Genomic DNA, 72,089 nt, shown 5'->3' with positions numbered 1-72,089 from the left:
AATCCTCCCTTGACAACCTGAGGATAGGCCAATGATAATTATAAGGAGGCAAAAACTTTTAATAGGGGTTCAGGCTGTGATCATATACTCCTGACACTGATCAGAATTTTCATTTGAAGGGAGGTAGATGACTGCAATGATTAGTATATATAAATATTTTGGAGGTAGATTTTTTTTCCCTTGGAAAAGACTTAGCCTCTTTATGCTTCTATCTGTAAAAAGGTGATAAATTATACTAAGTGCTTTATAGAGTTGTTTGGAAAATTGAATGTTGTTTGCTTTTCTTTACAAAGCACATAAAACAGCGCTGAGCATGTAATATGCATTGTGTCAGTGTTTGTTAAATAAAGAAGAAAAGGCAAGGCTGCTAAAAGTCACAGCCCATTTGGGGAAGCAAGCCTGGCTCTCTCTCATAATTCTTTCTAGTTAAGACATTAGACTCTGAACTTAGCATTTGATCTGTTTTTCACCATCTGGATCAATAGCTGGACTTTTTCTCTTTCTGGGTTTGCCGAAAGTGTCATGGCATTGTTAGTTGGAGTTACAGGATATGGGAGATAGGACAAATGAAGAGTTTAGGTATCATGCAAAGGACAGTGTGTCCAAGTGATAAACACACCCTTGCTTTTTATTTATTTATTTTGAGGGCTTTCACTAGGGTGGCTCTGAATTGAGTACTATTCAGAGGACTTGAATGAGGGCTACTTCATAGATTACAAAGAGTAAATTACTAGGAATAGATGTTGTGTGGCTGTGTCATTCTAGGTCCTTAAAAAATAAAAAATACTGGTTTCATGTGTATGTGGATTCAGGAACTGGGAAAAACCCCTTCCAGGTTACCATACTGTACTATACTATACTACACTACATTGTATCACACTATACTATACTATATGACACTGCACTGCACCACACTATACTGTCCTACACTGCACTGTACCACACTACTATACTACACGGTACCACACTATTCTAAACTATATTATACGGCACTGTACCACACTACACTACGCTAGACTACACTGTACCACACTACTGTACTACACGGTACCATACTATACTACACTACATTATATGGCACTGTACCACACTATACTACACTATACCACACCACTATCCTACACTACATTACACTATACTACACTAAACCATACCATATTGTACTACACTATACTACACTACGCTACACTATATTACTCTATACCACACTATACTACGATACACTATAGTACACTGTACCACACTATACTACCCTACACTACACTGTACCACACTACTGTACTACACGGTACCATACTAAACTATATTGTACGGCACTGTACTATACTACACTACACTAGACTGTACCACACTATACTACACTACATTATACTATACTACACTAAACCGTACTATATTGTACTATATTATACTACACTATACCATATTGTACTACACTACACTATACTATACCACACTATACTACACTACACTATAGTACACTGTACCACACTATACTATACTATATTACACAACCCTATACTATACTACTGGAGAAGGCAATGGCACCCCACTGCAGTGCTCCTGCCTGGAAAATCCCATGGACGGAGGAGCCTGGTGGGCCGCAGTCCACGGGGTCTCGAAGAGTCAGACACGACTAAGCGACTTCACTTTCACTTTTCACTTTCCTGCATTGGAGAAAGAAATGGCAACCCACTCCAGTGTTCTTGCCTGGAGAATCCCGGGGACAGAGGAGCCTGGTGGGCTGCAGTCCATGGGGTCGAGAAGAGTCAGACACGACTGAAGTGACTTCGCAGCAGCAGCAGCAGACTATACTACACCACACACACTATAGTATGTGGTGTATGCTTTGTCGCTCAGTCATGTCCGACTCTTTGCAACCCCATGGGCTGTAGCCTGCCAGGCTCCTCGGTCCATGGGATTTTTCAGGCAAGAATGCTGGAGTGGGTTGCCATTTTCTCCACCAGGGGATCTACCTAACCCAGGAATCGAACCTGCATCTCCTGCATTGTGTCTCCTGCAGGCGGATTCTGTACCTGCTGAGCCATTGGGGAAGTCCCATATATACTAAATATACTGTATTATACTACATATAAATCCCGTCTCTCTTGCCTCATCAACCCTTCAATAAGTCCCCACTTTACTCCCTTCGTCCCAGCACTCAGACATTATGTATTTGGGCCCTCATCCACAGATACAGCCCTATCTGCTGCTACCTTCTGTATAGGCTTCCCTGGTGGCTCACAGATAGATACCTTCTGTATCTCCTTGACTTCAGTGAATTTATTTTGTTCATTTTTCTCCAAACCAGGGACATTCATTCTTAGATATGGTCATGTTTCCTGCTGTTTTTCCCATCTGGAGTTCTCTGCCATTCTTTGTTAGACTAAGTTTTGTCCTCCATTTAGGCTGCATTAGTTGGGATAAAGTTCAATTATGATAACTAGCAGAAAATTCAACTAATTGTGGTTTAAACAAGTAAGAGGTTTATTTGTCTCATGTAACAAGGAATATGGAGCTAGAGAATCTTAGACTGGTAAAATAGTTCTGCATGAACCTGGGTTCCTTCTATTCTTAAACTGTTTTCAGCTACAATGTGGATGTTGTACCTCTAGCCTTCTATCCATGTTCCACATGGAGGAAAAGAGAGGGTTACAGGGCAAGAGCAAAATGCCAAAACATAAACCATTGTCCATTTGAAGAAGCCTGTCCTTCTGGCCTGCAGTTCATTGGCTGGAAGTGAGTCACATGGCTAAGCCCAACTGTGGGGGATTCTAGGAAAGCATCTGAATTCTCCAGTCTCTGTGACAGAAAGTAAAGAAAAATAAGGTTGTGAATGATTTTTGTATATCTGATTCACAGCATCCAAACATTCAGTTTTCTTCTTTCATGAACTCTGGAAACACTGATTTATGCCCACAGTTTTATTGTAATTTAACCTCTGTTATTACGATTGAAAAAAGTTTATGTTCTGGCTCTTGGGTTGGATTAGACTGAGTTTCATCTTGTCACATTGTGATTAGCACTTACTTAGATGTTTCTTGAAAAATAAACATATTCCCTTGAGGATGAGTTAAGCAGATGAAGAGGAACTGTTGCAAACAGAACCAGCAAGATCCGTGATGATGCCTCTTCTTCCTGCCTGATACTAGCCGGTCCCTATATTTCATGCATGCATGCTAAGTTGCTTCAGTTGTGTCTGACTCTTAGCGACCCCGTGGACTGTAGCCTGGCAGGCTCCTCTGTCCGTGGGATTCTCCAGGCAAGAATAGTGGAGTGGGTTGCCTTTCTCTCCTCCAGGGGATCTTCCCGACCCAGGGATGGAACTTACGTCTCCTGTGGCTCCTGCATTGCGGGCAGATTCTTTACCACTGAGCCACCAGGGAAGCCCATATATATTTCATGGGCAAGGTCAAAGCCACTGAGCAGTGTGTACTGAAGGAAGTGTTCAGACCTGGGGAAGAGATAGGAATAAAAAATATTTAGGAGAGTGGGGGTGGGCTCCTTGAGGGAATAAAATGCTGTTAGTCATGCTTTTGTCAGTTGTGTATACAGAATTGCTTCATGTAATTTTTAGTGACAGTGAAGTAAATTTTGTTGGGAGAGGGATTCAAAGAAGTTGAACAATTTTCCTTGGATGAAACAATGGTAGGTAATGGAACTGGAGTTGGCAGACAGATCTAACTCTGAAGTTAACTTCTTTTACTGGTTCTGAGTAAAATACTAAGATAAATTATGTGGATCAAAGGCTAGGCAGCAGACAGCATCCCGTTTCTCAAATAACTGTGGGAGAGACATTACTTGTGTTCATCAAGGTCAATCGCATCAAGGTCAATACTTACTTATGGAGTAAGTATCTAGGGGTGACCATTGCTAGCAATGAGAACACACTGGAATTTTGAGACAATTTGATTAATAGTGAATCTTGATGCTTTGAAATATATTTTCAGAACCAATTTGAGCAAGTGAAATGAAAAGCTGAAAAAATATAGCTTTATAAATAATGGAAGCCTTGGCATTCTTTAATATTACAGAGCAAATAGCTCTAAATTCTAATTACTGGTGTATAATGCTGAATATCTTTGGTGAAGTTAATTAAAGAGTGGCTCTTGAATATTTTGCCTAAAATATCCATGCCTCACTTTTATGCTGCTGAGCCCTTTAAAAAACACATGCGAATAACTGGGAAGAAACAGTCTAGACTGTATCTCTTTTCAGACTGTGCATCCCAGGTCCTCCTTTGCAGGGGGTGAAGTGCTGGACATTATTTGTGCTGGGAGAAGAGACAGAGGGGTATCCTGAGAGTCAGTCTTAGTACTTTTTGTTCCTTTATGTGCTTGTATTCATTTCTTGGTGTCGTCAACAAGATATTCTGTTTGGAGGACTTTTCAGTTTTTTGCTTGTGGGCTTTTTCTTTTGCCTATTACTGTAATCTTGCACAATTATGGAGGAGGTATTAGGCTACTTTTTCTGTTTTACTGTGCAAGTCATGATAGCCCTAGCAGAATGAAAATTTTACTCTTCAAGGATTAGTGTATTGGTTTTTGACTTCTCACTATGAAGAGTTCTTTTTTTTTTTTTTTTGAAGAGTTCTTTTAAAGTGAGAAATTGATAGAAATATCCATGTTATATTACTTATAATTTTTATGGTAGTTGATGTGACAAACATGCTATGAATTTTAAAATACTTTCAAATAGCTTGTAATGTATTAATCACTAAAATCTATTTGAAATGCAATAAGTACAAGTGTTAAACGTATTATTTATTCCAACAGCATTGTGCTTTGCGCTATGTGGAGCCACAGACGTATTTTTTAAAATTTAAATTTATTTATTTTTATTTAGAGGATAACCACTTTACAATATTATGTTTGGTTCTGCCATACAACAGCATGGATCAGCCACAGGTAGATGTGTGTCCCCTCTCTTGAACCTGCCTCCCACATCCCATCCCACCCCATTCCCCTAGGTTGTCACAGAGCACCGGATTTGAGCTCCCTGTCTCATAAGCAAATTCCCACTGGCTGTCTATTTCACATGCGGTGATGCATTTCAGTGCTGCTCTCCCAGGTCCTCCCACACTCTCCTTCCCCTACTGTGTCCACAAATCTGTTCCTTATGTCTGTGTTTCAGTTCCTGCACTGCAAATAGGATCATCAGTACCATCTTTCTACATTCCGTATATATGGGTTAATATACAATATTTGTTTTTCTCTTTCTGACTTACTTCACTCTGTGTAATAGGCTCTATGTTCTTCCACCACATTAGAAATAACTCAAATGTGTTCTCTTTTCTGGCTTACTATAATACTGCCTTCTAGAATTCAATAGAAATAATCTAGATACAGCAGTCCCCAACCGTTTTGGCACCAGGGACCTGTTTCATGGAAGACAATTTTCCTATGGACTGGTGGTAGGGAGATGGTTTTGGGATGATTCAAGCACATTGCATTTATTGTGCGCTTTATTTCTATTATTATTACATCAGCTCCACCTTTGAACATCAGGCATTAGATCCTGGAGTTGGGGATCCCTGAGAGAAGATGCTTCACAGAAGAGTGAGAGGGAAGGCGAGCAAAACAGGGAAGGGCAGTAGGTCTCTTAAGAGGGGCTGCCAAGTGTTGAATGCTTTTCAGAAATTTCTAAAACCCCAAATAAGAGACATCTAGCCTCACAATCTGAATTTTTACATTCGGCATAGTAAACGAAATGAGGGATGTTGATAACAGACTCTGGTTCCTCTGAAGATGAATTTGTCATTTGAATTTTTTGATTGCTCGGTACTGTATTAATTTAGGGAGATTATGAGAGGTTATTCTGAAATGTTTAGCCTATTTTTTTCTTGACATTAATATAGAAATATCTAAAAGTCTAAAGCCAAGTGCAGCCATTGTTTTTAATTTATATATAAATAAAATAAAATACATATGTATGTATATATAGGCTCAGATGGTGAAGAATCTGCCTGCAATGCAGGAAACCGTCCTTTGATCCCTGGGTTGGGAAGATGCCCTGGAGAAGGGAATGGCTACCCTGCCAGTATTCTTGCCTGGAGAATTCCATGGACAGAGGAGCCTGGCAGGCTACGGTCCGTGGGATCACAAAGAGTCAGACATGAACTGAGCAACTAACACACACGCACACATATATGATTTATTTATTTGGCTGTGCCGTGTCTTAATCATGGCATGTGGGATCTTTGATCTTCCTTGGGGTATTTGGGATCTTTAGTTGCAGCATGTGAACTCTTAGTTGTGGCATGTGGAATCTATCAATAGTCCCCTGACCAGGAATTGAACCCAGGCTTCACACATTGGGAGTTCAGAAACTTACCTGCTGGACCACGAGGGAAGTTCCAAGTGTGGTCATTTTTTAACGAGAGACCATGTTTTATAGAGGTTGAGGTTCAGATATTGATGCATAGTCTAGCTCAGAGGCTTATTAGCTACCTCCCTTTGGTCATTGCATTTAAACTTATTAGTTCTCAGTTTCTTTATTTGCAAAAAGGAGAGATTAATGTGATTGCTGTGGGGATTAAATAGATTTCATTATATTGAATACATCTAGTACAATTTTGGCATATTTCAGTTCTTATTAAATGATGGCTATTATTATTTCTATTATTATTATTATTAAATTCCATCCTTTCTAGATGTACAATCATTTCTAAAGCAAAAGCTATGATGCCAGAGTTGCACAAGTAAATACTACTAGAAACAAAAGGATTATATTTTCCTATGTGGATGTATTTTGCTAATATTTCCAACTAAACTCTTTGGACAAATCTTTTGGAATATGAATTCAGTATTAGGATTGGTTCAACATTTAAAAAAATCAGTTTGAGGGAAATAGTCAATGTTCAAAGCGGTCTATGTGGAGGCATTGATATTTCTGCTGTGGTCAGTATTTAGAGTGAGGGACAGGAAAGCCACATTGATACTTCAATGGTTTATATGATGCTTTCTTTGTCATGGAAACCATATCCTTACACACAAAACTGTTGGAGAGAAAGGAGCCCATAAATAGAGTTTATTTTCCCTCTATTATTCTAAATCTGTTCTCATCAGAGGCCATGTTAAGAAAATAAAAAATATAAAAGGAAGGCTAATGATCTCTATGTGGTGATTTTTTAAACTACAAATCTAGAAATATGAGAAGGCAGTGGATTTTTATAGATAGTTCTGATGGTACTTAAATTGAAAAAGATAAATATTTACCTAACATGAGAGTTCAAAAGAAACAGGAATGGAAAATGAACTAATTGCTAAATTAGCCAAATGAATTTTTTAAGGTAAAACTATGGAGCAGGAGACCCAGGTTCAATCCCTGGGTCAGGAAGATCCCCTGGAGAAGGAAATGGCAACCTATTCCAGTATTCTTGCCTGGGAAATTCCATGTACAGAGGAGCTTGGTGGGCTGTAGTCTGTGGGTAGCAAAGAGTTGGGCACGACTGAACAACTAACACACACACAGAGCAATTAATTTATTAAATGAAGACAGCAGCTGGAGCAGTAGTAGTGAAACATTTGTTCTATTATTGCATGTTGTTCCATGTAATGTATGTTAAGTGTTGCTGTGTAGGATTATAAAAGTAACCGAAAACATCTCATTGATCTGCATCTTATTACCTGGGTCTTGAAATAAGGAAATAGCCCAAGCTTGAAAACTAGCTCTGCCTTTTTATTTTGGAAACTTCAGAGTGAATTTTTGACTTTTCTAAGAAGTAATATAAATAATTCAGTGACTAGACATTGCCCTGTTTAAAATGTTTAAAGTACAATATTATAAGAGCAACTGCATAAAACTCCCTGAAAACTCACAGAGGTGTTTAATGTCCCTAATTATATTTAAAGACTATAGTGGCTGGGCCTGGGGAACAGCCTCTAAGTCAGCTTATTCACTGCTTGGCCCTAGTGGGTAAATAGAAGAATCTGAACTTGTGCTGTGTAGTTGCTTCAGCTGAGGACCCTTAAGGCAATCTCATTTTGAAAATAGGCTCTGAGACTCTAGAATTGATTTGAGGAGGGAGTGGGTTGAGTGAAATAGAAATCTGACCTAAACATACAGGGTCTGTAGAGATGATTTTGCATCTAAGGGTATTTTCATCATAGCAGCTAATTACTACTGTTATGGACTGAATGTTTGTGTCCCCTCAAAATTCATGGATTGATATCCATACCCAGGTGAAATGACATTTGGGGGTGGGGCCTTCGGGAGGTAATTAGGTCATGAGGCTGGAGCCCTCATGTGGACTTATAAAAAGAGAAAGAGGTGGGCGATCTGGCTCTTTCTCCCAGCATGCATCAGAGGAGGCTCGTGAGGACCTAAGAGGAAGACAGCCCTCAGCGAGATCTGGGCCACACTGGCACCCTGACCTTGGACTTCCAGACTCCCGAACTGTAAGACATGAACATTTGTTGTTTAAGCCCCCCAGTCTGTGATATTCTCCTATATTGCTGCCAAGTCACTTCAGTCGTGTCCGACTCTGTGCGACCCCATAGACAGCAGCCCACCAGGCTCCTCTGTCCCTGGGATTCTCCACGCAAGAACACTGGAGTGGGTTGCCATTTCCTTTTCCAATGCATGAAAGTGAAAAATGAAAGTGAAGTCGCTCAGTCGTGTCCGACTCCTAATGACCCCATGGACTGCAGCTCACCAGGCTCCTCCGTCCATGGGATTTTCCAGGCAAGAGTACTGAAGTGGGTTGCCATTGCCTTCTCCATTTCTTATATTAGTCCAAACCAATTAAGTAAACTACCACTTTTCGGTCTGTCCATACAGAAATAAAGACATTTTCTCCATTATACTTTCATGAGAAATACCTTTGTGTTAACAACTGACTTAATTTTTTAAGTTTATTATTTTTTAATTTTTGAAATTATAAAAAATATATTGGAGTATGTTGATTTAAAATGCATTTCTGCCGTACAGCAGAGTGAATCACTTATATATATATGTATATATATATCCATTCTTTTTAAGATTCTTTTTCCATGACTTCTTATTTTTAAGGAAGTTTATTTATGAAAGTGAAAGTCAGTTGTGTCTGACTCTGCTACCCCATGGTCTATGCAGTCCGTGGAATTCTCCAGGTTAGAATACTGGAGTGGGCAGCCGTTCCCTTTTCCAGTGAATTTTCCCAACCCAGGGATCGAATCCAGGTCTCTGCGTTGCAGGCAGATTCTTTACCAGTTGAGGCAGCAGTGTTCTGAATTATTTTGTTTTGAATTTCTTTAGATTTGTTTGATACTCTTATTGTAGCTTGTTGAGTCACTTATGATCTATTTGGGAGTAATTGATAATATTTTAAGACAACTCTATCTTATGCAAGTAATTCTAAATTAAATGGCTTTAAGAAATCTGTGTTATGGTAAAATTGTTTAGTATATCAAAGAACTATTTGTAAATCAATGAGAGCACCTGTGTTATTGGCAAAAGTTGACATTAGAAAAGCAGAATGTGAGAAATTGATATTGAGGGGATAATTCCCTTCTTAAAAAATATTATTAAAAAAGCCTCAAGAAAATAGTTGTAGAAATAGTTGATACTTTTTAATGGCATTTACCAAATCAAGGTGATGCAAAGAAAATGATTTACTGAAAAATCATGTATTTGGGGAGTCACATGACAGGTGGGATTGACATCAAGGTTTTCACTGTGTCATTTGCATTATGATAGTTGTTAAGAAGCTTGAAATATTTTGGCTTTTGAGGGAAGGGGTGGCATATAAGAACATGTAGAGGACTATAAAAAAGAGTTTAATGGTCAGGTGTTTTCTGATACTATACAAACAAAACAGATATGATGGGCTGAATGGAAAGAAAACCACTGTTGAACATAACATTGACTCTTTGGCTCATGGGTAGTTTCATTTCCTTTAATATAGATTTCAAAGCAACCGAGTATTAATCTTGGTTTAGGTAGAGCTCTTTGTTTAGACACAGGACTGATGAGTTAATCATCTGATGTAGGAGCTAGCAAATTTTCCCTGTAAAGCAGGGGTCCCAACCTCTGGGATCTAATGCCTGATGATCTGAGGTGGAACTGATGTAATAATAATAATATAAATAAAGTGCACATTAAATGTATTATGCTTGAATCATCCTAAAGTCATCCCCCTCACCCCCAATCTGTGGAAAAATTGTCTTCCATGAAACTGGTCCCTGGTGCTAAAAACGTTTGGGACCAGTGCTCTAAAGGGTCAGTAGTAAAAGTTCAGTGTCAGGGACCACGTGACGTCTTGCAGCTACTCAAATTTGTGATAGGATGACACAGCCTTAAGCAATATGTAAATGATGAGCAGCTGTGTCCAATAAATATTTATTAAAAAAACAGGAAGCAAGTAGAATGTAACCCATGGTTCATAGTTTGGCAAGCCTGATAGCACTTTCCTGTGGAAGACTTGACAGTTTGCTTGGTAGAGTTTAAGAGAAGTGATAATAAGTGAGCTTCATCTCTGTGATTTTTAAAAACTTGTTTATTTTATAATTTAAAAATTCTGTAATAGTTCATCTTGGGTATGACCTTTTATGGAAACAAATTTTTTTCTAATTTTATACTTAATTGCCTATAGAACCCTGAGACCCACTCCAGACCACAGGCATTTTGAAGAATGGGTTTACTTTACACCTGTATTCTCAGTGCATCACTAAATAGATGCTTAATAGACATGTTAATTGAATTATCAAATGTTTAAGCATTTCTAGGCTGCTTTAAGTGCAATAAAATGCTGAAAAATCTTGAAACAGTGAAATACTGAAGGTTCCCCTTTTTATACAGTAAGGAGTCTACCAGTCAATGTCTTTCTTGCCTTTGGAAGCATTTTTATTGCTATGGTACAAGGTTCTTGACTGAAACCTTTTCTTTTGGGTTTCCATACAGTCAAAGACATAGACCAGGATAGGTTTATGTCAGAGGAATATAAAAAATAGTGTGTGAAAGTGTTAGTCGCTCAGTCGTGTCCGACTCTGTGACCCCGTGGACTGTAGCCTGCCAGGCTTCTCTGTCCGTGGAATTCTCCAAGCAAGAATACTGAATTGGGTTGCCATTTCACTGTCCAGGGTGTGGAGCAGTAGAGTCCAGTTTGGCAATGTTGTAAAGATTGCCTGTGACCCTGCAAAAACAACTGGCAGGGTGAAGTCTGATTCCATCGTCACATGTTTTTGTGTGAGTGGCAAATATCATCAAGGTGTAGTGGGTTTCCTTTGTTCCAGTGGCAGCTGATGGGCAAGAAATGTTGACTGGAAAACTTTACAAGGGCAAAGTAAATGCCTCAGTCTATGAGAAAGTTTTACAATTATCATTGAATAGAGAGAGGTTTCAGTTTTACTGAAAGTCAGTAAAGGGTTAGATGAATGAGTGAATCCCATACTTAGAATCATTAAAGTTTTTCTAGTGGTTGAATAACTGGTTCAATGAACAGAAGCAACTTGTGGGATGTAATGAGAAGGCAATTCTATATTTTTCTCTAATAGTCCCTTCTCATTTATTTGGGGAGTCTGACTTGTTTGTCCTATGCCCTATCTGAAAACCTTGGGATCCCTTACCTGATGACTTTTAAATAGAAAATCCTATCATCACTTAAGTCATAAATTTCTAAGATTATATATGTCTATGTGTACCAGAATTACTTTACCTCCTGAAACAGATAAAACTGGACAAAACAGATGAAACAGTTTTGAAGGCACTGAGCATCAGGCATGGAGGAACAGTGACTGATAGAAAACAAATGAGGTGAACCCATGATTGGTACTGTAGTCTTGAGGAAATTTCTAGGTTGTAGTCCAGGGTGGGGGAACTTGGGTAGAATACAGTTGACTCCCTGAATTGAAGAAATATAACAGAGTTCAAGGTGACCAGATCAGCTCAAGTCCATGGGCCAGAGATCTGGAAAAAAGATATGTACACAAAGCATCTTTGATCTGCCATAAGGTTCTTGCAGGTGTTTAGTGGAATATTGATTAGCTCAGGTGAGAAACCAACAGACTTGAGTTGAGGGAAGGAACCATTTGAAAGGACTAGCTGGAGCAGTATGTGGTTTTCAAGGTCAAAATAGCCCCTGTTCCATCAGCTAGACTGGAAAACTTCACAAATACGGAGCCCCGGGTAGAGTACTCAGAGGGTCTTCCCCCAGTAGTGTGGAATAATTATCCCATGAAAGGCAGTGGTTGTAAGATTGGATAAAAAAAGCTGACTGAACAAATAGCATATATGCATGAAAAGATACTTGGCATAATTAGTGCTTAGGGTAATGCAAATTATTTCAATGAGATAACAATAGATAACAATAATCTAATAGACTGGATACAGTTAGAAAGACTGACCCAGCAAATGTTTTCAGATTGTGAAGGAACTAGAACTCTCAGACTGTTGATAGGAATGTAAAATATTACAATACAACTACTTTGGAAAACTGGCAGATTCTTACAGAATTAAAAATACCTACCATATAGCCTGTATACTCTGCTCCTGGCTATTTACCCAAGAGGAAAGAAAGCATATATCCATGCAAAGACTGGAAAGCATATGTTCATAGCAACTTTATTTGTAATAGCCAAAAAATGGGAACAACCCAAATATCTATCAGTCTATGAATGGATAAGCAAATTATGGTATATCCATACAATGGAATACTGCTCAGTTGGAAAATGGAATGAACTAGTACTACACACTGCAACATTGATTTGTCTCAAAATAATTATGCTGAGTAGAAGAAGCCAGATTGAAAATATTATGTATTTAATCTAATTTATATAAAACTCTTTAAAAATGCAAACTGATATATAGTGACAGAAGGTGGATCAACACTGGCCATGGGGGTACAGTGGGGCACTTGAAGGAATGAGAGAGAACAGGGAGTGATGTGCTGGTCAAATGCCTTTCCCTTCAAAGTCCAGTTCTCTGGTATCCCATCCCTGGGGTGTCTGCTCCAGTTCAGAGTTGTCAACGCTGGTAGAGCAAGTCTGAAGCATCATTGTACCTCAAATATGAATATCTCTACTGAAAAATACTGTTTTTGAGTGTCAGCTGAAACATCTAGTTTTTTTTAGAGTTAGTAGCTTTATTTTTATAACTTAATTACTTCAGAAATTATGTAGATAACATTTCAATTTTGTTTTGTAAATTGGAGTGTAGTTGCTTCATAGTATTGTTAGTTTCCACTGTACAGCAAAGTGGGTCAGCTCTATGTATGTGTGTATTTTCCCTTTTTAGGATTTCCTTCCATTTAAATCACCAAAGAGTGGTAAGTAGAGTTCCCTGTGCGATACACTAGGTTCTCATTAGCCATCTGTTTTGTACATAGAAGTGTATATGTGTCAGTCCCCATCTCTCAATTCATCCCACCCCACTTTCCCTCCTTAGTGTCCATACATTTGTTCCCTACATCTGTGTCTATTTCTGCATTGCAAACAAGTTCATCTGTACCATTTTTCTAGATTTCACATATATGTGTTAAGAAACACCTATTTGAGTTTCACTTTGCAGTCGTCTATACAATTAGAAATAGATACAGGCCACACTTAAAAGAATTTTAAGACTAAATCAAGAGAATTTCTTAGAGAATTAGCTGTGGCATGTGACTCACGTGTAAATTGAGTTTGCAGGCTTTATTCACATCCCTTCTCTACTTACATATGTTTTTTTAGGGGAGTTAGCTTGAACATCTCAAAATAATAGAATTAGAGAAATGCCACTTTAATTAAAATTACTACCTAGCAATTTATTTTATTACAGTACTTGGTGATAGTTACACAATGGTACTGCTTTGTGATTGGAACCTGCTTGACCCATAGTACCTGTGTGCTGTCTGGTTAGTGTATCTTTGTATTCCTTAAATATCAGATGGCTAGAGTTCAAGATAATATTTCTACAGTCTGTGGATAGGAAAGTGTGGACCAGGATCATAAGTACCTTTTTAATTTCATCTACTCAAAATTTTCTAACATGGCCACCAAAATATTCTTGCAAACTAAGAGTAAGTAGCAAAACTTACCTAGTTTGAGATCTAACTTTTTTCTCCCTGTTCTCTGATAGTGAATTGCCACATAATGGAAGAGGAGGAAAAACATGACTTCCACTTTCAAAATACTGTGTTTGTCCAAATTTTATATTTAAAAATTTAGAGTATGTTAAAAATTTTTTGAATGATACTGTATCTTCAGTAGTGCTTTTAACACCTGGCATCTGAAGAGAAACCACGTTAATTATTTTCTCATTTCTATAATCTCTGCTTCCCAGGTGGTAAAGAATCTGCCTGCCAATGCAGGAGATATGAGATGTGGGTTTAATCCCTGGGTCAGGAAGATCTCCTGCAGTAGGAAATTGTCTATGTTTCTAGTTTTCTTGCCTGGGAAATCCCATGGATAGAGGGGCCTGGTGGGCTAACAGTCCATGGTTGTCACAAAGAGTTGGACACGACTAAGGACACAACACACATAATCCCTGCAGTTTTCTCCCCAAATCCACTTTTTGGTGCTTAAAACAATCTCACTAAATGTTGTTTATGTTTTAAGGCTTTCCTTTCTGTTCAGGCAAGGGCCTCATGATATCCGGGAAATATCACTCTTTAAATTGAACGTTCTGGGCTGTATCCTTGAGAAGTATGAGGCTTGCAGGCATTATAGCAGTTTTATGATTCACCTCCAGGTTACAATTTGAGATGCTGAGTTTAAATGAAAAAATGTTGTGGTTGGACTTTAGTTACCTTAGAAAAATGCTTTTTCTCATGGAGTCTCAAATACAGGGAAGACCAATCTGTGCGCTCAGTGCTTTTTCTGTGATTAAACTTCAAGGGAAGAAGTGATAAGATATGGTTCTCACATCTTTGGATTTCGCATCTGTTCTTGGTCTGTCAGTTACATTGAAATAAGAAATTTTAAAGCCTTGCAAAGCCTGTATTTTGAAGAGTTTATCTGTACAGGTGGAACTTGGCCTGGCATGTTTTATTATCCAGGTCTGGCAATTTAAAAGGATAATTCTACTTAAAAGGATAGACCTGTAAGGTAACTGAATAGTTCCTTTTCTTTATAAGCATTTTTGTAGACATTTGAAACTGATAATTTTGTCCACAAGTCATAGGCTTACATTTTTATATCCTCATTACTGAGAAATTATATTTATACTGCTCATTTTGGTATGTGCTATGCTGAGTAATTTAGACAGTAGTGCTGAATCTCAGTCTAATAACACTGATTTAGGGAATTTTGAAAAGTGTATGGAATACTGTAACATAATTGTATTCATAAGAGAGCTAAATATATTGTACTTTCAAGGTGATCAGGAAGCACTATGGTTTTTAAAAATTGTTTTGAAATATTACTGTTCAGTATATTCAACAAAACATTTATTTCTAAAATACTCTTTTTAAAAGTGTTAATTGCAGTACTTTACCAGAAATCCTACAATAGGAGTGATAGTATCTTACAATGTGTCAGAAAGTAGCCAACTTTGTCATAGAGTTTCTACTACATGATTCATTCATTTGCCAACTGAGCTAATTTTAGTTAAAGCAAAAAACATAATGTAAATTTTATTGTTCTGTTGCCTTATGAGAGGCACTAAGCCATATCTCCTATGCCATAACTATGTATTACTGACAAATTCTTGATTTTTTAAACCTTAGATAAGGTATTATTCTCTTACAGTGACATATATAAGGTTATTTCTGAAGAATAAAATACATTGGATTATGTTATTTATCCACATTTACTTTTTAAACTGTTACCACACAAATAGAATTTTTTCCATTTATATTTTTAGATGTTTCTCCCAGACTTTTTACTTGTGCAGAATTTTACTTATGTGTATTGAACCTATGTTTTCTTGTAATGTTTATTTTAAATTAATTTTTAAAGAATTAAGACTCCAGTAAATATTGATATTATCCTCAGTAGATATACTTTTTTTTTTTATTATTCTCTTTAAGAAAAATGGGTATAGGTAATTTAGAAATAATTCTGGACCTGCCATTAGAAATAAATATAAAATTATGTATGTTAGAATAATCTAGTATGAGTTCAGTTCAGTCGCTCAGTCGTGTCCAACTCTGCGACCCCATGAACCGCAGCGCGCAAGGCCTCCCTGTCTATCACCAGCTCCTGGAGTTTACCCAAACTCATGTCCATTGAGTCGGTGATGCCATCCAACCATCTCGTCCTCTGTTGTCCCCTTCTCCTCCTGCCCTCAATCTTTCCCAGCATCAGGGTCTTTATAAATGAATCAGCTCTTCTCATCAGGTGGCCAAAGTATTGGAGTTTCACCTTCAACATCTGTCCTTCCAGTGAACACCCAGGACTGATCTCCTTTAGGATGGACTGGTTGGATCTCCTTGCAGTCCAAGGGACTCTCAAGAGTCTTCTCCAACACCACACTTAAAAAGCATCAATTCTTCAGAGCTCAGTTTTCTTGATAGTCCAACTCTCACATCCACACATGACTACTGGAAAAACCATAGCCTCTAGGTTGGTCATAACTTTCCTTCCAAGGAGTAAGCGTCTTTGAATTTCATGGCTGGAATCACCATCTGCAGTGATTTTGGAGCCCAAAGGAATAAAGTCAGCCACTGTTTCCACTGTTTCCCCATCTATTTGCCATGAAGTGATGGGACCAGATGCCATGATATTAGTTTTCTGAATGTTGAGCTTTAAGCCAACATTTTCACTCTCCTCTTTCACTTTCATCAAGAGGCTTTTTAGTTCCTCTTCACTTTCTGCCATAAGGGTGATGTCATCTGCATATCTGAGGTTATTGATAGTTCTCCTGGCAATCTTGATTCCAGCTTGTGCTTCCTTCAGCCCAGAGTTTCTCATGATGTACTCTGCATATAAGTTAAATGAGCAGGGTGACAATATACAGCCTTGATCTACTACTTTTCCTATTTGCAACCAGTCTGCTGTTGCATTTTCAGTTCTAACTGTTGCTTCCTGACACAGGTTTCTCAAGAGGCAGGTCAAGTGGTCTGGTATTCCCATCTCTTTCAGAATTTTCCACAGTTTATTGTGAGCCACACAGTCAAAGGCTTTGGCATAGTCAATAAAGCAGAAATAGATGTTTTTCTGGAACTCTCTTGCTTTTTTGATGATCCAGCAGATGTTGGCAATTTGATCTCTGGTTCCTCTGCCTTTTCTAAAACCAGTTTGAACATCTGGAAGTTCATGGTTCACATATTATTGAACCTTGGTTGGAGAATTTTGAGCATTACTTTACTAGCATGTGAGATGAGTGCAATTGTGTGGCAGTTTGAGCATTCTTTGGCATTGTCTTTCTTTGGGATTGGAATGAAAACTGACCTTTTCCAGTCCTGTGTCCACTGTTGAGTTTTCCAAATTTGCTGGCATATTGAGTGCAGCACTTGAACAGCATCATCTTTTAGGATTTGAAATAGCTCAACTGGAAATCCATCACCTCCACTAGCTTTCTTCATAGTGATGCTTCCTAAGGCCCACTTGACTTCACATTCCAAGATGCTGGCCTTTGGAGTGATCACACCATCATGATTATCTGGGTCATGAAGACCTTTTTTGTACAGTTCTTCTGTGTATTCTTGCCACCTCTTCTTACTATCTTCTGCTCCTGTTCGGTCCATACCATTTCTGTCCTTTATCGAACCCATCTTTGCATGCAATGTTCCCTTGGTACCTCTAATTTTCTTGAAGAGATCTCTAGCCTTTCCCATTTTATTGTTTTCCTCTATTTCTTTGCACTGATTGCTGAGGAAGGCTTTCTTATCTCTCCTTGCTATTCTTTGGAATTCTGCATTCAAATGAGTATATCTTTCCTTTTCTCCTTTGCTTTTCACTTCTCTTCTTTTCACAGCTATTTGTAAGGTCTCCTCAGACAGCCATTTTGCTTTTTGCATTTCTTTTTCTTGGGGATGGTCTTGATCCCTGGTCCTGTACAGTGTCACGAACCTCTGTCCATAGTTCATCAGGCTCTCTGTGTATCAGACCTAGTCCCTTAAATCTATTTCTCACTTTCACTGTATAATCATAAGGATTTGATTTAGGTCATACCTGAATGGTCTAGTGGTTTTCCCCACTTTATTCTTCTGGTATGAGTATTATTGGGTATTTCCATACAGGGTGACATATACTGGGGTGCTGTGGTAAAAACCAATGAATGAATTTGATTTGGTGATGCCTTCCTCTCCTAATGAAGTTAATGACTTTTAACATATTTCTTCCTTTTCCTTAAAACTTGGCCTGTCAATTACTCAAAAATTTTAAGCATTTCACTGATCTCCAGCCTGTTCCATTCAATTTCTTTGGCTCTATGTAGACCTCTAACCTTTTATCTCACCATTATTTCTTTTCTTTTTTATTTTTAAAATTTTTATTAGTTGTTTTAAGTGTTCTGTTTCTGCTGTCCAGCAAAGTGAATCAGTTACACATGTAAATATATCCGCTCTCTCAGATTCTTTTCCCATATAGGTAATTACAGAGTATTGGCCATTATTTCTATCAATACTTATTCTGTTTTACTTTCTCTACTATTCAACATAGGTCTATGGCCATAGAACCTTGAATGCACCTGATCTTATCTGACCTATTACTCAACATAAGAGTTTATGATCCAACATGATAATTACTCTCTTGAATTCTCGAATCCCTTCCCTTTTCTTCTTCCATTATACTCATCTTGCAAAGCCTAATTTCCCATTAAACTCAACTGTTCAACCTCTATATTGCTCTGAGCAGTTTAATATTTCTAGAGCAAATCACATACCCTATTGACTAATTTCACTTTAATCACCAAAAGATTCACATAGGCACTCAAAGATATCCATCCATGCTCACAGGAGGCTTTCTCTTTCATGCAGACATACATGCATACAAGTGCACACACATGTATGAGAAATGAAGAAATCAGTGGAAAGGAGATGTCAGGGAAACTTTTTTGGTGTGTAGATCAAGGTCTTGAGGGGAACACAGGCAGCAAGCTAGATTGAGGACAGGGTGATGAATTCAGTTTTTTACATGTTACAAGGCAACTGACATCTTAAGAGATGTCTAATAGGTACTCATGTGGTTTTGAAATTTGGAGAAGAGTTCTGGGTGAAAAATGTCAATTTAGGAAATGCTGGTGAATCTAAGATGAGAGTGTACAATGGTGAAAGAAGGGTAGAACTGAGCCTGGCCGGACAAATCTCTAAAGTCAACAAGTGATGCATGAACCAGCAAGGTGAGACCAGAACATGGAGAAATAACCAGAATAGTGTGATGTTAGGAAAGAGATGGCTTTAGGAAGGAAAGAGGGGACGTGCACATAGAAGGATGTGGAGATGTGAAATATGATAGTAAAACTCTAAGACTAAAATGCTCTATTACTAATAGTTAATAGGGAGTGAGGTCATGAGTGACCTGAGGTGAGTTATAGTATTGATGAGTTGTTGCAACTAAATTAGAAAGAGTGTAAGTTTGAGAAGATACATGTACCCCAGTGTTCACTGCAGCACTGTTTATAGTAGCCAAGACATGGAAGCAAACTAAATGTCCATTGACAGATGAATGGAAAAAGACATGGTGTGTATATGGAATGGGATATTACTGAGTAATGGAATATTACTCAGCCATAAAAGTAAAATAATGTTATTTGCAGCAATATGGATGGACCTAGAGACTATCATATTAAGTGAAGTAAGTCAGAAAGGCAAATAACATATGATACCTCTTATATGTGGAATTAAAAAAAAAGATACAACTGAACTTATTTCCGAAACTGACAGAGACTCGTAGAATGAAAGCAGAGAGAATTTGGAAGCTAATGGCAGACTTTAGCCTACTTGTGTTTAAGAGGTTGCTAACCTAATGCTATGCATGATTGAGAATGTTAGTATAAATTGGCAGGGTCAGCCTCTGCAAGGCCTTTCAGGGAAATAAAACTGGATGCTTTTTAACTGCCAGCTAGAGCTTGTTTCAGTCTTGCTGACTTCAAATGTGCTGGGCTCTGCCTTTAGCATGTCCACCAGATCATCATGTTACTTTAAATTATGTAATATCTCAGTCGTTAATAAGCATTTTTATTTTATCTGGAGTAAAGCAGAGTAGAGAAAATGCATAAGGAAGAAGACATTCTCTTTATATTTTTAGTTCGCCATGGATATTTAGGATGTTATGCAACTTACACTCAGATTAATTGCTTATGTGGTTAGTAGTCACTTTCATGGCTGCTCTAGGCACTGAAATGGTACCTTTCTTATCTCATAATTCAAAGACAAATATATAGGGATGCAAACTTACATACAACTGTGGTGCTGGTAGTAAAAGGGAAAAGAAAAAAGGAAGGAGGGAAAATTGAGTATGTGGTAGAGTAAGATTTGATTTCCTTGTTAAGAAGTGTGATACTAAGTCACATACTGGGTACACGAAAATCATCACTTATAAGTGAAATTCTTCTTGGGGGGTCGTAAATTGATGTCAGAATTCACATCTTTGGGTTTGAGATCCAGAACTGGGTAATTGCATCATTTTTAATTTTGCTTTGGAACTCTTTCTTAGAAATTGAGGCAAAACCTCCTTCATGTCTGAGACCTGAAGGGCAGTTTCCTGGGTTTATGTTGGGAGTATGACAGTGGGAACTCAGGTTGCTTGTGACTGATGACCCATTTGGGAGAATTGTTGTACTCTAAATTGCTTCCAAGTATCTTTTGTAAAACACAGTAGAAAGTTATATTTTCTAGATGCTTGGCAAATGGCTGAATATCTAGTATTCAGCCAGTGAACCCTTTTAGCTCTCCATCAGAGCAAAGGCTCCCACTCCCACTCACCTTGCAAATCCTCATTGAGCTTTTGATGGAAATAAACTGACTCTTACCCAGCTCACTTTCCTATTTGAAAAAAAAAAGGAAGGAAAGGAGTCTGTGTCACAATGATTCATTAGAGGCAACCGCCCATATCCTGGTTCATCTGAAGTTCATTAAGTTCCAATTCCCCCAAATGCCAAGTTCCAATAACATTGTAATCCAAGAAGTCAAGGAAATAATTTATCCCAGAGGTTTATATACTTGTAAATGCCTGGCTAGGCTTGTGATGTACACAATTGTGTCAGGGCTCATTACTGTATTTGACAAGTTTATGCATTAACTTTGAGCAACAGGATTTCACACAATAGAGAACATACCCATTGGCCACGTGTTGGCTTAGCCACACATTGGAATTCTGTGTTAATTTGCATAATTTCAAGGTTTGAAATCATTGCTTTGAAGAATGTTTTATTCTTTTAAAGATCTTTCAGAATTTAATTTGAGGAACACCAATGCACACTCTACTCCCCAATTTCTATACCTCTTAAAATTATTTCCGAGGTGTATCATACAGTCTTGTGGGGCAAATGAAAATTAGAGGAAATCATAAAATATTAACATATTTCTTTTACTTTATGCATAATTATTAAGAGCATGAGAGAGAAAATGTAAATTTCACTCTAAGAAAAATGTATTATTGGTGAGGGTTAATCCGGTTGAGCTATTTCAAATCCTAAAAGATGATGCTGTGAAAGTGCTGCACTCGATATGTCAACAAATTTGGAAAACTCAGCAGTGGACACAGGACTGGAAAAGGTCAGTTTTCATTCCAATCCCAAAGAAAGGCAATGCCAAAGAATGTTCAAACTACTGCACAATTGCACTCATCTCAGATGATAGAAAAGTAATGCTCAAAATTCTCCAAGCCAGACTTCAACAGTACGTGAATTGTGAACTTCCAGATGTTCATGCTGGATTTAGAAAAGCCAGAGGAACTAGAGATCAAATTACCAACATCCATTGGATCATCAAAAAAGCAAGAGACTTCCAGGAAAACATTTACTTCTGCTTTATTGACTACGCCAAAGCCTTTGACTGTGTGGATCACAACAAACTGGAAAATTCTTCAAGAGATGGGATTACCAGACCACCTGACCTGCCTTCTGAGAAATCTGTATGCAGGTCAGGAAGTAGCAGTTAGAACTGGACATGGAACAACAGACTGGTTCTAAATTGGGAAAGGAGTATGTCAAGATTGTATATTGTCACCCTGCTTATTTAATTTATATGCTGAATACATCAATAGAAACACTGGGCTGGATGAAGCACAAGCTGGAATCAAGATTGCCAGGAGAAATATCAATAACCTCAGATATGCAGATGACACCACCCTTACAGCAGAAAGCAAAGAAGAGCTAAAGAGCCTCTTGATGAAAATGAGAGGAGAATGAAAAAGTTGGCTTAAAACTCAACATTCAAAAGACTAAGATCATGGCATCTGGTCCCATCACTTCATGGCAAGTAGATGGGGGAAACAAAGAAACAGTGAGAGACTTTTTATTTTGGACTCCAAAATCATTGCAGATGGTGACTGCAGCCATGAAATTCAAAAAGGCTTGCTCCTTGGAAGAAAAGCTATGACCAACCTAGACAGAATTGGATGCTTTTGAACTGTGGTGTTGGAGAAGACTCTTGAGAGTCCCTTGGACTGCAAGGAGATCCAACCAGTCCATCCTAAAGGAGATCAGTCCTGAATATTCATTGGAAGGACGGATGTTGAAGCTGAAACTCCAATACTTTGGCCACCAAAGTATTGGAGCAAAGAACTGACTCATTAGAAAAGAAAGACCCTGATCCTGGGAAATATTGAAGGCAGGAGGAGAAGGGGACAACAGAGGATAGACGGTTGGATGGCATCAGTGGTGCAATGGACATGAGTTTGAGTAAGCTCTGGTAGTTGGTGATAGATAGGGAAGCCTGGTGTGCTGCAGTCCATGGGGGTTGCAAAGAGAAGGACATGACTGAGCAACTGAACTGAATGAACACATTAGACATACTATAAGTAACTACCATGGAAATGTAAATATGTTTGAGTAAATTTGAAAGAAAGGTACTTACTAAATTTGCATTCAGTTTAGATACTGAAATTGTTTTTGTGACATTGTCTATAGAATAAATACTTTTAGAGGATGAATTTTTCCATATTTAATGCTGAGATTATGAATAGGTAAATTATTACAAATACTGGTTGTTTTGGAGGAGAAGGAAGTGATATTTTAAACTATAAGAAGGGTACATAAAAACTGCCATTTTTACCTATTAGTGTAATAAACATGTTCAATAATTGTGATTCAGAGTGAATAAGACATACTTTCTCTCTTTTGCTATTTCCTGAGGACTATAGACTATACTCCTTTATTTTTTTAAAATTAATTTATTTTTGACTGTGATGGGTCTTCATTGTTGCATAGGCTTTCCTCTAGTTGCAGAGAGTGGGGACTCTCTAGTTGTGGTGCATGGGCTTCACTTGTTGTGGAGCATGGGCTCTAGGGCACAGGGGCTTTAACAGTTGTGGTTCACTGGCTCAGGAGTTGTGCCTCTCAGCATCTGGAGCACAGGCTTAGCTGCTCCGTGGCATGGTCAGTGATTGAACCCATGTCTCCTGCAATGGCAGGCATATTCTTTACCACTGAGCCACCAGGGTAGCCCTTTATTTTTATTATATTTTTAAAGCATAGAACATTTCATTTTACTGGGCCATTGTGATATAGCTGTCCAGACCTCCCAGTTACTCTTACAAAGATAGCCAGTAGGTAGTACACAGAACTTGTCTTCAGTTCAGTTGCTCAGTCATGTCGACTCTTTGCGAACCCGTGAATCGCAGCATGCCAGGCCTCCCTGTCCATCACCAACTCCCAGAGTCCACCCAAACCCATGTCCATCCAGTTGATGATGCCATCTAGCCATCTTATCCTCTGTAATCCCCTTCTCCTCCTGCCCCCTATCTTTCTGAGCATCAGGGTCTTTTCCAAGGAGTCAGCTCTTCGCATCAGGTGGCCAAAGTATTGGAGTTTCAGCTTCAACATCCGTCCTTCCAATGAACACCCAGGACTGATCTCCTTTAGGATGGACTGGTTGGATCTCCTTGCAGTGCAAGGGACTCTCAAGAGTCTTCTCCAACACCATACTTCAAAAGCATCAATTCTTTGGTGCTCAGCCTTCCTTATAGTCCAACTCTCACATCCATACATGACAACTGGAAAAACCATAGCCTTGACTAGATGGACCTTTGTTGGCAAAGTAATGTCTCTCCTTTTTAATATGCTGTCTACTCCTTCCAAGGAGTAAGCATCTTTGAATTTCATTGCTGCAATCACCATCTGCAGTGATTTTGGAGCCACAAAAAGTAAAGTCTGCCACTGTTTCCCCATCTATCTGCCATGAAGTGATGGGACTGGATGCCATGATCTTAGTTTTCTGAATGTTGAGCTTTAAGCCAACTTTTTCACTCTCCTCTTTGACTTTCATGAAGAGGCTCTTTAGTTCTTCCTCACTTTCTGCCATAAGGGTGGTGTCATCTGCGTATCTGTGGTTATTGATATTTCTTCTGGCAATCTTGATTTCAACTTGTGCTTCCCCAGCCCAGCGTTTCTCATGGTGTACTCTGCCAAAAGTGAAATAAGCAGGGTGACAATACACAGCCTTGATGTACTCCTTTTCCTATTTGGAACCAGTCTGTTGTTCCATGTCCAGTTCTAACTGTTGCTTCCTGACCTGCATACAGGTTTCTCAAGAAGCAGGTCAGGTGGTCTGGTATTCCCATCTCTTTCAGAATTTTCCACAGTTTATTGTGAGCCACACAGTCAAAGGCTTTGGCATATTCAGTAAAGCAGAAATAGATGTTTTTCTGGAACTCTCTTACTTTTTTGATGATCCAGCAGATGTTGGCAATTTGATCTCTGGTTCCTCTGCCTTTTCTAAAACCAGCTTGAACATCTGGAAGTTCATGGTTCACATACTGTTGAAGCCTGGCTTGGAGAATTTTGAGCATTACTTGCGTGTGAGATGAGTGCAATTGTGCGGTAGTTTGAGCATTCTTTGGCATTGCCTTTCTTTGGGATTGGAATGAAAACTGACCTTTTCCAGTCCTGTGGCCACTGCTGAGTTTTCCATATTTGCTGGCAATTTGAGTGTAGCACTTTCACAGCGTCATCTTTCAGGATTTGAAATAGCTCAACTGGAATTCCGTCACCTCCACTAGCTTTGTTTGTAGTGATGCTTCCTCAGGCCCACTTGACTTCACATTCCAGGATGTCTGGCTCTAGGTGAGTGATCACACCATCGTGATTATCTGGGTCGTGAAGATCTTTTTTGTACGGTTCTTCTGTGTATTCTTGCCACCTCTTCTTAACATCTTCAGCTTCTGTTAGGTCCCTACCATTTCTGTCCTTTATTGAGCCCATCTTTGCATGAAATGTTCCCTTGGTACCTCTAATTTTCTTGAATAGATCTCTAGTCTTTCCCATTCTGTTGTTTTCCTCTATTTCTTTACATTGATCGCTGAGGAAGGCTTATTTCTCCTTGCTGTTCTTTGGAACTCTGCATTCAAATGGGTATATCTTTCCTTTCCTCCTTTGCTTTTCATGTCCCATCTTTTCATAGCTATTTGTAAGGACTTTTCAGACAGGTGAACTCATCTTCACCTACTTAATAACAAATATTTGTTCAATGGAAGTTACGTTCTATGCATTCAGAATATAATAATGAACAAAACAAAGCCCCTGACCTCAAGGGGCTTATAATCTAATAGGAGGAAACAGGTAATAAACCAACAATCATATAGCAATAAACCAATATGTCTCTTAGGTAGATATATGTCATGTTAAGAAAACAGAAAAGGGTAAGGATATGTAGGGGCGAGAGATTTGCCATTTTTGAGTGATTAAGAGAGACAACTCTGATAGAGGATCACTTTACCAGAGATCCATGAAGAGTGAGGGAATAAACCGCAGAGTTAACTGTTTGCAGGAAGTGTGTTTTAGGCAGAGCGGCATGCCTCAAGCCTTGGCATATTTGAGGTTTATCAAAGAAGCCAGTGTTGAGGAAAGAAGGAGAGAACGTCTAAGAGTAGCAGGTAGCCTGATGATGTGGGGCCCTGTTGTTGTTGTAAGGCCTTAGATTCTTTACTTTTTTTAACTTTTAAAAATTAAACTTTTTTTATTTGGAGGATAATTGCTTTACATTGTTGTGTTCATTTCTGCCACACAACAACGTGAGTCTGTCATGCTGCTACTGCTGCTAAGTCACTTCAGTCGTGTCCGACTCTGTGCGACCCCGCAGACGGCAGCCCACCAGGCTCTGCTGTCCCTGGGATTCTCCAGGCAAGAACACTAGAGTCGGTTGCCCTTTCTTTCTCCAATGCATGAAAGTGAAATGTGAAAGTGAAGTCACTCAATCATGTCCGACTCTTAGCGACCCCATGGACTGCAGCCTACCAAGCGCCTCCATCCATGGGATTTTCCAGGCAAGTGTACTGGAGTGGGGTGCCATTGCCTTCTCCGAGTCTGTCATAATTTTATATATACATACATATATATATATATGTATCCTCTTCCTTTTGAGCCTCCGTCCGCTTCCCCTGTAAGACCTTAGGTTTTTATCTGAAGATGGGAAGCCATTGAAGGACTTTGAGTGACATGATCTGTCTTTAATAGGATTGCTCTTCTTGCAGTGTGAAAATAGAGCATAAGGGCATATGATGGTACGAGAGATCAGTTTAAAAGCTGCTCCAAGAATTCAGTTGGGAGAAAGTGGTGAAAGTGAGAGAGGTGATTGTGGTGACATTTGTAAGTGTTCTGAATACATTGGCGTGGTAGTAGGATTTGATGATGCATGGAGCCTAAGGAGTGAGAAAGAGACTAACCTAAGATCTATTTTTCTGAGTTGCAGGACAGCACACTTTGTCCCATTCCCTTTTGGTCTTTTTCGGGTGGTGGTAGGTTGGAGCAAGTGGGCATGCAAGTGGGGGGCTGTTGAGAGTTCAGCTTGGGCTTAATGCAGCTTTGTCTATGCTATGCTGATGGGTATGGCCCCCAAGATATAGGTTGTTCATTTACTTTCATCATTGCATTAATTTTCTAGATGGCCATAGCAAACTACCACCTTAAAAAGTTATTTTCAAGTTCTGGAGGTCAAAAGTCTAAAATGAAGTTCTGTGAACTTTGGGTAGAATACTTTCTTGATTGTTCCTAGTTTCTGGGGGCAGGAGGGCAGGCAATAATCCTTGTGTTCTTCGGCTTGTAGCTTCATCTCCCCAGTCTCTCTGGTCATTGTCACATGACTGTCTTCTCATGTGTTCACCTTCTCATCTTACAAGGAGATCAGTCATATTGGATTAGGACCCCACCCTGGTGCAGTGTGATGTCATTTTAGCTAATTACCTCTGAGGCTGCCCTATTTCCAAATACAGTCACATCCTGGAGTACTAGGGGGATGCTAAGACTTTAACACATGTTTTTGGGGGAGTCAAACAGTCATAAAGATGATGAATCTTGCTGATGTTCACTTCAAACATGAATATCCTGTAGCAATTATAGTGATTTTCTCCAGTTTTTTCCTTGACATTTTCTGGGGCTTCCGTCTTTCTCCCCTGACAAGTTTCTTTTCAGATTGAGAAGAATAGAGTTTTAGTATTGTCCTCCCTTACCAATACCTTCTCTTAAGTTTGCTGGTGGGATTAGTGGTCACACAGTATTTTCTATTCTGCACCATTCAACATACCACTCTTTGAAATCTTTTAAGTTTGGTGTGTAACTACTTCTGCAGTAGATTGCTGCTGCTTTTTATTAATTCTGTTAGTATTATGAGGAGGAAATATGTGGTCCAGCTTAACTCTGCTATGGTTACCTAGAAGTTCAATTTCAAAATTTTGAGAATTGTGTTAAAAAACATGTAAGTTGTTAAGAGTTGTGAATAGTCTGAGATTTTTTCCCACTTGCAGACTGACAAGTCAGCTTAATGGTTTCATGGATACTGGAAGAACAAATAAGTTTTTATCCTGGGTCAAAAACAATGCGATTTCTCATAGCAATAACAGTATCAGAATTTTACACCAGTTTCCCAGCCATCGTTCACACAAGGTGCTGTGAAGAGTCAGATGATACCCTGGAAACACTATGGATTGCACTGCAGGAGAGGAACCCTGACTTGGGGGAATCTGATTGTTCTCTAATGGGCAGTTGCTCTGGCGAAAGATACTGTTTCTGTCTGCCAAGGAAGCAAAATTACTCTTTTTTGCTCCTGAGGGGAAAAATATCTGTCTTCCAAAGCTATTTTAAAATCAAATCTCCTTGAAAGTCTGGGGAAAAAGGACAATCATTTCCTTGCTTGAAAGGCATTTGGAAGTGTAAGAAGAGTCTCGTGGAGAATTGCCTTCCAACAGTTGTTATGAAGGGATGTTCTCTCATGAGAAGCATTTACCACCATGTTGCTGTATTTTTCAGGAAATGTGCTAATATGCATAAAGTTTTACAGTGACAATATATGTGAATGCTGGTTTAAAAAAAATCTCTGCGTAGAATAATACTTCTGTGCCATATACTGCATATGCATTTCATGCGTGTTTTTGGAAATGGTATTTTGCAGTAGATAGAGTAGGGCTTTGGAGACAGATAAGAATAAGTTTTACCACTAATTGGACTGTTTCTTCATCCATGGGCAAATTTAAAAATCCTCAGTTGTTTTCATACTTAATCCAATGGAATCCTTGTAAAATCAGATCGGATTGGAAAGGCTTAGTATCTTGCCCAGTGTCATAGTGCTAATAGAAAATAGTCAGGATTCAAACCAGGATCTCTCCAACTCCCACTCCTGAATTGTTAACCACTCTATTATTACAAATCCATGGAGTATCTGGTATAATCAGCAATGGGTGTTTTATATCTCATAGTTAAAATTTATGGGAGATGCTTCATCAACAAATATTAAAGCGTATTCTGAACAGCTCCTTAGAAACAAGACACAGTTGTGCTAAGGGCAGAGAAATAGAGAAATCAAAGCTGAGAACATTCTCTCAAAAATACATCTATCATGGCAGTTAATGAAGTTGTTTTTAGAGGGAAATTTTATATAAAACAGAAATTGTCTTCCATCCAGTCCTGGATGTTGTCTATTTGCTGCTGGGATTGTTTGACTAGGATAGCCAGAAACATGAACAATGATTTTGATTTATATATTCCTTGATTCATCTGGGCCAAAACATTGGGATGGGAAAAGGAAATATTTATTTTATTTTGCCAGTCAGAAGGACAGAAAGTTTTCTGTTTCATTGGCTTGGTATGGAAAGGAATCCTGAGTCATGCTTCCAGTGTTTTGGTTGAGTTTACTAACAAGATTGGTAGTCTGCTTACATTTTCTCCTTTGTGTTCTTGACTTTGCCAGGTATGTGTAACGTCTTCCACGTGGCATTTTATTATTTGATTTTGTTATTATATATTTACTGGGTGTTAGTGATATGCAAGCCCTGCAGGAAATATCAGTTACGTAGGGTCTCTTTTCAGTAAATTTAAAATGACAACTTCGAAAGATACTTTCTGGAATGGTAGGTGAATATACTTTTTTAGATTTATTTTTAAAGATGGGTCAGTGGATTCTCAAGTTGCATACAATCAGAGTCTGACATTTTTACTAACCTTTAACATTTAATTTGGTTGGCTATTTTTTTCTTTTTATTGCTGGAGTTGATGCTATTCTCCTCTCCTTTTTAATGGTATAATTGACTGTACTGCCCAGATGTTTGGATAGAATGCTGCTGCCAATTCATAAATACTGCTACTTAAGGCTTAGCGGAGGAACACTGATATTAAAATAAATGTTTGTCTGGAACATGCACTTGACTTCCAGCATAATATTAGGTTCCTTTGCCCTGATTAGTGCTGGAGTTATCTTTTGAAGAATGCCAATTAAGTGCAAACCTGCCCTAGAAAATAAATACCGTAAAAACCTTTGCAAAGGGGCACAGTCTATGGGAAAAACATTAAAGCATTAGGCTGGAGGATTGTATTTTAATCCTGATGACTTTCTTCATTAAATTCTTAGTTTGGGGCAAATCTCTTAAACTTTCGTTGGCTATCTCATTTACAATGAGAACACATGAACATCTCTAAAACTGATATGTGTTGTTCTGTCGCTAAAAAGTGTCTAACTCTTTCAGAACCCACAGACTACAACATGCCAGGCTTCCCTGTTATTCACTATCTCCCAGAGTTTCAGTTCAGTTCAGTCGCTCAGTCGTGTCCGACTCTTTGCGACCCCATGAATCACCAGGCCTCCCTGTCCATCACCAGCTCCCGGAGTTTACTCAAACTCATGTCCATGGAGTCGGTGATGCCATCCAGCCATCTCATCCTCTGTCCTCCCCTTCTCCTCCTGCCCCCAGTCCCTCCCAGCATCAGGGTCTTTTCCAATGAGTCAACTCGTCGCATGAGGTGGCCAAAGTATTGGAGTTTCAGCTTCAGCATCAGTCCTTCCAATGAACACCCAGGACTGATCTCCTTTAGGATGGACTGGTTGGATCTCCTTGCAGTCCAAGGGACTCTCAAGAGTCTTGTCTAACACCATAGTACAGAAGCATCAATTTTTCAACACTCAGCTTTCTTCACAGTCCAACTCTCACATCCATACATGACCACTGGAAAACCATAGCCTGACCAGACGGACCTTTGTTGGCAAAGTAATGTCTCTGCTTTTTAATATGCTATCTAGTTGTTCATAACTCTCCTTCCAAATGGTAGGGACCTAACAGAAGCAGAAGATAGTAAGAAGAGGTGGCAAGAATACACAGAAGAACTGTACAAAAAAGATCTTCACGACCCAGATAATCACGATGGTGTGATCACTCACCTAGAGTCCAACATCCTGGAATGTGAAGTCAAGTGGGCCTTAGGAAGCATCACTATGAAGAAAGCTAGTGGAGGGGACGGAATTCCAGTTGAGCTATTTCAGATCCTAAAAGATGATTCTGTGAAAGTGCTGCATTCAATATGCGAGCAAATTTGGAAAACTCCGCAGTGGCCGCAGGACTGGAAAAGGTCAGTTTTCCAATCCCAAAGAAAGGTAATGCCAAAGAATGCTCAGACTACCACACAATTGCACTCATCTCACACGCTGGTAAATGCTCAAAATTCTCCAAGCCAGGTTTCAGCAATACGTGAACCATGAACTTCCAGATGTTCAAGCTGGTTTTAGAAAAGGCAGAGGAACCAGAGATCAAATTGCCAACATCTGCTGGATCATCAAAAAGCAAGAGAGTTCCAGGAAAACCTCTATTTCTGCTTTATTTACTATGCCAAAGTGTTTGACTGTGTGGATCACAATAAACTGTGGAAAATTCTGAAAGAGATGGGCATACCAGACCACCTGACCCATCTCTTGAGAAACCTGTATGAAGGTCAGGAAGCAACAGTTAGAACTGGAAATGAAACAACAGACTGGTTCCAAATAGGAAAATGAGTACGTCAAGGCTGTATTTGTCACCCTGCTTGTTTAACTTGCATGCAGAGTACATCATGAGAAATGCTGGGCTGGAAGAAGCACAAGCTGGAATCAAGATTGCCGGGAGAAATATCAATAACCTCAGATATGCAGATGACACCATGCTTATGGCAGAAAGTGAAGAACTAAAGAGCCTCTTGATGAAAGTGAAAGAGGGAAAAAGTTGGCTTAAAGCTCAACATTCAGAAAACTAAGATCATGGCATTTGGTCCCATCACTTCATGGCAAATAAGTGGAGAAACAATGGAAAAAGTGACATACTTTATTTCTTTGGGCTCCAAAATCACTGCAGATGGTGACTGCAGGCTTGAAATTAAAAGATGCTTACTCCTTGAAAGGAAAGCTATGACCAACCTAGACAGCATATTAAAAATCAGAGACATTACTTTGTCATCAAAGGTCTGTCTAGTCAAGGCTATGGTTTTTCCAGTAGTCATGTATGGATGTGAGAGTTGAACTATAAAGAAAACTGAGTGCCAAAGAATTGCTGCTTTTGAACTGTGGTGTTGGAGAAGACTCTTGAGAGTCCCTTGGACTGCAAGGAGATCCAACCAGTCCATCCTAAAGGAGATCAGTCCTGGGTGTTCATTGGAAGAACTGATGTTGAAGCTGAAACTCCAATATTTTGGCCACCTGTGATGAGAAGAGCTGACTCATTTGAAAAGACCCTGATGCTGGAGAAGATTTAAGGCAGGAGGAGAAGGGGATGACAGAGGATGAGATGGTTGGATGGCATCATAGTCTCAATAGATGCGAGTTTGGGTAAACTCCAGGAGTTGGTGATGGACAGGGAGGCCTGGCATGCTGTAGTCCATGGGGTCACAAAGAGTCAGACACAACTGAGTGACTGAACTGAACTGATAAAAACAGTAGCATTTTTCACATTAGACACGTTTAATGCAGGTGACAACTTTCTTCCAAAATTCTGGAAGATTCGACTGATTAAATCCTTTTGGTGTCCTTGAATAACCTTCATGTCTTTGCATATATTTTCTAGTGAAGAATAACTTTATTGTAAGTGTATGAAATAACTTGCAGGGCCTAATAATGAAAGTGCCACTGGGCCACACAGAAGCTTAGATAAGCAGGATGGAATTATTGTCAGGAGCCAAGGTAGCAATTCTTACTAACGCATATAAATTTTTTAGTGTTTCTCTGGGGCCACAGAGTCTCACCTGTCTTTCTTCTGTCAGGCGAGTGTATGCTCCTCGGTTCTTTGTCTCGTCACAACAAAAATTTGGAGCGACGGACATTAAAGCCCCTTGGCGGGTCACAGCTCTCGGAGGACAGACCGTGTTATAGCTCTCAGGTCTCAAACAGATTGTGTTATAGCTCTTAAATAAATCAGTGTTACAGCTCAGTGTTACAGCTCTATTTATTTAGATAATAGCAGGAAAATCCATCTTTGAGGCGTGAGGGTATGTCGATCCAGAGACGCGAAGAGAAGATCGCCCCATCGCGCTGGGGAGAGAGAGGGAGCAAAAGGGAGAGAAGAGGGCTTTGGCTCCTCTTTTTATGTGTTTCTGTGTCCCTGGGTCTGTCTTATGTAAATTGGGCTTAGGCAGGAGTGTTGTTTTACCTGAGGTTCTCACTCTGGTCCTTGGACCTTCCTTTGTTCTATTTTCACGGGCTTTCCCTTCCAGGTCTTTTAGCCACCGCCATTTTGGACTCTTTTTCCCTATTCTAGCTACCTAACACTTCTATATGTTTGCTTCGTTCTTTATCTTCATAACAGCCTCAGACCCACATGGTCTCCCACCCAAGACACATACTATATTCGAACTGTGCATTCCAGATACTTTAAGAGGAATGATTACTTTATGTATGACTAAAAAGAAGTATTGTTAAGTATGATGCACAAGCTTTTGTAAGATGCCTTCTGATTTTATAAATTATAAAATGTGCAGAAATCTGCATCTTAGCATCAGTGAAAGAAATGTGATACTAAAGTGTCTGGTGTCTAGACTCTAAGTTGCTGGAGAGAGTGTCAACTAAAAGAAAAATGCACAAGCTGCAAGTTGAGAATTGTTTTATTCTATGGACTTTCTGAGATTTTGAGCCTGGGAGGAAACCTCAGATAGCTCTGCGGGACTATTCTGGAGAGAGGAGGAGCCAGAATGTAGGAGTTTTACAGCAAAAACCAGGTAGTAGGAATACCAAAACATTAGTCTTAAAGAAAACCAGATATTTCAAGTTAATGAATTTAGCACTTTTCTACATATGGGGAGGGCTTGCCTGGTGGCTCAGATGATTAAGAATCTGCCTGCAATGGGGGAGACCTGGGTTTGATATCTGGGTTGGGAAGATCCCTTGTTGGAGGGCATGACAGCCCTCTCCAGTATTCTTGCCTGGAGAATCCCATGGAGAGAGGAGCCTGGCGGGCTACCATCCATGGGGGTCCCAAAGAGTTGGACATGATGGAATGCATAAGCACACTTGAATGGAAAGAGGCAAGAGTCTGGGCTCATTTAAATCATTTCTTTGATATGCATTTTAGGGCAGGTATCCTGTTCTTTTTCATTCTGTGTGCCTTCAGGGCTCTCTGTTGGGGGCTGTAGTAGATTGAAGCCTGTAACATCCTTTATTGATAGAGCAGTAGCATTTTTCATTCACATGAGAGAATCTGAGTGAATCAGACCAGTCAGTGGAGCCTGTTTCAGACTGAGGTATCTACCCCAGCCTCTGTCAGCCATGGCAAAAGATGCTAAAGGAAAGTTCTTAAGCAAGGGGTGGTTGTTGGGGGACAAGAATTGAAAAGGCTGCTTGTGTATACTGTTATTTAACATTTTTCTAGAGTTTTACTTTCAATATTATGGCAACACAAAGCATTTCCATACTTTTAGCTTTTTTGTTGGTTTTGAATTGCTGTGAAATGTGAGTTGAAAAGCCATGAAAGCAAAAACATGATGAATATATTAAATGACTGTTAATTTAAAAATGTTAAAAAAAAAAAAAAGCCTTTGAGTGTTGAGAATTCCATTATGGGGCACAGCTGTAAGTTTAAAATTTGCCATTTTGTTGAGGTTTTAGGTATGACTTAATGGATTTTTAATGAACTTTTAATTGAGATAATTTAGACTTACAGAAGAGCTGCAAAAAGATAGAACAGAATACGTGGATGCCCCTCATTCAGCCTTTTCGTAGTGTCCTCTCCCATTCTGGGTTCTGCAGGCTGGTTTAAGAGTTAAATTGACATGACACAGATTCAGAGGAGAAAATCAAACAAAAGTTCATTAACACATATACACAAGAGAGACCCAAGACTCAATAGCTTGCTAAAGTGGCTTAAATTCTCACCTTGGTTAACATTTTCAGTTCATGAAAAAAGAGGGAGATGAGGGTAAGGGTTTGGGACTGCAAAGGGGAGGAAGAAAATTGTTTGGTAAACAGATGTTTGCTGGGTCTGCGGAGACAACAGGCAGAGAGGAATTTTGAGAAACGTTGCCAGATGCCTCCCTGGCTGCCACATCTATTGGGTTGGTGGTATGGTATTTATTTTCCATAAAATGGTATGGAAAAACCCAAAGGAACTTTTTGACTGACCCAATATAGTTATCTATGGTGATAGCGTCCTGCCTGGAACAGGCTCACCATCTAAACTCAGGCAGTTAGGGGGAAGGTCAGAGATTCTTCCTGAGTCTTTTAGGCCTCGATTGTTTTCAGCTTGGAAAAAAAATTCATGCCAGAAAGATATTTTGGGGTGGCAAGTTTTGCTCCCCTACATCAGCCTCTACTGTAGCCAGAGAGCAATGATCAAAACTGAGAGACTGACCTAGGTATAATACTGTTAACTAACATACAGAACATACTTGCATTTCACCAGCTTTCTAGTAATGCTCTATTTCCATTCCCAGCATCCAGTGTTGGATTCTGCATCACATTTAATTGTTCTGTGCATTTTAAGTTCTTTGAAGAGGTGACTCATTGGGAAAAAACCTTGATGCAGGAAAAGATTGAGAGCAGGCAGAGGATGAGTTGGTGGGATGGCATCACCAACTCAATGGACGTGAGTTTGAATGAACTCCAGGAGATAATGAAGGATGGCGAATCCATGGCTGCAGTCCATGGGGTCACAAAGAGTCAGATACGACTAGTAACTGAGCAACAATAATCTGTACTTGTTCCTCAGTCTTTTTTTTGTGTGTGTAACTTCGACCAGGACTCTTCGCAAGTGTCAGTCAAGCAGAATGTCCCTCAGTCTGAGATGAGAGGATGATTCCATCCGACTAGAATGTGGTGATGCATAACTGAGAAGAATACCACAGAGGTATCAGGGCATAGTATCGGGTCCCTAATATCTACATATTAATAGTGATATTAACCTTGATTACTTGGTTAAGATGGTATTTTGTCAGGATTTTCTAATACACAAGTAACTGTTTCATTCTTGAAATTACTGAATGGGGGGAGATGCTTTGGGTCTAATACCCTGTTTTCACCATGCAGATCTGTCCCTATGGTCTTTGATATACTACTATCCTTTTTCTTCTTTACTTTCTTTACACCAGAAGATGCTGTAGGCTTAATCTTCTAATCCCTAACCTTGAAATCCACCAATTTTCTAAGGAGACTTGCTCCTTGTGTTGGAGGATGGTATGTGGAGATCAGGATTTGAGTACTCAGATACGCTTTTACTGGTTTTGTAGCTTCGAATGCCCCTTAGTAAATATCTTTCCAGTTTTCTATGTATAATAACCCACCTATACACACACTTGCATTTTCCTCTGTCTCTATCTTAAGAAAATCATAATTTGACTACAGTCCAGTACCACCAGTTTCATTACAAGAGAACTATTATTAAAAACGTTTTTTGCATTATAGCTGGAAAATAGAGCCTGTACAATATTTATACTTTGGAATTTATTTGGGCTCCTTTAGGGGCTTCCCTGGTGGCTCAGATGGTGAAGAGTCTGCCTGCAGTGCAGGAGACCCAGAGTTGATCCCTGGGTCAGGAAGATTCCCTGGAGAAGGAAACAGCAACCCACTCCAGTATTCTTGTCTGGAAAATCCCATGGATGGAGGAGCCTGGCAGACTACAGTCCATGGGGTTGCAAAGAGTCGGACACGACCGAGTGACTTCACTTTCACTTTTTTTGAGGCCTAATAATTTATTTTAGTAAATATCCTGTATGTACTTGAAAAGAATGTGTGCTCTGTTGTTTTAGAGTTCTCTATATATCTAAGAGCATATTAGTGTATTATTCAGATATTCCGTATATTTGAATTTTTTTGTTGCTTGCTATTTGATTTCTGAGTGTAATATATCACAGTGATTCTCGAAGTGTGGTTCCTGGACAAAAAGCATTAATATTACCTGGAAACTTGTTAGAAATGCATATTCTTGGGCCTCACTCAATGTGATTTTTATTATTCTGCAGATGATCAGCTCTTTCTCTCTGAAACACTCTAGAACTTTCCATTTGTTTGATGTCCTATTTGTCTTACTTGGGTTCTCTTATCTCTCATAGATGGCACTTTTTGATAGATGCACCATAGATGGCACTCTGAGCCCTTTTGATATGAGTTCTTTTGCCCCTCTTTAATCTGGGACATTTATCTCTATTACACTTTACCCCTTCGATATTTTACTTTTCTTCTTTTATGACTCTTATATCTGTATTTTGGCTTATGTGTTGTTTCCAAATTCTTTAACTTTGGAAGGAAAAAAACCCTCTTTATTCTGTTATTTTCTCAGTTTGTTTCCAGCTCTCTAATTTGATTTTTAAAAATAAAAACATTCATCTTACTGCTTAAACTATGTACTGTTTCATTATTTCAAATATGACATTTTTCATCATTATATATTACACTTGGCCTACTTGTGAATGCTTTTTCTCCCTTCAAATTGTCAATAACTTTTTGAATATCACTTCAGAATTTTTCAATTCAGTTTCATGATCTTCCTGACAATAATTCTGCTGTAGATTTTATATATTGCAAATTCATATGGTTTCATTTGAGATTATTTTAAGCTTCAGTTATCTAATTATTTTGTGTGTTTATTTGGGGTACCCTTTGGCTATGTGAATTTGAGGATAGCCAAAAACTCAGGATTTTATCTCTGTTACTCTGGGAGACTGTTAGGACAGGTGAGATGAGAGGACATTGTTTACTATGGACCTGTGTGTGGAATAACCACATCAGAACCAGCTTTACTCCTTGACAGAGGAACAACACTGGGCCACAGAGACTCCCTAGGTTTCATTCCTTCAGCCCAGGGAGCCTTGAACAGGAAAGAGTGGAGGAGGAACGCAGGAGGCAGTTGGTCAGGTCTTACTTGTTTGCATCAGCTCCTAGCTCTCTATAGCTACTTAGTTCCCTCCCTAACCAGCCCCGGAAGTGAGACTGTTGCTGCTAACTTCTGTGAATGTAGACAGAATGGTGGTTGTCCAGGGCAGCACAGGAAGAGGAGGGGGCTTCTTCCTCCAGCTGCCAATCACTCTACCCCACCCTGCAACATACCCCAATTCAAGGCAGCGCTCATTCTTTCTGGGAGTTTGTCACATTTATTTGATCTGCTGTTTTTTCTTTTTTTGGTTAGTTCTGGAATCTGTTTCCTTCCTGTTTCTGTACATTCTTCAGAGTTGAATTTTAGGAAGAGATAGCAGCAGCTCCATGCTACTTTGCTGTCTTGGTAGGTCATTTAATTTGCACTAACATAACTAAAACTATTTTGCACTGATCTACCAATTGACTGGGGGCTTCCCTGGTGGCTCAGACAGAATCTGATCCACCAGGGAAGAACCTGCCTACAATGCAGGAGACCTGGGTTTGATCTCTGGATTGGGAGGATCCCCTGGAGAAGGGCATGGCAACCCATTCCAGTATTTTTGCCTGGAGAATTCCAGGGACAGAGGAGCCTGGTGGGCTATAGCCAATGGGGTCGCACAGAATCGTACACAACTGAGTGACTAACACATGAACTAATCACTGCTGGTGGAAGCCTGAGCACTAATGGAGCGTATCCATTTCCAATTCCTATTGACCAGCTCCTCCTGCCCTGTACTAACACCTATGATAGTGATTTTTCTTTCTTTCAATGCTCAATTTTCTCCTCGTCACTCTCAATGTTGGTAAGTGGCCAAGATTTCTGGTTGACGGAGACAGATGAAACACAAGTTACCTTGCCCCAATTCTTATTTCTTCTTGTTCTCTTATCTTCTCATCTCAACCTTCCATTCACTTTTAGAGCTGAGTGGTTATTCCTGGGATTTCCCTAGTGGTCTGGTGGTTAAGACTTTATCTTTCAATTAAGGGGTGCAGGTTTGATCCCTGGTCACTGAGCTGAGATCCTACATGCTCTGGAGCCAAAAAGCCAAATCAGAAACAATATTGTAACAGATTAAATAAAGACATCAAAAAAATTTTTTAGAGCTGAGTATTCCTGAAATAACCTTTCCACTTATTCTCTGGATCCCATTTTCCTTGGGACAGTTTTTTCATATTCATCTTTTATATTATTAGCATTATTTTTGTCTTAAAATTATTGCCATTTCCCTAAACTATATTTACATAAAAGCTTAAGTGTATAAAATATAAATTTTAATGGTAATAATAAATAGATATAAAATGTCTTAGTTCTTGTTTCCAGGAAAAATAGAGCCTGAGCAAAAGCTTATGTGTGCAGCTTTGTTGGGACCAAACAAAGGCATCTGAGACAGGGAAGAATGGTGAACAGATGCAAAGCTGTAGGTCACTGAGGCTCATAGCTTTCATAGGGAAAATGTGTGCCCTCAAAGGGGCTCCATGAAGCTATTGTCCAACAAATAGTCTACTAGGGGCAAGGAAAAAGAATTTATTGATCAGGTTTTTTCTGCTCATTTGTCAACGTTTATCTTGCCTTGCATTTTCTGTCCTGCATCATTGATCATGTGCCTCAGCAGCAAGAGAGGATGTCCAGGGTGGAAGTTGAGGTGCCTGGGGAGAGGTGTTGAGAGGCAGGGGTGACTTGTGCCAAGACACATTTATTACTAGGAGTTGTTAACTCAGAAGGTCCTCTGTCTAGACAGTAGGACAAGGGTGTCCCACATACTAAACCCCAACAACAGTATATAACAGGCACAAAAAATGTGAGATTGAATACTCACCCAGAATTGAATATTCACTACCCAGATTGAGCAGGAGAATAAAACCAGTAACATTGTAGCTTCCTAGATACCTTTTTTCCATTCAAACCCTCTTCTTCCCCTTTCCAATAGTATCAATTTCAATTTTTGTATTACAGTTCCAGTGTGTTCACTGTATTTTTTCAACACATAGGTACATATTTTTAATCCAATATTGATCGACTTTGAATCTTGAACCACCTATAAATAGTATGCTACTCCATATTTTTCTGTGATTTGCTTTTGCAATTGTTGAGGAAATATAATTAAAATAAAATCTCCTATCAACCCAGGAAACCTCTCCACAAAGGCAGAAGAGAAAGAAGACAATATTATCGGGTAAGGATTCAAGAAGACTTAGATGTAGATTACAGGCAAGTGGTGCCATAAAATAATGCCAAATATCTTCCCGAGACTGTTGAATGCATTTACCTCACACTAGTGGTGTGTCGTTCATTTTATTTATCATTACTTGCAAAAAGTCAGGTTTTTAAGTTCTTGCCAATCTGTGTAAATGTTCTCTCATAGTTTTGATCTTCATGTCACTTATTAAAAATGAAATTGGGCATATTTTTACTTATTTATAAGACTTCATGTTTCCTCTCTTGCTCCTCTTTCAATTGGTTGTTGATATCTTTCTTTTGATTTGCACTTGTTTTCATTTATGCTCTATAAATTACAAAAATAATCTTCTAGTTTTGAAATTCGATTTTACACTTTCTTATACTTTCTGATGAAAAGAAATCCTAGTTTTAATGGGTCATGTTTATTTTTCAATCATGATTTATGCTTTTGTGTCTTTAAGAAAGTCATCCGTAGAGTGTCCTGAAGATTGTTGTTCAGTCGCTCAGTCATGTCCAGCTCTTTGTGACCCCATGGATTACAGCATGCCAGGCTTCTCTGTCCTTCACTATCTTCTGGAGTTTGCTCAAAGTCATGTCCACTGAGTCAGTGATGCCATCCCACCGTCTCATCCTCTGTTGTCCCCTTCTCCTGCCTTCAATCTTTCCCCAGCATCTGGGTCTTTTCCAATGAGTCAGCTCTTCGCATCAGGTGGCCAAAGTATTGGAGCTTTAGCATCAGTCCTTCCATCAGTCCTGAAGATAGTCATCTATATATATATATATATTCCTTTTTCATCTATATTTTTTAAATTAAAAAAGCATTTTCACATTTAAATCTCTGATCTTCTACAAATGATTTTTCCGTACGGTGTGAATTCCCATTTCTGTTTTATGTGTTTAATCAATATTCCTGCATCACTGTTTCATTAATCCATTTTCCATCATTTAAGCTCCTAGTTCATCCTTACTGATCAGTGGTATATATGATACACATCTGTCATATATTATAATTCCTTGTATATAAGTGTCAATTTCAGGGCTTTTTGTTCCTGAGGGTCACATATTCATTGGTTTAAAGGGATAAATTGAAAATTTTGCATTTCTATTTTTAGTTTCTATTTCATCCTGCTATTGATTCTATCTTTTATCTTTATTTGGTTTATTCTTTTGGTTTTTTCTGAGTACTTCTTAAAGGACCTTTTCTGAATCTTTGGTTTTCTGAATTTTTAATGTGATATATTAATATCTAGAGTGTGATTTTCTACCTTTTAAAATTCTGCTTGAGTGTTTTTAAGATGTCTAGAAAATTCTTAGACATCATTCTTGAGATGTTTTTTAGTTCAGTCTCTCTATTTCTTTATGGAAGAGTGACTTGATATATTTTAAAGTTTCTCTTTCTATTGATATTTTCTATACCTCTGAATTTCTCTTATTTGCACTGCATTTGGGTCATTTCTTCTGGCTTATTAATTCTTTCTTTGGTTTTGTTTCATGTGCTGTTCACTCAAGACTACTCTCCTGAGTCTTGAACTTCAGTGATTATATTTTTTAGATCTTTTTCTTGATTTGTTGTCAAATTGGCTTGGTTATTTTTAATAGCTTCTTGAGCTTTGGCTAGGGTTTGATTCTTTATTCTTTGAAGATTTTAATGCTTGATTTTATCTTCTACATTTTCTGGTATTAGAATCCTTGAGGATCTCAATCTGCTGTCTTTGTTTCTACTGGCTTTCACTCAAAATGCCTGGTTTTTGTAAGTATTTGTTCATTATTTTGGACTAATGTTTGACTGTGGAGAAAATCCTGTGGGAGTTAAGTGGATGATACTTTCCTCTAGAGAGGATTTGTGTGATCATCCTGGTTCCATCTGAATAATTGTTTTGGCTTCTGCTTCACAGATCATATGTGTGATGTGAAGTCAATTCCAAAACACATGTGGAGGCAAGTTCACGGCTAAGCTTTTTTATGAGATCGTTTTTCTTATTTCTCCCCTAGAACCAAGGCTAGGGTAGACAGGTTTAGCTCTTTGATGCAGAGCTGAGTTGTGGAGTCATTCCTTCCTTCTGGTTGTTTCTTTGGCAGTGGGGAGAGTGAGGGCCTGTTCAGCCCAGCAGTTTCCATCGACAAAGTTCTCCTCAGTTATCAGCACCGTGGGATTTCTGTCCTTAAAGACTCTCGTTGTTGGCATTTGTCCCTAGATTTTCAGCTTCATATTCTCGTTATCATTCTATTTTTGGTTTATCATCATCACTATTTCTTGCCTTGTGGGGATTTTCCCAGACTCTTTATAGATGAGCAATGCATTTGGAAAATATGATATTTGTAACTTATCAAATAATTTTTTTATATAGCAGATTGGCATAGTGGGTTCAGAGTATGAATTCCCAAGTGGCCAGACACAAATGTCTCTGTTTTTTTCAGCAACATATATGAAACATTTCAGTTACTTTGAACTTCTGGAGAAGAAGGAAATAAATAATTGCCTAGCAATGTGGAAAAGTACTTTATTTTCCAACAGTTTGGAAAGTAACAGTATCTTAATATTTTGGGAGGTGGTGTGACTAAATATCATTAAGAACATTTTACTATAACTGCAGCTTCTGCAATGCCTGTAGGATAGAAGAAGTTGATTTTATTAATTCTCTTCTCTATGTAACTGAACTGTTGTCCTAAATTATTTTTAAGGGTTATAGATTATAGATCATTCATGGAGGGCACTAGATGTATATAAAATCTCAATCATAGAATCTGTAATAAAATTGTGTTAGCTAAGTCTCTTCTAAGATCTTTCTCTCTGACAGCATCTATGGCATGAATGTGATCTTAGGACTGATAAAATTCAGTATCTGCTGAATAGCCTCACATTTTGAATATCCTGACTTTATTTTTGTAATGAACCAAAGGATACCATGCCAATAATGAAATAGAAGTGTTCTTTAAATATCTTTTGTTAAAGATGTAAAGCGAAGGGAAAATTGAAAATATGTTGAGTTAAATTTCTTGACACTAAAAGAACACTGGAAAATTTAAATAACCACCAGCCTTTTCAATTCATCCTGAAGACAACTATCATAGTATGTTATTAAAGTTCAGATCTTAGTACGTGGCTCTTCCTTAACTCAAGAAACTTTAATTAATGGCTAACTTTTTGCCAGACATTCCTATGTAGATGCTCAGTAACATTTACTCCCATTAAATCAAGATTTATTGAAGTCTTCCTTTATGTTGTATTCTATGCAAAGCAACATGAGTCAAAGGTGAATTAGTCATGGTATTTACCTTCCAGGTGACTTCCAGCCCAATAGGGGTGGGTAGGAGAGACAGAAAGCTTGTTTGTTTTGTTTTGTTTTGTTTTTAATCATGTGGTGTGATAAGGGCTAGAGTGGAAATTCATCCTAGTAATCCTTTTTAATTTTTGTTGCATTCTATCTTTATCCCTCAAAAAGCATTACTACTTTCACCTTTTAGTACAGTCATTTTCCTCTCCTATGACTTCAAACTTTTTGAGGGGTAAGGCATGGGTATTATGTTGTGTGCTGAGATTTTTGTTGTTGTTACTTTTAAAAATTTTTTTTTTAAATTGATGTATGATTGCTTTACAGTGTTGTTTCTGCTGTACAGCAATGTGAATCAGCCATAAGTGTACATATATCCCCTCCCTCCTGAGCCTCCCTCCCACCCCTCTAGGTGTGCTCTTAAGATAATTTGGAGGGCAGTTTTAGGATTTCAGCAAAATTGAGGGGAAGGAACAGAGATACTCCTGTACCCCCTGCCCCCACCCCAGCTTCCCTTATTAACCTCCCCCACCAGAGTGGTACATCTTGTTATCACTGATGAACCTATATCAAAACATTATAATTGTACCAAGTCCATATTTTACATTACGGTTCATTCTTACTGTTTTACTTTGAGTTTAGACCAATATATTGATATAATTAAATGTATCTACCATTAGAATGGGCTTCCTAGGTGGCACAAGTGGTAAAGAAACCTCCTGCTCATGCAGGAGACATAGGAGACACAGGTTCGATCCCTGGGTCAGGATGATCCCCTGGAAGAGGGCATGGCAGCCCACTCCAGTATTCTTGCCAAGAGAATCCCAAGGACAGAGGAGCCTGGTGGGCTATAGTCCATGGTGTCGCAGAGTTGGACAGGACTGAAGTGTAATTAGCACACACGTACACATTATTAGGACATCATATAGCATATTTTCACTGTCCTCTGTGCTCTGCTTACAATGCCTTCCCTCCCATCATGATCATCTCTTATTAAATTATCAAACACATATAGCTCTGTGCCCTTCATAGAAAAGTAACAATGCCAGAATAATAGCAGTAACACCAGTAACAGTGTAAATCACTTCAGTAGTGTTAACTATGGGTTAGTCTCTGTGCATGCATGCTCAGTGGTGTCCGACTCTTTGCAGCCCACGGACTGTGTCTCCTGTGGCTCCTGCATTGCAGGTGGATTCTTTACTACTGAGCCAATGGAGAAGCCCATTAGTCTCTGTTCTAGGGTTTTACTCATCTAAGTCATACAACAATTCTGAGGTGGGCACTATCATTATCCCCATTCAACCGATGAGCAGACTGAGGTGCAAGGTAAGTAAAATAGCTCTCAAACTCTCTTAGCTAGTAATGCAGAGCCCAGAACTGGGCTGTAGATAGTCAGTAAATATATACTTAAGATATAATGAACTAATAATTAGGTAGCTGTTTAAAGAAAAACTTAAACACAAAAGTCTTGGAAATTCTACATCTAATACTAATGCATTTTCCTTTGTTTGGGCTACATAATTGTGGAGACTGTTAAACTATATCTGCATTAAAGGGTTTTATTCATGTCTGATTGGAAGCTCCTTAGTAGTGTTTCTGCCCTAAGACATAAAAGATTGACACATTTTACCCCTAGCAATTCTTTGGTTTTGTCTTCCTGTTTAAGTTGGATTGTCTTCAAAGGACAGAAGCTTCATCAGTATGCTGGACATCCTTGTGTTTTACATGGAAATCTCCCCAATGCTCTGAATATAAATCCGCTTTACCTGCAATGCGTGGCAAGTGAATTTGTAACTTCTGTATTAATGAAATACACCAAACTGAAAGTCATTTGGAAACCTGGATTCTTCCTACCCTCTTAGTGTTTTATCTCAGGTCCTAAGGTAACCAGAGCTTGTCAGAGTTAGAAGGGGCTTTGGGTCATGTGATCCGATCATCTCCTTTTACGAACAAGCAAGCTACCGGTCAGAGCAGCACCAACTCACCTGAGGATACACCGTAAATTAAGGGAGGACAGAAATGAGGACAGTGCTGTTCAGAGACGAGATGGACATGCACAAGACAATCAGACATGTTTGAAGGATAGCATGAGCTGTTACCATAAAAAAATACGCCATTCTCTGTGTTCAAGTAGTATAACTCACAGTAGGGAGAAGGCAATGCAGGAGTACAAGGTACTACGTTACAGAGCAGACTGACAGCCCTCACAGGTGATGTAGGCTGGCTTATGTGAGATTACAGAGGAATAGGGGGTGCATTGTGGTTGTATTCAGGAATGCTGCTCATTCATTTATTGATCATTTTTATTTAGCGTATGCTCTAAGCACCAGTGTCCATGCTGGAAAATCAGCGATGAACAAAATGGATGTGCTTTTTCCTCATAAAGCTTAACATCCTTGTTGAGATAGATTGGTCTTCATTGATATTTGCATTTTTTTTACTTAAAATTTGTGTTTATTTATAGTATTCAGTAATAGATTCCAGAATAGTATTTAAAAGTACATATTAATAAGAACAGAATGTAGTCATAAGCTTTGTCCCTATGACCAATTTTATTCATCTGTTTTATGTGATTTTTATTTATGAAAGCTTTGCCTGTTTCATTAGATTTTTCAAGAAAGCAGTTTTTGTTTGTTTGATAGCTGAAATGACATAAATTTACTTTCTCACATTTCTGGAGGTTAGAAGTGTGATATCAAAGTGTCAGCTGAGTTTTCTCTGAGACCTCTTTTCCTTGGCTTGTAGATGGCTATCTTCTCTCTGTGTCTTCACATGGTCTTCTGTCTGAGCATGTCTGTGTTACATATTTCTGCATTGTTAATAATGAAAATATAGACAATAAGCAAAGGCTATTCATTCAAAGCTTGTTATAGCAATGGAGTCAGCCACCGCCATCTTTTGAATTTGAGAGAGACTCAAAGACAGGCAGAGGAGTGAGAAAGTTTTACAATAGAGGAATAATAGAAGGCGTCATATGTGCCTTGATTGAAGGCTATTGGCAGGGGAGACTGTAGGCAGGACACTCAATGTGGCTAGTTAGTGGGGTGTATTTGGCTTTCTGCAGTTGTCCCAGAGTTGGCAGTAGGTCAGAAATTAGAGAGGCTTTATTAAGACTGGTCATTTTGTGGCCAATTTTTTAGGGGTTATTGTTTGGCTTCCTGGAATGGTTATTAGAGATAGTAGTCTGACTTCCTACAAGTCTGATTGGCAGGAAATAGGTTGGCTTCCTGGGATGGTTGCTACAGATTGTGGGTAGGAGTTCTTTTTTTTTACATATAACCTAGCCACTAGTCTCCACCAAGAAAATGAATGCTCCAAATCTCACAAATGAATGCTTCAAAAATAAAAAGTGAGGGAAACAATAACATGTGGTCAAAAGATGAGGAGGATGTTATTTCAGACAGGGTAGTTGAAGAAGACATCTCTGAAAATAACATTTGAGTAGAAACTTGAATTATGTGAAGGAAAAAGCCAAGAGACTTTGGGAGGTAAATGGAGGAGGAAGGAGGTTGGTCCTTTAATGGACCAGAACCTGGAGGTCCAGAGAGCAAGAGAGAGAAAGAGGCTGCTATCCCCTGGTTTACACGGAAAGCCAATAGAGTCCTGTTCTTTAGGGCCCACGCTGCTGCACGTAGGCACCGGGCGCCCTCTCGAGTGGGTGAAGGCACAGTGCGCCTTCTCGAGAGGGTCTTAGAAGCCCGGGCAAGAAAGTGAGCTCAGCGGGCCTCCGTGCTCCAAGGAATTAGCCAGAAATAGAGAGAGAGAAGGGATAGAAAGAAAGAAAGAGAGAAAGATAGACAGACACACACACACATGGGGACCAAAGCTCTGATGGAGCAAAGGTGTTTTAATCAACATGGAGTGGGCATATATACTGTCTTACAAGATGGTTATTCTCAGTAAAGACAAATACTAAAATTCCAGACTTACAAAACATAAGATGATCCCTATCAAAGAGAGAGAGTTGCAAACAATCACCTTTTACCATTTGGCTCAGAAAAAGGAAGAGGGTACTTATCACTGTAATGAGAAATGCCTGGATTCCTCAGCCCTGGGAAAGGTGTGCCTCTCCTCTTAATTCATGAATATTCAGGAATCAATAAGGGCCAGAGGGTTCCTCACAGATCCAAAACAGCACACAGGAAGCCTCTTGTTAAATGCTTCCTGACAAAGGAGAATGTGTCTGGTGGAGGACAAAGGAAGAGTAAAAGCTCAGGGGTGGGAAGAGCAAGGAAAGTGTTGAGGAAAGTGAGGCTCAGAGGGAGGTGGGGCTGGTGGGCTGGTATTTCATTTGTCCTAGAGATCTTACTGTAAGGTCATCAAAAGTCATTGGCAATGAGGGACTTCTCTGGTTGTCCAGTGGTTAAGACTGTACTTCAAATGCAGAGGGTGAGGGTTCGGCCCTGGTTGGGGAACTAAAATCCCCCCTCCCCCCACAAAAAAAGAAAAAGGAAAACAACTATTCTTTAGAATAAAGTCATTGGCAGTGGGGTGAGTTAATTGCTTAAAGTCAGGTTGGTCACCATGTGAAGTATAGTAGGTGGTGGTTTAATCATGTCCAACTCTTACAGCCCCATGGACTGTAGCCTGCCAGGCTCCTCTGTCCATGGGATTCTCCATGCAAGAATATGGGATGGGTTGCCATTTCCTTCTCCATGGGATCTTCCTGACCCAGGAATCGAACCTGGGTCTCTTGCAAGCAGTCAAATATGGAAGCAGGCAGAACAATTAGAAAGCTAATGGTGAGGATTGGGTTGAGCAGAATATTTAAGACTAACAGGAAAGTGGAAAGGGTGTTCGGTATGAAGGAATGGTCTGAGTAAGACTGGAGCAGTAAAATAGTCGCGATGGGGGAATGCAGAGGAATCCAGATGGATAGATGAGCTCATGCTCTGGGTAACGGATGGCTGAAAAACTTTACCTTATGCAAAATTGCACGGAGTATAGATTTTGTTAATTAGGAAATGAGCATCTGTTATGACAATAATGAGCAACTAAAACTTTGGTTTAAGACATTTTCTTTGTAGTTGTTTGCTGAGTGAGAGAGGTGGAATTTGAGAGAGGGAACATAGGTGCTGCAGTTCTCCTTAACTGGTGTATGAGATATTCCTGAAAGAGTGGAAACAGAAGGAATCAAGGGAAGCATTGTTTTTTGTTATTTCGAGAATTCCGAAGGATGAAGAAATAATTCTACTGCGTGAGATAAATACAGCTTCGTATGTTTCAGAGAATTGCTATAGCAAAAACACAGCTCTTAATGTTAGCCATTGGAGCTGGGCTATGTGTAATTGTAAATGATAGTGGACAATCATAAAGCAATAAGATTCTGAATAATGCAAGAGACTCTTTTGGGCAACATTTGGCCTGGAGGATACAATGCCCATGCTTACAGATAGGAAGATATAAATAAAAGCATCACCTCGTGCAGAAGAAAATCTGTGGTGGGAGGCATTGTACAGAAGTTAGAGGTCAGTTTCAAGGCACGTTTATTTCCATGCTGTCTTTTTCTCTATGCACTTTGCAATAGCTGAATTGGGACTGCAGATAAAATTTCGAGTCTTACTTTTCTCAGAAAATACTAGAGTTTTCCTCTGGCTAAAGCTCAGAGTAAGCGTAATTTTTAAGCATATTCATGTCTTTGTATGTAAATCTTTGCTAATATTTCGGATTATTATTCCCTTAGGAAATAGTACTAGAAGGGAAATGAATGGGTCATTTCTCCTTACTTTTGTTCCTAATAGCTCTTGCATTATTCTCGAGAATGTTGGAAATTCAAGAGGTGGAGAGTTTTTTTTATTCCTTTCAAATGCAAATATGGGAAGTTTAGACATGAATTATAGAAGCACATCAATGGCTGACACAGAATGAAATAATAGTGATCACTGGAGTGACTACTGATTTGTACAAGGGTTTTTAATCTGTTATCTTCTTTAATCCTCAAAGCAGTTCTATGATTTTTTTTTTTTTGCCACACCACATAGGATAAGGGGTCTTAGTTCCTGACCAGAGATAGAACCCATGCCCCCTGTAGTGGAAGCACGGAGCCTTAACCAACGAACCACCAGGGAAGTTCCAGAGACAGGTGTTTTTATTCTCACTTGGCAAGTGTGGAAACTGAGGATTAGCCCAAGGTCTTAAAACCTCTACATTTGACTTTAGAACCTATGGTCTTAATTTGCAGACAAACAAAAGCAGATAAGAGCATGAATAGGTGGGTATACCCTAGTCGATTCGTGAAAGGCTTCATCTTTAACCTCATGAAGGAATTATCCTCACTTTAAACATCCCAGGCATATTCCTCCCGCCTTAAATATTCTGCTGAAGTGCTTTTTGTCACAGTTAGTTTCCTAACTGTTCCCTTTGCTTCCACCTTGATCTGTGTTAACCCTAGCACTGTAACCACAAGTTTGTGTTCACGTAGTTTATAGTTCATTTTCTGGAGTAAATGCAGTAGTTGTGAAGTAATGATTTTGTTGCCATCATAAAATATGTTGAAAAGACCCTGAACAACTAAGCGTTTTTCGGTATGACCTTCATACAACTTTGGCCTCCAGATATTTCTCCCTACTCTCTGGCTAAAGCCCAAACTGTCCACTAACAGCTGCTGACCTGCTGCAATACTTCCAGTGCCCTGCCCCATGGTTAACCCAACCTGTTTCCCTGAACTTTCTGGGAATTTGCACAGCAAATGGTTCTCAGAATAATAGGGGTAGGTTTTCTCCTTTCGGACGAAATGAAAGATTTTCTTCAGTTACTTTCAGGACATACTTTTTAACTCCACTGACCCGACTGACATTTGTTTTAGCTGTAATTCAGCTAAAACCATGTCGTCAGTGGTCTTACAAACTCTTGACTCAGTAATATTAAAACAACGGTAAAAAAAAGATTGAGGGCAGGAGAAGGGGTGACAGAGGATGAGATGGTTGGATGACATCACCAAATCAATGGACATGAGTTTGAGCAAACTCCAGGAGATGATGAAGGACAGGGATGCTTGGCATGCTGCAGTCCATGGGGTCGCAAAGAGTTGGAGACAACTGAGTGACTAAACAACAAACAGTAAAATCACTTATTGAACAATTACTCAGTACTGGACTCTGAGCAGTTTCTGTACACTGTTTCTTAGAAGAAACACATGAGATATGATGAGATCCTGTGTCAAAAACAATGATACTGAAGCTTAGTTTAAGTAACTCCCAGAGTCATACACATGGTAAGTCATAGAGCTCAGTTTCTAAGCCAGACGATTTTAAGTATGAATTCCAAGCTTTTACAGAGCGTGTATTCATTCAGGCAAGTCACCCCTTAACTACAATTTCCAACCGAAGGCATAATTCAATTTTGCTTAATTGTTTGTTATGTAACCAGGTGCTTAAATGCATAGTAAAATTTCCTGTTTGGTCAACAAATTGTATTTCAAATGGTCCTTTGTTGTCTCTTCTTACTCTGAGAGAACTTTACTTTATGTAAAGCAATAGTGATCATAGTATCTTTTCATAAATGAAAGGGAAAGGAAGCATCTTACTGGGCCTTAAAGTCATTAATTTGCATTTCAGTTAAACATTTTGAGGTCATAGGACAATGTTCGAATACTTGTACTGCTTGAAAGCACAACATTATGTTACTTAAGAAAATCTTCAAGACTGTTTGACAGTAAATTTGTCTACATGTCTTTTGGACATTTTTTGTTAAAAGATGATTTTATTGATTCTTTTCATAAATGTCTCTATTAAATAGTACATGAGCCACTTTTTTTTTAAGGCATTTATTCATGCTTTTATTGAGATTGAGCCAAATAACCAGCAACAGCTTAGCTAGTGAAAAAGGAAAAAAAAAAAACAAAACCCAAAACCTCATACCTGTGGATCCTTACTGTTAATCAAGTCCTTAATATCTAAAGAGCAGCTTTAAATAATCTGTTGCTATTTTCTAAAGATGGTTAGACAGTTTTGTGCCATCTGCCTAGGATGTTGTTTATTATGTTTTATGTTACAAATTCTCCAACTAAATCTATACCTCAGCCATCTTCTTTTGTTCAATCTTTCTGTGTGTGATATTGTCGTTAAAGACCAACAAAATGGCCACAGTCCTAATCTTCTGCTGTGTTGTCATTATGGGGATGTGGTTGCATCAAAGCTAGTAAAGTATCAATAAGCATTTTAAGTGGGCAGGGAGTGAGGGTTGGCATCTGTACAAAATAGGGGATGGTTTTAATAGCTTTGGAGTAGATCCATTTTCTTCAAGCGCTTTTCTTTTTTTTTTCTTCTCTCTTTTTTAAAACAGCTTTTTGTTACTAAAGAAACTGAATTATACTCAGATAATAGATAATTCACAAAATATAAGTGTTGGTAGCATTTATACTTTTCAATCATTGCATGGGGAAACCACTTTCTGCACTTGTATAGGAGAATCAGAATGCTTTGTAATAGTTTACAACTGCTTGGAAAGTTGGAATCAGAATGTGTAAGTGGATTTTTTTTTTTTTTTTTTTTTTTTGAGGACGAGTATACTCTTATGTTCCATAGTTTTCCTTAGTTCTAATCGGGAGGAAGGAAGAAAGGAAATATGGAGACTTAGTTACTTGCTTTATTAAACTGACTTCTGCTACAGAAGATGCTTTTATGTAAGCTCAAAACAAGCCCAGAGAAAAGGTAAAATCAGAAAACATATCTAGAATTTTAGGTCATTAGCATATTTATCATATGAGGCTGCACACATTAAAAAAAAAACTGAGCTCTTTTAAGGATTTTCCTAAGTCCATTCATTTTTTTAAATGGCCAGTTTTCCAAGAATTAATAATAAAGCAACATTTCCTCTCAGTGAGAAGACTGAACAGAGTGGAAGCATTTAAACACATGTTTACCTCTGAAAATATTTAATTTTAATCTTAAATCCAAATCAGTGGCACCTGAGGAATTGATTTAAAACAACAACAACAAACCTCTGTCTGTATTTGCGGGGCTGGCCGTGGCCTGTTTGCGCTCTGATCTGTTCCCAGATCTGTTTCTCTTGCTTGGCAGTAGGGGCCAACATCCTCCGGGCGGATTTTTCTTCCCAGGTGACACTGGCTTCCAGTTGGGCCTAGCAAATAGGGGGCTGGAGACAGGGATTAGATGGCAGAGTGAAGGCAAAGCCAGGATCTCCTTGGCCTGCTGTCTTCCCTGTGCCCATCCCAATCTGTCTCTGCCATCTGCTTTGTCCCCTCAGGGGTCCCCTTTGTGCCTGGCAGCTCACTGTTGCTTTAGCGACTACTTGGTTATCGGCATCCCTAGACCCTGATTATATCCCTTCCCTGTCTCTCCAGTGGAGGGTTGGGAGGGCTTTCTTCTGTGCAAATGTCTGGGTTGCCTCATCATCCCCTGTTTGGCTTCAACCTTCCAAATGCCTCTGTAACCAATTATTTTATTAAATGTATTCTGTTTTAAATGTTAGGAGTGGTTTCTGTCTTCTTGAATGGTAGAATGTGAAATTCTTGTATTTTTTAGTTATGATTCTGTTGACTCATGTGTCTTTCCTAATTGATTTGTAGAGTTCTTTTCACATATTCTGGATACTGATATTTTACTGATTAAAATAGTAGTATAAGGATTTGCCTTATGTAGATCTATTTTAATGGGTTTTAGTGAGACATAAATCTACAAATTGAGTCTTTCCTTTTTTTGTTGTCGTTGTTGTTGTAGTGCCCGGGAACCTTATATTTTTATGGTCTAAGTAGTAGTGCTCAGTCGTGCCCTACTCTTTGTGGTCTCGTGGACTCTAGCCCATTAGGCTACTCTGTCCATGAAATTTTCCAAGCAAGGATACTGGAGTGCGTTGCCACTTCCTACTGCAGGGGATCTTCCTGACCCAGGGATTGAACCCACGTCTCTTAAGTCTCTTGCTTCTGAATTGGCAGGTGGATTCTTTACCACTAGTGTCACCTGGGAAGACCATATAGTTTGAGTAAATGAGATCTATTCAAGACATCTTGCTTGCTGGTAATAGACTAGCTTCTAATGATAGACTGAATTCTTTTTTTTAAGGGTATAAATAAGAAGTAGGAAGTGTGTAAATGATTTTTTGTTGTTCAGTTACAAAGTTATGTCCAACTCTTTGTGACCCCATGGACTGCAGCACACCAGGCTTTCTTGTCCTTCACTATCTCCTGGAGTTTTCTCAGACTCACATCCACTGAGTTGGTGATGGTATTCAATCATCTCATCCTCTGTCACCCCTCCGCCTTCTCCTCTTGTCCTCAATCTTTCCCAGCATCAGGGTCTTTCTAATGAGTTGTCTCTTCACCTCAGGTGGCCAAAGTATTGGCATTTCAGCTTCAGCATCAGTCCTTTCAGTGAATATTCAGGGTTGATTTCCTTTAGGATTGACTGGTTTGATCTACTTGCAGTCCAAGAGACTCTCAACAGTCTTCTCTAGCACCACAATTTGAAAGCATCAATTCTTCGGCGCTCAGCGTTCTTTGGGTCCAACGCTCATGCCCATACAAGAGTACTGGAAAATGATAGAGAACTCCATTGAACTAATATTTATCAGTCATGCAGTGCTTCATGAGTGCAAGTAATTTGTATCATGTATGGAAAGTGGTTAGGAGAGAAGTTTCTAAAATAAGATTAAAACATATATTTGCTGTGCTGTGTGGCTTGAGGAATCTTAGTTCCCTGACCAGGGATGAAACCTGGGCTCCCTGCAGTGGATGCAGAGTCCTAACCACTGGACCACCAGGGAACTCCCTAAAATGTTTTGTAAGTTTTAATTTAAAACTTTAAACCTAATCTGTGTTTTTTCAGGTATTTCCTATAGTATCACAAGTTTTTTCCTAAGTATAATTAGATGATCATAGCTCTATTTTAACACAGTACACTTCATAATGTTATGATGTATTTCATTTTTGTATTCCTACTGTAGCATAGCATCAGGAATATTAAATATTATTATTTTGGCAAATGATATTTGAGTTGGAGATCTAGAGACACTGACTTCTGGAGTCCTGATTATGTAACAGATACTTCCACTAAGGAAAGATACAACTGAATAACTATGAAGTTTCTCTCTCTCCTCTGTCTATAGCATTCATTAAGCCAAATTCCAACAATAATAATCAAATAATCCAATAAAATAATCCAATCAAATAATCCAATAAAAACTATATATTGGCATTCTCAAAATTGTATTACTTTCTAAAAACTTTTTTTTTTTTAAACAAACTCCAATTTCGTCTCATGTTTTTCTATTGTGATTTGATGTAGTGAAAATTTCTTCTAGGTTGTTTATGGTGTCTTCTTTGGTATATTTATATAATTGGAATCATATGTTTATTATGTGACTCTGGCCATTGTCAACTAATATGTTAATGTGATTCCTCTAAGTTTTTTGTGGCTAGCTGGCAAAGGTGAAACTAAGCCATGATGGTAAAGGTCAAGATTGTGGTTATTTTTAGAAAGAAGGTAGGGAGATTGAGAGAGGATATTAAAGGGTCTTGTGTGATGTTGGCAATTATCAGTTTTTTACTTAGATGGTAGTTATACACTTAGTGGTAATTCATAAAACTGAGCATGTATAATTTGCATGACTTTTGGATGGGTATGTCAATAGAGAAATGTCAAGTCATAAAAATTATTTGTTATTAAAAGATAACATTTCTATGGGAAAGGACTAATTAGCTTGAGGGTGCAAATTGGTAGTAAGAAAACATGAAAAAATTAATCTCATGGGGAAGATAAATATATAGTAAAGGTAGTCAATAAGTCATTTTTATAGCTATTATAAAAGACAAAAGTAGCATAAAAACTGCAATTACAATAATTAAGGGATAACACAATTAAAAGATGTAAAATATGGCCTCAGAAGCATAAATATAAGACAGAGTAAAAATACTGAACTTTAGAATGGGGCCAAGTCGTTCTCCATTTAAAATAGACTGTTATAGATATAAGTTGTTATGTGTAAGCCTCAAGGTTTAAAATTATTTACCATTTGCCTGTTGTACTCTGTTCTTTATTTTTTCCCTCATTTTTTCCCTCTTCATCTACTTATTTTTATTGACTTCCTTTACAACTTACTGTTTTCATGTTCTGTGTTCAATCTGTTGTTTAACTTATCAGTTGGATTTTTATTTTATATATTCTGTTTTGCAGTTTTCAGTTCTAGATTCTCCCTTTGATTCTGTTTTGTAGATTCCAACTTTCCATTAAATTTCTCCATCATTTTATCTATTTGATCTTTCTTTGATATATTTTAAAGTTTTTGCTAACTCTATTTTTATTATCTGTGTGTTCATTTCTATTTACCATTTCTTTTTCAATTTTAATAACATTTTCTTCTTTGCTGTTCTAGTAATTTTTAAGTTATGTGTTCAATGTTTATATATGTTGAGATATAAAGAATCAGAGATTCCTGATATTACAGACTTCCACCTAAGAGGATTCTTTCTTGGGCAGATAATTGAGACTGCTATCTCAATCCAAATCAAAATTGAACTGGATCAAAGCTGAGCTTGAGTTTGTTCCACAGTCTACCGTTGGTCATCTTTGTTCAAGGATATGGCTCTCCCAGACCTCTGGTTTAGAGCCTGGATGGTCTTATTTTTCCTAGGTGTGAAATTCCAGTTCTGTGCTTCAGAATCAAATCTCCAAGTTCACACCCTGTATATTTTCAAAATTTGACTAATATTGAAAGGAAAACTTGACAGTGTGCTTGAAACAAGTTTTTGTTTCCCTATGCATCGAGAAACTAAGAATTTCAGTCTTCCTCTAGAAGATTTTGACCTCTATCTCCTTATACCTTTATGGCCTCAAAATATAGAAAAGGTCCTGTTGAATCTATGAACTATTGTTTTAGTTCTCAAGTTTTCAATTTGCCACACTATTCCTTTGATTATTCAAAGCTTTTCACTTTACATTTTCCCCATTAGAGGCTCTATTCTTAGGTTACCTTGAAACGTGAACAAATCAGATCTGAGTCTACAACAGAAATTACTTCATGTTCCATGGGAAAAATAATTGGATGTTACTAGCTCCCCTGAGAGAATTTCTCCTCTTAGAAACTTCTTAGAATTCTGCTTAGAATTTTATTTCATCTTACTCTTTGCTTCCACAGATTCTGAAGACCTTTTAAAAACATGTTTTGAATAATTAATTTTTTACTAGTTGTTACTGCTGGAGCATTGGCCTGCTGTGAAATGGCTATAAAGTCAAGTTTGTCTGGATTGATTGTTTTTATTATCCTTATTTTCCTCTTTGTAAGATTTATAGTTAAACAGTCATTTCTCTGGGAGAAGGAAATGGCAACCCACTCCAGTGTTCTTGCCTGGAGAATCCCAGGGACAGAGGAGCCTCGTGGGCTGCCATCTACGGGGTCGCACAGAGTCGGACACAACTGGAGTGACTTAGCAGCAGCAGACATTTCTCTAGTTCAGTTTTTACCATAGGTATTATAACATACGTTTTTACCTTATTCTTTTTTTTTTTTTTTTTAAAGAAAATGTCTTATTTTGTGTTGGGGTATAGCCGATTAACAGTGTTGTGATAGTTTCAGGTGGATAGTAAAGGGACTCAGCCATACATATACATGTATCCATTCTCCCCAAAACTCTGATCCCATCCAGGCTGCCACATAACATTGAGCAGAGTTTCCTGGGCTATACAATAGGTCCTTGTTTTACCTTGTTCTTAATGTCTAGACAATGAGAGGTGTTTCAGCTGTCAAATTTTGCACAACTAACCATCACAAAATGTAATGCCCTAATCCAGTAATTGATGAATATTCTCGTGTTTCTGTGGAGACTGGGCTTATCTGGAAAATTTGCTCTTGGATTCTGTGATACGGTCTAATCAGGTGACTAGAGCTAGAATCATTGGAAGGCTCAGCTAGGCTCTGTGTTTCCGATGGTTCGCTCACATGGTCAGCAGCTGACGCTTGTTGGGAGCTCAGCAGGGATTGTCAATCATGTTCTTCTTGTGATCTAAAGATCTTGTCATCTCCAAAGGTGCCCTCCTCAGTGAATCATGTCCCCCCAGTATTCACATTATTGAGTATTCCCCTGCCTTTGACTCTACACTGACACTTTGACTCAATTATTCTGGTCAATTATGGCAAAAATAATGCCACATGGTTACTGAGGCAAAGTCACAAGAAGCCTTGCAGCTTCCATCTGAGTCTCTTAGCACGTTTATCCATGAGATGCTGCTTCTTGGAATTCATTCAACATGATGCGACAAGGTCAAGTTAGGTAAAGGACCATGGAAGAGCACTCAGGTTGATATTCCCTTCTTAGTTGACCTTGAATTTCAGGTTTTGGTCCACTAACCCTATGAATCTTCACAAAGCCCTGCTCAACTACTCTCCTCTTATCTGCCTCTTTTGCAATTAGAAAATATCCCCAGGGGGAAATAGCCTCAAATGCTAGCTTCATCTCTTTGGATATGCCTCTTTATCCAGGTCTTGGCCATGTAGGTTTTTTAATGCCTCATTAGCCACTTATTCATGATTATAAATCTTTAAAATATTTTATGCAGCTTTCTGATTTTTCTCTGCAGGAAAATTTGCATTATCACTACGGGAAGTAAAATTTTCCTATTTTTTTTTTAAACTTATAATATTGAACTTCTAACAAATCACATTAGGACAATCTGAAAGCTTTTCCTCTACCTCATTCCAGTATTATTAGCCATTCAACAGACTGTATGGATCTTTTCTATTGAGTAGAGATAGACTGTGAGGATGATAATAAAAGAAAAATTGTGATTCCCTGCCCTCCTTGATTTTGTTCTCAGATTCCCTTTTCTTATAGTTTATACATTTTGATTTGGGGGCTTATGTTGGCAGGATGACAGATTTTTAATACCAAAATCATGTGAGAATACTTCTGATAAAACCTGGAAAACAAACCTTTCCAACACAATTGCTTGTCTACTATGCAGGTCTTAAGTCCTTAAAGTTGTACCATCATGATATTTCATTGTACCTTAATACATTGCATTGGAATCATCTACTTACATTTCTAAGTCCATAGTGCAAATAAAACTTCCTCAAGGACAATGACCATTCCAATTCATCTATCCCCAGTACCAGAACACAACTGTCCTGCAGTCAGCACTCAATAGGTGTGCATTGATCTGACCCAGAGGAAGCTCAGTGGGTGGTTTGGGAGATCAATTAGCTAAAGATTGTTAACTGTTTGGGTCCCATGGCTCTTAGGTATGAAGAACTAAATATAAATAGCAGAATTTAAATATTCATCTTTTTTCTTTATTTTTTAATTGAAATATAATTGATGTACAATAATACTGTGTTTCAGGTGTACTACATAGTCATTTGGTATTTGCATACATTATGAAATGATTGCCACCATAAGTCTTTTAACTATCTGTCCCCATACCTCTTAAAACATTATTGACCATATTCCTTATGCTGTATACTACATCCTGTGGCTTATCTATTTTATAACTGGAGGTTTGTAACTCTTAACCCCTTCTGCATATTTTACCTCCCCTCAGCACTCCCCTTTTCCCTCTCAACTACCAGTTTGTTCTCTGTGTCTATGAGCCTGTTTTCATTTTGTTTTGTTTTACCTCGTATAAGTGATATTGAGTTTAAATATTTTGTTCAACAAGAAGAACAAATCATCTAGCATTTCCTTGTATAAAACAGGGCTTAATTAAATATCAAGTGATAACGTGTGGTCATTCAGTAAAAGGAAAAAGTGAACATTAAGTTGGCAGGAAAAACATTCACTGCATTTCATCACCAATCCTATTCTTTTTCTTTGCTAGATCTCTCCCTACTTTCTCTTAATTTCTTTGCTACTAATCATCACCAAAAACTGACATTGTTTAAGCCTCACCTCTTAAGTGTTAGAAATACACAATAAGGTTATATTTTCAAACACAAATATTTATTTATTATTTATTTGCCTTAGGTTCAGACATGGTCACTGTCTTCTTAGAAGAGTTGATAAGCTGACTTCTGTATTTGATTGCATAAACGAAGTGTAAATGGAAAACTCAGCTAGATAAGCTTTGTAGATTTGAAATAAGTCATTATTTTTTTCTTTGCCTTAGTTTTTTCTTTTTTTTTTTTAATGGAACTATAGTTGATTTACAATGTATTAGTTTCAGGTTTATAGCAAAACAATTCAGTTATACATTATATGTATACACAAATATATATATACACACATATATAAGCTAGACAAATTTTTACCTCTTTGTTCTAGTGTTTCCTTTTATATAAAATTCCAGAAAGTGCAAACTAGTCCATGGTGACAGCAGGTCAATTGTTGGCTGGTATATCATCTATTGCTATGTAATAGTATTACCAAAAATTTAGCAGCTTATAATATCCATGTATTATCTCAGACTTCCTGTGAGTTAAAAGTCTGGGTACAGCTTAACAGGGTTCTCTACAAGGCTGTAATCAAAGCATTACCCAGGAATGGGCTCTTCTTTGAAGCTAGATTGGGGAAGGATCAAGGTCTAAGTTCATGTAGTTGTTGGTTCATTCAGTACCTTGTAGGCTGCTAAACTGAAGACATCATTTTCTCTCTGGCTTTGAGCTGCCTCATGACCTTCTCCACATGGCAGCTCACAAATTGGCAGGTTGCTCCCTAAAGACTAGCAAGGGAGAGATTATGATCCATGATCTATGGACATCCTATCACCTTAGCTCTATTTTATTTATTAGAAACAAGTCACAGGTCCAGCCCACTGCTAAGGGGAGGAGATGATGTAAGGGCATGAACAACAGGAGGCCACCTCAGTCTGTCCCTCTCGTTGGGGGATGAGAGGACTGCTTAAACGGGATAGATTTATAAAGGGACAGAGGGGAACTTTTGGGTTGATGGATAAATCATCTTTTTTGCAGTAATTGTTTCATGGGTGAACATGTCTGTCCAAATGTATCAAATAATAGAGTAAAATATACATAGTTTTGAATGGCAATATATCTACATTTGTTAAAAAAATTTATTTGCTTATATATCCAGATTCAAGTTGAATCTGAGCAGGAATAAAAAGAGGAAGAAAAACATAAACATTCCCTTATTTGCAGACAAGTAAGCCTACATCATGACCTTGGCTACTCTCTAGATGAAACTGTACTAGTGACATTAATGCAGCTTTCTGTAAAGAAATACAAAATATACAAAACATTAGTGCTACTGATATCAATTCAAATGTTACAAACATTATGAGCTCTTGTGGTTACTGTGTTATAAGGAATAATGAGCAGTGCAATTTGTATATAATTTGACTGGCAAGTAAATTCCCCACATAAAGTATGAATAGAATAAAAAAAATTACCTGTCACATTTATGAAGCTGGAATTAGAGCTCTTAGGGAAGGTATATTATTCTAATGTCAGAAAACAAGTTCTTTCATTTTATCATGATAATGAAATTATGGAAATTTGTTTTACGACATGGCAAGCATGGTGTAACTTGGTAGAAATGTGGATATTAAAACTGAGTCACCTTTATGTTTACTACTAATTTTGAAAGTTTGTGGGGAGATGCATCATCAAAGTAGAAAAGAATGAAAACATAGCAGTGTATTGCTTTCTGATGAGAAAAAATACTCATAGGTCCATATAATCTATTTTATTTTTTTCCAGTAGTCGTGTATTTTTTTCCAGTAGCCATGTATGGATGTGAGAGTTGGACTATAAAGAAAGCTGAGCGAAGGATTGATGCTTTTGAACTGTGGTGTTGGAGAAGACTTTTGAGAGTCCCTTAGACTGCAAGGACATTTCAACCAGTCCATCCTAAAGGAGAAGATTCCTGAGTATTCATTGGAAGGACTGATGTTGAAGCTGCAACTCCAATACTTTGGCCACCTGATGCGAAGGGCTGACTCATTTGAAAAGACCCTGATGCTGGGAAAGATTGAAGGTGGAAGGAGAAGGGGATGACAGAGGATGAGATGATTGGATGGCATCACTGACTCAGTGGACATGAGTTTGGGTAGACTCCGGGAGTTGGTGATGGACAGGGAGGCCTGGAGTGCTGCGGTCCATGGGGTCGCAAAGAGTTGGACACAACTGAGTAACTGAACTGAATCTATTAATGAAAATAGAATCAAGATGATTCCATTCATAATGGGAAAAGGAATTAATAATTGAGTGCTAGCCCTTTGTTAGACATTGATATTATGAATTGAGCACTCAATTTTTACAAAATCCTTTGAGTTATTTTTTATTTTTTTTTTCATTTATTTTTATTAGTTGGAGGCTAATTACCTTACAATATTATAGTGGGTTTTGTCATACATTGACGTGAATCAGCCATGGAGTTACATGTATTCCCCATCCCGATCCCCTCTCCCACCTCCCTCTTATTTTTTGAAATATCTATTTGTTTGGTTGTGCTGGGTCTTATTTGTGCCATGTGGGATCTAGTTCCCTGACCAGAGTTTGAACTGAGACCCTGTACACTGATAGCTCAGAGTCTTATCCACTGGACCACCATGGAAGTCCTGAGTTTTTTTTTTTTTTTTTTAAAGACAGGAATATGGTTCTGACATGTCACATTGAATTGTCCATGGTGATACTGTATTTCCAGTGATGACCTACTTTATCCAAGTATTTTGTTTCTTAATACTAACATAGTTAGAAGCAGAGATTCAAAGCCATTGTGTGTAGATTAAAATTCTGGTTGTATGAGCTGTCCAAGTTTTTCTACCTCTGTATGCCTCTGTTTGCTCCACTGTAAATATCAACAGTACCTGCCTCAAAAGATTGTTTGTAAGGAATGAGAAAATTTTTATAAAAGGCTTAGAACAGTGCCTGGTATATAGTAAACATTCTGTGATTATTTCTTCTCATTATTATTACATGTTCTTGAGGATGTGTATGAATCAGGGTTTTCCACAGAAGCAGAATCAATAGGATTTTTTATTTTTTTTTAATAAAAAAGGAATTGACTCATGTGATCATGGAGGTTGACAAACCCCAAGACATATAGGGAGAACCAGCCAGGTAGAGATCCAGGAGACCTGATGTTTCAGTTTGAATTCAAAGGTAGGAAAAGCTGATGCCTTGTTTTGAAAGAAGTCAGCTAAGAGGAATTCTCTCTTACCTGGCACAGGATGATAACAGGCAGACCTATTGTTCTGTTTTTGTTCAGGCCTTTAATTGATTGAATGAGGCCTACCCACATTAAGGAGGAGAGTCTGCTTTATTCACTTTACCAATTAAAAAAAAATTATTTTATTTTTGGCTGCTCAGGGTCTTTATTGCTTTGCGGGGACTTTCTCTAGTTTCTGAGAGCAGGGGCTACTCTCTAGTTGTGGTGCATGGGTTTCTCGTTGCGGAGGTGCAGGCTCAGTAGTTGTGGAACATGGATTTAGTTTCTCTGAGGCATGTGGGATCTCTCCGGACCAGGGATCAAACTCGTGTCCCTCGCGTTGGTAGGTGGATTCTTATCCTCTATACCACCAAGGAAGTCCTCAGTCTACCAATTTAAATGTTAATCTTATCTCCAAACACCTACACAGAAATACCCAGAGTAATATTTTACCAGGTATTTGGGTGCCCCGTGGGCCATTCAGGTTGACACACACAATTAATAGCTTAGCATCACATATAACATCAACACTAGACATACCTAGTTTCTATATTCTGTGATGTTTTTGATTGAGATTTACTGATGTTTAAATGTTTTAAAAATTTTCCTAGTTATGCCCGTCCCTTTTTATTACTCTTTATTACTGAATGCCTGATGCTTCCTAGCCTTGTCACAATCATCATGGTTTCTCTCCCTTTAGGAATGAACAGTTTACAAGTTTTATAGCCTATAATGTGACAGGTTGGCTGGTTATTGTGGAAACAAATCAAGTTATTTGAGTAATTAAGTGACAAATCTTGTGTTTTATTCATTTATGAAAAACTCATTAAAAACATTTTTTGGGAAGTAATTTGAAGTAACATGTGACCTTGTTGGATCTTAAGTACCATTTCAGCAAGAAGTGAGACGTGAAAAGAAAATTTTAAAATTAGGACTTCCATGGTGGTACAGTGGATAGGAATCAGCCTTCCATTGCTGGGGACACCAGTCTGATCCCTGGTCCAGGAAAATTGCATGTGCTGAGGAGTAACTAGACCTGAGTGCCACACCCTCAACTAGAGAAAGCCTGGGAGCAGCAATGAAGATCCAATGCAACCGAAAAAAAAAAAAAAAAACAACCCACCTAATTCCTTAGTTTGTGCTATTTTAAAAAATGACAATTATAATGATATTGATACCAGTAAAAATATTTACTGTTTATTGAGTACCCACTATGTATGAAGAAGCACTGTCTAACAGGAACTTCACATCTTTAATTCTCACACACTCCAAGAGTTTAGGAGCATTATCTTATATAGTTAAAGAAACTGATCATCAGTTATGTTAGGGAAGATATGGAGCCAGTCTGGGCCCCTAGTCTGCCTTTCTGAAGGAAAAGGCACTTCAAAGTGTGTGGGACCCCTTGGGAAAGGGGTTATTCCCTGTCAGCTTCTCCTCAAAATGACAGTTACTGGGGAGAGATGTCTTAGCTTTAGTGTCTGGTTTATACGTTCCCCATCTAGTCACTGTGGTCACTTTCTTCTCCAGGTTACCTCATAGTGACAGTTAGCAGCTGTTCTAAAATGCTCTATTAATAGGAAACTTGAGGGGTAGAGAGGCTAACAGATCAGCACATGATTTTCATTATAAAGATAGTTCTTTACAGTTCCTAGGGGGAGAGGGCATGCCATGAGGGAAGCACTGGGGTTGGTCATGGTGGAGGGCGGGGAACTGTGTGTAAGAACCTTTGTGGTTTCTGTGACAGGGAATGGATGAAGCAGAGAAAGCAGGTTTAGGATTGGCTCATGGGAACAGGGGCTGTCCCTCATTGTTGAATACCTGGCCCTGGAGTGAGGAGGCAGGTAAATAGTGGCCTGAAGTGTGACAGCCCAAAAAGGAAGTTGGTTGGGAGTGTGGAGCCTGGGTTGGTTGGTTTGTATTTGAAAAGTGCACCCTCTGAGAGAAGGACTCTTTCCAAGGAGAGAAGATGCTGAAGGAGGCTAAAAGGAAGTGACTCAAGCACATTGTCATGTTGTCCAGAACAAGGCATGTCCGGGATATGCATGAAGGACAGATGGTAAAACATCAAATTTGTGGAAGCTAGAAACGTGGTTAATAGTGATAGCTCAAGTTATTGCTGTTAGAGAAAGGGGATTTTGTGAGGTTTTAAAAATTATACCTGTTTTGGCAAAATTGTGCAGATGTGTTCTTACAGTGCCCCTTCATTTTCCTGGTGGTCATTAGACTTCCATCTGCAGTGACAGATCCCTTTATTTACATCAACAATAGCAGAGAGAAAAGGTTTGTGAATGTTTGCTGCTCAGCGGTAAGAGTTGTTAACTTGGGCAGACAGACTCCAGTGCAGAGTATAAGTGGCTGTTCCAAAGGGGAAGAAGAAAATCTCAGGAAGCCTCGAGGGTGTGAGAAGGGCCTGTGTTGGGCAGAATGCCCCCTGCCCCTGCCATCCACAACTCCCTAGGAATGACGCATGTCAGGGCCTACACTGTAGACCTTTGCCTCATTCTCCATTTTCTACTAGATTAAAATATTTTTTCTTATTATATATTGAAACTCTTCTCTCTCCTGAGTTCTTCCAGAATTCTTCCTCCCTCTTCTTTGACTCTCATTTTCTGTATTCTTTTGGGTATGTTTGCAACATCCTAAAGAAAATAGTAATAAAAAAATTTGCTAGAGATAGAATGTCTTCATTGGTGAAAAAAAATGAACAAGGGCTCATAGGACATACAAACATCCTTTTAACAGAATGGAGGAAAGAGAAATTTGGATTATTAACAGTTGAAGGTGAAAACCTTTCATGTTTGTATGAAGCAGATGGGTTGAACTGAATAGGGTAATTTATGGATTTTTAGTGTGGCATGAATCAGTGGTGAAGAACTGTGCATCTGTGCAGAACCAAGTGTTGTAACATGTTAGCTGTCAAAAGAACTTTGAAAGAACTTATGGATGGTGCCGTATTTCCATTCGAACATCAAGTGCATGGCAGAGGTGCTGTAGTTCTGGGTGACCCTGAGAAACAGGACTGAAGGTCTTGAATTGTCAAGTTCTAGTGGGACAAGTTGAAATGTGTAGAGAACCTATTTCAGGTGAACTGTATGTGGATAACAATAGGTTACTTAACTAGAGGAAAGAATTGCTCTGTGTAACATTCTAGAATCCACGAATGATTAATTAATCCATGAGAAAGATGAATTAAAAGAAGACTTTTTTAAAATCAACCTTGCTCTCCTGCACCTTTGAGGTTCAAGGCATAGAAATATATTACAAATGGAGCAGTAATAGAAAAGGTATGAATTTGGTGATGTCCAAGAATATTTCTCAAAGCTTGGGCTCATTAAACCTTGAATAAATCTTCTTCAAATTGATTGTGCCATTAACTTTGGGTCATAAAAGAAATGGAAGCTAAAGAGATACTAGAAAGTGAAAATTACATGTATAATCCAATGCAGGGTTCACAAATCAGTGGGTTGTAGAGTTGCCAGACTGGACCTGGAAAGGCTTTTCATTTACTCTAGATTTCTGGCAGACATGATCATGTTATATGTATGTCATGATGGAAAAAATGGTTGGAAAGAGCTGATCTAATTTGACTATAAAGTACTGTGGTCTGGAAGGATAATACTGTTTGTTATTGTCACACCATACCATCACTTCTTTAGCGCATTGATGAGATTTAGCCCATTTATCTCTTACTTTAAGAGTGCTTTCAAGGGCAAAGCATATGTGTTATCTGAAAGGAAAAACCTGGAGATTTGGGGTGAGTACAAGTACATAAATGAAATACTAGAAATGAACTTGTTTTAGGATCAGATTCATCATTGTTTGTTAAAGGGGGAGGGCTCTAAATTAGTACATCAGTTGAATTGAATTTATGGAAATTTATTCCGTAGGTGAGCAATTGAATAGTATAACACCATTTTCCCTTAGTTTTAATATAAAATACTCTGATTTAGGTGAGTGTGATTTATAGCACTACTTGCCATATATAGATAACCCTAAGCTGAAAAATGGCAACCCACCCCAATGTTCTCGCCTGGAGAATTCCAGGGACAGGGGAGCCTGGTGGGCTTCCGTCTATGGGGTCACAGAGTCGGACACAACTGAAGCGACTTAGCAGCAGCAGTAAGCTGAAAAATAAGCATTCTTTCTGGGTCAAGATATCACACAGGAGGCATAAATCAAGAGTGCTTTGTGTTTTTCCTTTATAAATAGTGCTGAATTGCTATTATTTTCTTTTGTATGTTTAATAGAACTTTTGGCAGCATTCCTCTATCCATATTTTCTATTTCAGTGATGGAAATCACTAAATTCTTAGTACTGTGAGCCAGAAACCTGTGAGTCATATTTGACATATGCTTCTTTTTCACCTCTCATATTAAATTAGAAAATGAGCGAATTAGGATGACAAAGCTGGATTCCCTAACTTAAAAACTGTGACATTTGTCTTTGTCCTTTCAGGCTGCTATAACAAAACACCACTGAGTGGATAGCTTATAGACATCAGTCCTGTATTTCTCATACTTCTGAGAGGCTGAGAAGTCTGAGATCAGGGTGTCTGCATGGTTGGGTGAGGGTTCTTCTCCAGGTTACATGCAGACTTCTTCTATCTGCACATGGTGGCCCTATGAACTAGCTCTTTTAGGTCCTTGTATATGAGCATTAATTCCTTTGTGAGGGCTCCATGACCCTTATGACCTTAATGACTCCCAGTGACCTCACCTTCTAATATCATCAAATCGGGCATTAAGATTTCAATATAAAAATTTGGGGAGGACACAAGCATTCAGATTGTAATGAATTTCTTAAAGGAACTTCTTTAATAGAGGTGCTTTGAATTAGGTGGCCTGGAATGATCTATCTCTAAGTACTGGGGACAATTCTGGGCTCAAGGAAATGGTGTTTATATCCACTGTAGTGATGGAGGTTTTCCGAGGTAACTGCAGTTCAGCAGGATTCTGAGTGTTGCTCTGTTATTCATCTACCACAATTAAGGCCACCGTTAAATAGTATCAACAACGCTGTCAATCAGAGATCTACTCTTAGATAACTGGGCGGATAATAGACCTATATCTGCCTTGAAGAGATTCTTTCAAGTTCCTGGATTTTCAAAGTTTTCTTCTGCAAGTCAGATGAAACTCACTGAAACATTTATCATCTATAGCCTAATGTTCTTTTAACAAATGGACTAAGAAGAGAAAATACTTCAATGTGCAGGTTTCCTATAGCTGTGCTTTCTTTGGAAGATGCTCTTAAAATTCTGTAAGTAATACATGAAAATATCCTCACTGAGAAAAAATTTAAACAATAAAGATTGTATTGCAGTATGATTTTTGACAGTTGTTAGGGGGTAATTTTTTTTTTTTTTTGGTAATGCAAGTGCCTGGCGTAAGCTGTGACTGCTGAGGCATCCATTTCAAAGAGGTATTCCCTTCATATGAGGTTAGGCAAAGGGCAAGGTGCCTTCCCCAACTGACACTCCTTTGTTTTAGAGATCTTGGTTGATTTTAATAGCTGGCCAATTGGGCTACTTTTTGTCTTCCTGTACATTAAATTCCTACTCTTATATTTTAAATTTCCAATGGAGCGAGTCCACTATGTATATAGTAACACATCTTCTGTATCCATTCATCCATTTCTAGGCACTGAGGATGTTATGCTCAGTGAAATAAGTGAGAGAAAGACACAGCTTTCTTCTTGTGTCTCACGTCTAAGAGGCTAGCTCATGCATATTGTAATTGTGGAGACAGGAATCAAAGAATCAGTGAAGAAGTGTGGAAGAGTTTTGTCAAGCTTCTGTTTGTATCACATTTACTATTGTCCCGTTGTCCCGAAGCATATCAAAAGGTTATGCTCGGAATTAGTGTGGGAATACACTAATAAGGATGTAAGTACTGGGAGATGTGAAAAATTAAGGTAATTAATACAGTCTGTAATACAATTGCAGCATGATTTTAATACACTGTGGTCATATCAACACTTATGAATCTGACCTCCACGATGGACACTGAATGCTTCTAATTTTCACTGTTAAAAACATTGCTGTGAAGAACATCTTATTACATATAAATACATGATGGGCACATTTAATTCTTAAAAAGGAATATATTCCAAGAAAATGTAGAATTTTATTTTTCATTGAAAGGAAGAGAAAATGTATATGGTAAGAGATGTTTAAGTTCAGGAAAAAGACGGCTTTCCCCATTTACTGTTTTCTGCTTTGGGCAGTGACATTTTGTGCCCTCAACTCAAGCTTTTGACTTGCTATTGTATCAGTAATGTGAAGGTCATGCTTCTTTCAATTCTTTTGTCCCTGGTCATGATTTAAAAATGGTTTCTAATAAGGAGCCAAGGAACTGAACAGCACCTAGTATCAGGTGAATACTAGAATTTATTCTGTATTTATCTTTCCTTTTTAGCATGTTGTTAATGCCACAGCAACTGGTACCTTGTCTTATGAAATTTTTAGATTTGGCATGTGTGATTATTTACCTCTTGGATCTGTGGGTAGAATCAAGTTGCACTGAGACAAATATAATCACTAATGATTCCATATGTCTTGTTTATGTATCTAACCCCCTAGATGGATCAGTGCCTAGCACATTGTGGTAGGTGTTTATCCATTTTTGTTGAATAATTGTCAAGCACTTGTTGACAATACACACTCTGTGGTCCTCTGTAGGGGAGATTATGTGATGGGAGGAACTGAACTGGTATTTAGGATTTGGAAAGTCTTATAGTTTAGCTTCTAAGGGACAATTTTACATAGCATAAGGACTCTGTTTTGCTTAGACACTATTCACTCAGTGTCTAAGATGCTGAATAATAATTCTTCACCATTATACAGTTCTATTCAGTCTGAGATGTAAGAGTCCTTAAGGTGCGGCATAAAGATCAGCACATTAGAAATGGATTTGTAAAGAGCCCAGGGCCTTGTTTGGGGTCATGTAATTGAAGACAATTTTCCTAAATATAATGAGAGTAGCCAGGGCCTAAGAGCTAAGAGTTTAAAAGGGACAGATTTATGTAAGGATGAAAAGTGCCAAGCTATTATATGAAGCAAGTGATTTTTCTGTTCTCAAATTGCATTTTCTAATAAGTCAAGGTTCAATTCATTATAAATGAATATACCCTTTGCCCTGCCTCCTCCTGCCTCCTTGATTGTAGGAGTTTAGTTTCAGACAGTGGAAAAACAAAAAAACAAAAAAACACTGCCATCGGCCACCCTTAAAGGAGAAATGATTATATAATCACCCAATTCAATTAAAAATATGGAAAATATCTTTTTAAACCTGCTTTATTATTTTTTTAAGTGTGCTTTCACTGTCACAGACAAGAAAACATCTAGGCTAAGAGCAGCATAAAATGTTAGCAATCATTTTTTGTAATCCTGGAAAAATAGCTTTAAGAGATGAAAGTTGATTCATTCATTAACTATAAATATTACCGCTGGTGCTATGGAAATCAATCTACTGTATTTGTGCTTCCAAGTGGAAAGATATGCTGAGTACATAGAAACTCTTCTGTCCTGTGAAAGTCACCCAGTCATTTCCGACTCTTTGTGACTCCACAGACTATACAGTCCATGGAGTTCTCCAGGCCAGAATACTGGAGTGGGTAGCCTTTTCCTTCTCCAGGGGATCTTCCAAACCCAGGGATCGAACCCAGCTCTCCTGCATTGCAGGTAGATTCTTTACCAGCTGAGCCACAAGGGAAGCCCAAAGATACTGGAGTGGGTAGCCTATCCCTTCTCCAGCGGATCTTCCCGACCCAGGAATCGAACCGGGGTCTCCTGCATTGCAGGCAGATTCTTTACCAGCTGAGCTATCAGGACTTAGAAATCTCTATGATGGCTGAGCCATATTTAGATTCTGTCTTAGAAGATAAAACACAGAAATATTGTGTAATGTAACCTGTATTTCTCCAGGTCACATAAGGGTTCATGAAGTAGCAGGAGAGTACAAAGAACATCACTTCAAAAACAATCATCTTAGGGACTTCCCTGGTGGTCCAGTGGTTAAGACTTCACCTTCCAATGCAGGGGTGCTGGTTTGATCCCTGGTTGGAGAGCTAAGATCCCACATGCTTTGTGGCCAAAAAAAAAAAAACCAAAACATAAAGCAGAAAGAATGTTGTAACAAATTCAATAAAGACTTTTAAAAAGTGGCTCACAATTAAAAAAAAAAAAAACTTAAAAAAACCAAGTTTTATTTGTTGACTCTTAAAACCACCTGCTCACACACAGTCTCAAGAGCCCCACCCTCATGACTTTCTCAAGTTCCTCTGTTTCCAGAGTGAGGCTCTGCCCTCCTGCTCAGCTCTCACCATCTCCTTCAGCTGCCACTGCCGCCCTGCCTCCCTGATGCTCGAAGCTTGTGACATCACTTGGGGCTGATCAGCATAGCCATTGGTGTCAGTGGCCACTGGGAGAATGTATGCTCAGGAGTGCTTCCTCCCTTCCCAATCGTTGTCCTTGAGGTCTCGTAATGTGGCATACATGCTCAGTCGCTCAGTTGTGTCCAACTCTTTGCAACCCCATGGACTGTACCCTGCCAGTCTCCTCTGTCCATGGAGTTTCCCATGCAAGTATACTGGAGCGGGTTGCTATTTCTTCCTCTGGGAGATCTTCCCAAATTGAATTCCACCTCTCCTGCATTGGTAGGTGGATTCTTTACTATGAGCCACCTTGGACACCCTCTAATTTAATGTAGAGTACCTGTTAAATATTTCATTTTCTTATGAACAAGGTCAAATACAAATAATGTATGACCAACATGTCTGAAGGAAGAAATTCAGGATGCTCTACATTTAACCTAATATGTGGGAGGGTGCATGGTGGTGATGGTGGTGGTCACAGGGAAAGGTTATAGTACAGTATTGTCTGATGCCATGTTTGTGATGATTATCATTTTCCTTTTCCATTTTGGAGACATCAGTACTTTGGAAGTAAGACTGGGTAATTCCTGTTGAGTGATAGTTTTAGTGACTTATGAAAATGTCAGAATGAAATCTATAATTTATATAATTCCAACAATGGTAGTAGTGCAGTGTAAATTTTACAATTTATTAAAATTGTATGTCTATTATAGAATTAAACCTTTGTAACAACTCCGTGGAAGTACCTCTATGGGTCATATTTCTAATTAAGTTTTACAAATGAAGAAATTGAAGTTCTAAGAGGTTACTTAACTTGCCCAGAGTGGCAGAGGCAAAATTTGAAACCAGGTTATTTAATCAAAATGAATACATTTCTTTCTTTACTATATGATTCAAAAGGGCTTTGCTGCTGGCTGAGAAGGTAAAGAATCTGCCTGCAATGAGGGAGACACAGATTTGGTCCCTGATAAGGAATATCCCCTGGAGAAGAAAATGGTGACCCACTCCAATATTGCTTGGGGAATTTCATGGACAGTTGAGCGTGGTGATCATGGGATCACAGAGTTGAACACAACTGAGCAACTAACACACACATAGTGATTTAAATAATCTATTTTCTGGTAATTCATTAAAACAATTCTTTAAATATTTCACATGCATGTGCATCTACACACATATGCATTCCATTACGTTTATGTTGTATTATGCATTTCTGAACTTCTCCTTTGCCTTTTTAATCCTCTCCCAGCAAATCACCCTAATCCTCTACCTCTACCACAGGTATCCAATGCTAAAAACATGTTCTTCCTGTTTTCTTCATGCTTTAAATAATCATACAAAATACACCTACACATGAAGCTGAATAATAATTACATAATATGCAGTGTTTTGCATTTTGCTTTTCTCACTTAAAGTAGTATGGAAATCTCTCTAAGACTGAATTTTCGTTCACTCTTTTTACTGACTACGTGTTAGATCTCAGTTGGGCATACTATCAGTTATATAGTATTCCCTCCTCAATGGGCATATCAGTTTGTTTGCAATTTTAGACACTATCAGCAGTGCTGTATTAAACATGTGTCTTTGCATGGTTGCTGGTTGAAGAGGCACAATATTCTTAAGTTTGTTCATTGTTTATGGATTGCTTTCCAA

The sequence above is a fragment of the Cervus canadensis genome, chromosome 10 (genome assembly GCF_019320065.1).
Source record: "Cervus canadensis isolate Bull #8, Minnesota chromosome 10, ASM1932006v1, whole genome shotgun sequence".
Lineage (NCBI taxonomy): Eukaryota > Metazoa > Chordata > Mammalia > Artiodactyla > Cervidae > Cervus > Cervus canadensis.
The sequence above is the reverse complement of the archived record's forward strand: the minus strand, read 5'-3'. Positions refer to the sequence as shown.